This window comes from Helianthus annuus, chromosome 14 (assembly GCF_002127325.2).
Source record: "Helianthus annuus cultivar XRQ/B chromosome 14, HanXRQr2.0-SUNRISE, whole genome shotgun sequence".
Taxonomy (NCBI): Eukaryota; Viridiplantae; Streptophyta; class Magnoliopsida; order Asterales; family Asteraceae; genus Helianthus; species Helianthus annuus.
Window position 1 is genome coordinate 15,642,130 of NC_035446.2, and position 72,089 is coordinate 15,714,218.

General features: G+C 39.0%; 2 protein-coding genes across 3 annotated transcripts; both read left to right on the forward strand.

Annotated features, from left to right (window-relative positions):
* Positions 1-25,083: 25,083 nt before the first annotated feature.
* On the forward strand, positions 25,084-26,530 carry LOC110906464. Its single transcript, XM_022151594.1, has 2 exons — positions 25,084-25,276; positions 25,359-26,530. Exons 1-2 carry the CDS (start codon positions 25,084-25,086, stop codon positions 26,528-26,530), a joined length of 1,365 nt encoding a protein of 454 aa, XP_022007286.1.
* Positions 26,531-48,579: 22,049 nt separating this feature from the next.
* On the forward strand, positions 48,580-51,215 carry LOC110905297 (2-oxoglutarate and iron-dependent oxygenase domain-containing protein ICU11-like). 2 transcript variants are annotated; one of them, XR_002573012.2, is made up of 4 exons: positions 48,580-48,671; positions 48,742-48,836; positions 50,031-50,181; positions 50,654-51,215. XR_002573012.2 is itself a non-coding variant. In XM_022151138.2 (4 exons), exons 2-4 carry the CDS (start codon positions 48,804-48,806, stop codon positions 50,748-50,750), a joined length of 270 nt encoding a protein of 89 aa, XP_022006830.1. In that variant the 5' UTR covers positions 48,580-48,671; positions 48,742-48,803; the 3' UTR covers positions 50,751-51,215. The 2 variants fall into 2 exon arrangements, 1 of the variants encoding a protein (XP_022006830.1); XM_022151138.2 differs by having other exon boundaries at positions 50,665-51,215.
* Positions 51,216-72,089: the final 20,874 nt, after the last annotated feature.

Sequence of the window (72,089 nt, forward strand, 5' to 3'; positions counted from 1 at the left end):
TCAAACTTGTATGTATATTCATACTTTAATTTACCAAATCATCAATTGTGTACAAGTTAAGAATCACAAGACTATTTAACACCCCGAACTGTATCCAAAACAACTTACCGATTTCATTGCGGTCGTCATCATAGTTGGTCATCTTTTTCAGTCAATTGACGCCACCGGGACGCCGCCACCGTCTCTGACTCCGGCTCCTTCGACACCACCGTCAACATCAGGATTACATCACCATAACTCATCTACAGTGACTAGATTAACAAATTTTTAGACGGAAGATCATAAGATAATCAAACATACCGACGCTTATCGGAGCTCTGTCGGAGCTCCCCTGTCGACACCGTAACGCTCCGACGCCACCTGCTGTGGTGGTTCTCCATACCGTCCCCATCTGGAACTCGTTGTGCGGGCTGGAAAACATCTCCGGTCGTCAGATATGGAGAGAGTACAGGAAGGGTGCGTGTATGGTGGTGCAAGAGGGGAAGAGGGTTTCAGGGGTGTGCGGGTGAGACGACGAACGAGGGGTGAAAAGATTTGGGATTGCTTGTCGAGTAGATAAGGGCGCAGGAATCACACCCGCTCGCTGGAAATCTGGACGGGAAGGAGGATGGGGAAAGTTGTGTGCGTTTGCGTTTTGTGTGTGGGTGGGTGAGTTTGGACTTCTTTTTTCTTTTTTTTTAATCGAAAGTTAGTGTTTAGCATAACTTATATAGGTTAGGGTTTAGGGGATGTAGATGAGTTGGGTTGAGCTCGGCCCATGTATATGAATCCGTTAGATGTCGTGGCTTGTTTAATGCGAACTTGCCCAATTATATTAGGGAATAATTATAACAGTATAAACAGATATACATATATATGTGTGTGTATTAAATTAAGTACGTGTAGTCCGAGTTATCAGTTAAAGTTAAACGGTGTGTTCATCTCGTCACGGTTCACTATTTAATAATAATAATAATAAATACAAAATTACTAAAATACGCTTCTCTCGACAATGAGAGTACGGGTTGTCACATTCTCCCCATGTTACAGGAATTTGGTCCTCAAAATTTAAACTAAGCCATACAATACGCTATAACCATAGATCTGTTAATGACGTTATTATTATACTTTAATACACATAGTTTCACAAAGGTTCACAAAACGAATCATGTAAAACGCATAGCACATAAAGTCATGTATCACATAAAGTCACGTAATTCGCATAACATGAAAATTCACATAGTTTATTCTTATTTCACATGGGAAGTGCCGCATTATCCCCAAATTCGATGAAATTTCATCCCGATATTTAGCGCGTAGCCACTGACGAGCAAGTATGTTTAAACGTTTTCGCGGGGTGTCACATCATCTCCCCGTTGGTTGGAATTTCGTCCCGAAATTCTATTGTAGCCTCAGTGCTGGAAGTTTTGTTAAACAACTGGGGATACCTGCTCATCATCTGGTCTTTCTGTTCCCAGGTAAACTCTGGGCCACGACGCGAGTTCCAACGAACTCGGATTGTTGGTATCTCGCTACGTTTGAGGGTTTTGATTTCATAATCCATGATCTCAGCCGGTTCCTTGACGAAGCGTAGTTGATTACCGATTGTGGGTTCCTCAAAAGGACGATGAGTGTTTTCATCTGACAGACACTTCTTGAGAGTCGACATGTGAAAAACGTTGTGAACTCCATTGAGTTCTTCGGGTTGATTCATCTGCCAAATCTCTTCGTGGTTTCGAAAGGTTTAACATATCGTGCGTTAAGTTTGCCTCGTTTACCAAAATGAACTACACCTTTCCAAGGTGAGCCTTTAAATAGCACTCGATCCCCCAACCTGGAACTCAAGTGGTTTCCTGCGCTTCTCAGCGTAGCTTTTCTGACGGTCACGAGCTGCCACCGTTCGTTGTCGTATCAGAGCAATCTTCTCTGTTGTCTACGACGAGTTCTGGGCCACTGATTTTGGGTTTCTGCCCAACAAAGAGGTGATCGGCAATTCCGTCCGTACATTGCCTCGAACGGAGCAGCCTGGATGCTGGTATGATAACTGCTGTTATACGAAAATTGCACTAAAGGTAGATGCCGCTCTTCAACTGAGCTACCATCATGTTCAACTGAGCTACCGTCATGTTCAGAACTGTCATCATTTCCCGAGGATTCACCATTGCTGGCATCTTTGACAATTTTGGCATAAAACGCCGTTTTTGTCTGACCATTGTAGTTTGGATCAAGAAATGATGGTACTCCAGTAGACCGATAGCTTTGCTCTGAGGCAACTGGTATTGGTTCACCATACATATTTCTTTCCATTTTTGGTTTGTGAATTTGGTTAGTAACCAATGCCCACTGATTTGCCGTAATAGAACACGATTGTGCTGATGAAGTAGGCGTGGGAGTCTAAGCCCATGAAGGAGATAAACCCTTGCTCGTATACTTGCTCCCTATATTTGAATCTGGAATCCAACGACCATACATATCTGCTGCCATTTTCGGTTTACTTTGATGAGAAGGATCATTTGAAGATTGAGATCCTAAAAGTGCTTGACCCCAAAGGTGTGTACTCATGATGAACTGAAAAACAACAACTTAACAACCACTTTGAACAAAATGATATTCACGAAAGATGATAGCCAACTAATAATATGCCACGAAAAATGATTGGCCCACTAGAGTTACCAGGCCCAAATCAAATAACAGGCCCACAAATAGCTTCCAAGTAACATACCCACCAAGAATGATATACTCAATTTTATGAGCCCACTGTATTTCGTAGGTTACTTATTCGTAAGCCCACTAATGACACAAGCCCACAAAATATGTGTGACCAGACTAAGTATTTTGAGAAGGTAAAATGCTTGTGTTTTGAGAAAAAGGCCCAGACGAAAAACTAGGAGCCCAATAAGTCTCAAAGTTTAGTTTTTCGTTGACTTTAAGTCACAAACAGAAAAGGATATTTTCAAAAGAAATCAAATCTTATCCTGACAGTAGGTAAGTCACACCTTACTCTAGTAGGTAAGTCACACCTTACTCTTGTCACACTGTGTTTACCAACCCATCATGGTGCTTTGTGTCAACTTTTTCAAAGTAATATATTTTAATTACTAACAAAAATTCATCCATACCCACAAAGCAAATATAACTCAAAAACCTGGAAATTTATGAAGAAAATTATGAACACTTGAAGAACACCAAGAACTCCGATGAAATACATGATGATTCCGGCCAACGGAAAAAATTCCGAACAATGATTTTGCACTAAAGTTCAAAGAAAAACCTTTTCTTAACATGTAAAAACAAAAACTAACAAGGTTTTTGTGAGAACTAACAGCAAATCACCAAGATTTTTGAAGTTATAAATTGATTTTTCCCAGAAAGTATGACTTTCAAACACAAGAAAAACACTCGGTTTTAACAAGGAAGAGAGCCAAGGCTCTGATACCACTTGTAGGTCCACTAGCGGAGGATCTAGTCGCCTAATCCTTGTATACGAACAAACCCGGTTGTGCAGAATCCAACCGGGAAAGCAAACCGATATTAAGATAGACACGAGACACAGAGATTCAATGTTTAACACACACACTTGTATATATGAGTAGAGTTCAGGTTACAAGATTACACCATATAAGATTCACACACACTAAACTCTCTCTCACTGTTCTCGGTTATCTTGTGCTTTCTATTCTATGTCTCTTGTCTGTCTTCAGTGCTGCTTATATAGAGGAACAGGACGACGAAATAGGATGCAGTCGACGAAACATCTCGACAAAACCTCATGGCCGATGAAAGATATTGGGGAGCCGACGAAAGATCATGTATGGCGAAAGACAAGCAGGTCTTTCGTCATAAGCATGCAGATAACATGTCTTTCGTCAACAGCAGGTAACTTGGAGGTTTTTCATCAATCATGCAGGTGTTTCGTCGACAGCAGGTCTTTCTTAACAGTTACAAACACATCAGCAAGAAGACAGAGACAGATCTGCAACATGCAGATTTGTAACATTTACAACATGATTCAAAGCTCGACCGAGGATATCGGGCTGTGATCTTCATTCCGTAACACGGACGAACTGAGACGAGTCGCATCCACAAAGTGTATCAACAATATAGTTTTACGTGTGTGTGCTATTTATATGTTACATGTGCATGTTTATTTATGTTTATGTTTGTGGTGATTAATCGAAACACAATCGCAATTCTATCGCAATGCAGTCAAATCGTAAACGCTAATTGCAAGTTATTCATGATAATTTTATGTTAGATATAGCGGGTATCGATTAAATTATTTGTAGCTATTGTTTAATACTATCACATCGCATACTCGCTTAAACGCATCGCAAAACCCCAACACGCGGAACGAAATGCCGAAACTCAACTCGTCGGACCACCACAGTCGATGGCCATTCGATCGAAGTGCCATCCGATCGCTGGCCTATCCGACACTTGTGCACTTTCCATGTTTGGCAACCTATAAATACCCCCTGTCACATCATTTGTGATGTGACAGCTCCCTCATTCGACCAGCAGCGTTCCAGACCACATTTCTCTCGATTTCTCGCGATTCTTGTAAGTTTTCAACCTAGACCTAGTACTTCTATGATCTACACACACTTCTTCATCTTTATCACCTTTGAATCTTAACTTTTAACCATGAAATCAGCGGATTTGAGGTGTTCTAGGGTGATGTCATCATGGAGTTCTTATGAACTTCAAGTTTTGGCCTCATTCCACCAAGAACAACTCATATCTGAAGGATTTCCACATGATTAAACAATGATTTCGCATAGATCTAGACATTTTCAAAGCTAAAAGGATTGAAAGATAGTTTTCCAACTTTCTTTCAACTCTTTTACACTCAATACCGATAGAATCGGAGCTCGTTCTGGTCTTCTACTATTTTCTTAGGGAAGTATCAGTCTGAGATCTAGTTTCTATCAAAGAGGCAACCGATTTCGGGTTAGACATGAACAACCGTCTCGAACTAGTCAACTGGTCGGATTAGGGTGATTCCTGTTCGATCGGACGACTTGGGACTTGACGAGGTTCCGTTGTTTAGTACGTTATCACATGATCTCGATCAGACTGCAAAACTTTCAAAATAATCAAGTTCAAGACGATCAGGTTCGTTGGGACGGATTGTCGTCTGATCGGATAACCATCCAATCGAACTGCAATCCGATCGGATTGCACTTGCGGTTCCACACTTAAAACAAATTCAAATTAAAAAACAAATTGAATGTCGAACGGATTGCCGTCCGATCGGATTGCCATCCGATCGAACGACTATCTGAATAGCAGACATTTGGAACTTCGACACTTAATCCCTTTGCCATCCGATCGAACGACTATCTGATTGCCATCCGATCGGATTACCATCCGACACCTGATTACTTTGCACCGTTTATCGTGCCGTTCTTCGCTTATGCTATCGTTAACTGTTCAGGCTAATCTCTCAGCACTCCCTTCAATCCAAGAGAGTGTTTACTTGTTAAGCACGATCTGTGAGTATACTCGATCCCCTTTTGCTTTACACACTTTTGGGTGTTACATATGTTACTTATTCAAATCACATCGAACACACAACGCAAACAATATTTATACACCAATCGTTATTGCATGTTACGTGTTATTCGACGAATGCTTGTATGTTTTGTTAACACAACGATTGTTGCCTGACACCTAAGCAACGATAGTACTATAGTTTGGACTCAGCACTTGTCTTGGACAGGGGTTGTTAAGTGTAGGTCCGTTTTTGCGGATCGCCGGACAACTACGAGATCTTGTTTTGAATACCGTAACCACTGCGGAATCCACGTTACGATACAAACCAAGCGAGAGATAAACACAACACAAAGATTCAATTTTTAACACTCAAATGTATTAATACGTACGACGGTTACAAAGCAATGTTTACAAGATCTCCTTATAAACTCTCAGTGTGTGTTTTACAGTGTATTCTCTCTCACTGTGTTCTCTAACCTTATCTGTTTGTCAGGCTACCTTTTATAACCAACCTTACCCACAAGTTCCACGAACCTTACATTTGGGCCACGAACCTTCTAGCGAACATTCAAATATGATGAACTATCAATCTTCATCGCCTATAGGTCTTCATTGGGAAGTCTTCGTCGACATCATCAAGTGGACAAACAATGAAGGTTCGTCATACAATCTTTGTCCAATGCATGATGGTTCGTCAATAGAGTCTTTGTTGAGTGAAGACTTCGTCCAAAGTCGTCTTCGTCAACTTTAATCTTTGTCATGTTGAGACTTCATCACAAGAAGTCATTGTTGTAGAATGTCTTCGTCACATGTAATCCATAAGATTCTTCGTCAACCTTGTAAAGCTAGTTCTTCATCAATTTAATTATGTTTCTTGAGCCAACAATTAATTCATTTAAACATGACTTCACGTGGTAATTCATAGTTGCATGGAATGATTAATTAGACATGACATCATCATGGTGATGTCATGGTGATGTGTCGACAGGAAATGGTCCGCGGCTCTCCGTGCTTCGCGTGTCGAACTCTGGGGCGCACGATGGAGGAATGTCGCCACGTCGGACTTGAGCCGAATCTAACCGAGTCGAACCCAACCGAGTCGCGTCCACATAAAGTGTACCAAAAAACTCCCCCTTGGACGCCACTCGTGATGGTTCGTTCTTCACATTTGTCGGATCTTTAAAACTCTTCGTGTGTCACACGTGTGTCACAATCAGGGAGTATATCAACAAATTCCACCTTGAATGATGCTCGTGAAAATTTTGATCTTCAATACTTTTGGTGTTGATGAGTGATCAGCTGCGACTCGATCACCTTGATCTTCTGATTGCATCAATGTCGTGTCTTCACCTTACGGCTTTCATCCGACACGTTCTCTTCACTTTTAGATACTTTGAATGCCACCTCTGCACATACAACAGAGCTAAACACGTAATAAGAACAACCGTTAAGTATAATCATTCGTTGAAAGTTTTCAAACGAAAACCTCACTAAGAATTGACTTTTAACAATATAAGCACACGACTCACATGAGACCACCTCTCAATCAAACAACCAACCGAAAACAGTTTGAAAGCTTAGAAAATATTCAGTTTTAATCCGTTAACTTTCAAAATCTGTCAACTTCGACCGTTTATGAAGATGCAATTGTTTTCCGGCTTACGACCAGGATTATATGGTAGGATAGACTCGAGTTCCAACATCGGTCAATCAAAAATAAACTAGAAGCAAAATCTTTTTGGCTTTTATGAAGTTTATATTAAAATACACCTAAAATATTTTTGGATTTTTTTTATTCTTCAAGTGTAAAGACAAAAAGCGATAAATAAATATATACAGCGATGCAGAAACGAAGAAATGTAAATAAATATTTACAAACAATCTTTTTGTGAGTTTCGAGGGTAAGAGAATCATATAAGTGTATGGTCACGCCAAAACTCTCTTGTCGTTCATTTTGTTAATAATTAGATAAACATCCTATATCGATTATCGGTATTGTTATCCACATAAGCTCAACTTATCAGATGTAATCATGGCGAGGGGATACATTAAGGTATGATTTATACTTACCGACCGGTGTTCATCCACACACGACACATTCCCGTATCAAGGTATGTCCGAGAGTTCATTTTACCGGTGAGTATACCATTTATCATCTGTTTGACCGTATAAAAAGATGTGAGAAACTCACTTATGTGATTGAAAACAAGCCCTATGTGATAGAATCACTTATTGATGAGGTACTTGATTTTCAGATGCATGTGGGCACAGGAGCAAGTCCGTGAACAGGTCAGTACTAATGTACAACAAAGAGACGAACTTGACTCCCCCAAAGAATCTGTGATATATTATCATTTATTTTGTTTGGACATGTGATTGTTCATCACTTATTGAGGTCGTATGCAATATGTACACGTATGTATGGTATCATGGAAGATCTAGACTTCGTCTCCGTTAATTTCTCAGTAAAAGAAACACCCATGAAACGCAGATGATAAACAGCATAAAGACCACATATCTCAGAAACTCGGCAATCTCTCAAACGAAATTTCGGTACTAAGACCATATGCCAATGTGTGGTTCCCACCTGGTCTTTAGTCGATTTAAGTTTATATCACCCTGCACACCTTAAAATGATTGTGAGCCTACCGATACATCTTATATAGAGCTGCTTATCATTTTTCATTTTAGGTTCAAAGAGGATTCGACAGACCACTGATGTACTATCATTTTCTCTTTTTCTCGCAAAGAAACTCATTTTTGTTTTCTATTGTTTTTGTCCTTTTTGGCATTTTGCATCGTTTTTGAATTTTTCGGATTTCGATTTACTCCCCCTAAAATTCAAAAAGTAAATTTAAACTTTGAAAGACATCTTTTTGGATTTTCTATAGAAAAATATTCACAAAAACGATTTCCCGATGTTGGTTAACTCATGTTTTACCTCAATGCCGTTTACCAAAATTAAGTTAATCAGAAATGATTTATCAAATTTTTGAAAAATGAGTTGGCACTTTGGTCATCGGTGTGGACCATGACAACATTGACGATTTTCATAGTGAAACAATCACGTGTGAGGTGATATTCGAGTTCAACGTGTCAGGTCAAAGAGTGCTGTACGAGAGGATAATAATTCATAAAGCAGCTTAAATATAGACAAGTATAGGAGATATTAGAAATTCAAAACCATATCCTGGATATCCACCAGGTGTGGATTTCAAGGTCAATTTTGTAGCTACTTCAATTAATCAAGAAATCTCTTCACAGCAACAAGATCAGAAACCTCCAGGTCTGGTCTGGCTGGTCTTCCACATTTGCACCAACGAAGGTCTTTGTCTTTCTCTTTGAGAATTAGTGTGCGGTTGTTCAATCCACACCAAGGCATCCGCACACCCAGTTGGTTTGTTCAACAAACACATTTTCTTAAATCACACCGCGAAGAATTTTTTTTTTTAAATGTACACTGCACGTTCATCTAGTAGACTTTAAACTTCACACGTGCTGCAGGTGCATACAATTTACTTGAATCTATCCCGGGGACCCGATTAAAGTCTTTAACAATCAAACTTTGGTATGATTTTCATTTTGTCGAAGTTTTCAGTCTCTTTCATCAAACATTTTTGTCTTCTTTTCTGTTTCTTCTCCCCATCAAAGGCAATAACTCCTAGATGTAATAATGTTTCGGAGCCTTATGACACCGATCTTGTGCATGGACTCCCCTGTATCAACAATCCTAAGACTATCAATAGTTCCTCCTGGAACATCCTACACACTCACTCAGAGATTAGTTGGAGAGGGGGACCAAGCCTTCATTGACTTGGGTCGTCCATGTTCATCAACGAAAGTTATCTCAACTTCGCGATGATTTGGAATAAATTGAGCTCTCCCTGAAACAGTTACCGATTTTGGTTTCTAAATCTGTTTTTTTTTTCATGCTTAACATCCGATTTAACAGATTTTGTTTGAAAAACCTCTAGTTTTAAAACCTTTGCAACTTATTTTCTTTGTTTCTTTTTCTGTTTCACTTCTCATTGTTTAACAAGACGAGGGTCTTGTTTTGGTGAAACAAATCTTTTATGGTAACGGTTACCACGTGGGGCATCAACTTTTGCCTTTCCTTTGGTGAGATATGGACAGTTCTTGACAATGTGTCCATACTCACAGCATTCAAAGCATGATCTCCACTCAACAAACCTCGGAGTATCATAACTGTAAGAGCTTGATGATGAACTTCGTGATCTTGAGGTACTTGGTCCTACATCACAACCGTTTGTGTGCTGTGTGTAATTGTTTTGACTGTTTCTTTTCAAAATCTTACTTTGTTTAACAAAATCCATGTTGGATTTGTTTTCGAAAGTTTCAATTTTATCAGTACCTCAGGATTTCGTGAAGTTTACCGCCTAAATCTTCTTCTTGTTTTGGCTTTGTTTGCCTTTTCCCTTTTCTTGTTTAGCGTGATTTTGCTTTCGTTGATTGTTTTGTGTTTGTAATTTTTGATTTCCATATTTCTTTCTAACTTCGGAATAGGAGAACACTGAGTTATTACAACTCTTGGGCTCGACTTTCCCAAAAACTTACTAGTAGAATCCTCGAAAACATTATCAATCAAGGATTGATTGACATTTTTGATTGGGAAATCCTTGTCTGAACATATATTTTATCAAAACGTGTAAAGCAAGATTACGCTTTCACAACTCGTAGATGAAAATTCAACAGATTTGAATGTAGCAGTCACAAACGGTTTTGTGGAAGGATCACAAAGAATGTGATTTTCGAGAGGTATATTCTCCTCTTTTGTAACCGTCTCTGACTGCTTAGTTTTGTCCTCATCCGACTCATCATCCAAACTATCACAATCCTCAACATTTGGAGGACTTTGTTCTGGAACAACAGATGACTTTTCTGAACTTTCAGATGAGCCCTTCGAGGAACTGTCAGATTTGAACCCTATTCCAGCTGTAAACTCCTCATAATTAAGAGGTACAGTTGGTTCAAACCGAGGCATTTCCTCATGATCGGGCATCTTGGTATGATTGTGTCTCAACGGTGGCGGACACGAATTATAACCAACGCTTTTCACATTCCCTTTTAGTTGTTGAACTTCAATGATGTGATCAAGCACATATCGGGAGTTAGAATAACTATCCAATTTGAGCTTGACCGCTTCATACTCACAGTTAGCCATTGCTAGCTCCTTCTTTGTTTCCTCAATAATATTAATGTAGTTATTAATACCAATTTGTTTGCCAAGAACAGTTTTAGACACTTCGGAAACACTTTTCTTTAAGGTTTCAATGATTGATTTGAAATCCTTTTCATTGCGAGCCAAGGCCATGTTTGCCTCCTTACATTTTGACAGTTCAATAACTAAACTTTGATTGTGACTATGAATCGTTTCAGATTCATGTTTTAATTTAGCACATTCATGTTTCATATCAGCACAATCACTACATATGCTAGGAGTTTCAGATTTTACCTGACTTGTAGAAGCTGCGACACTATCCGTAGTGTCATTCTGGCAAGAGAAAGATCCATCTTCGGATAAGAACTTCTCCGAGTCACTCGATGAAGCAGCAGCTTTCTTGATCAAGTCAGATTTTTGACATTTCATCTCCTTGGCACCATTCGACAAACTGTAATCACTCACACTTGAGCCATCTTCATTAGTACTCCACTATATCCTGAACTATCATCATTTACTGAAGATTCACCATCATTGGCATTCTTGACAATTTAAGCATAAAACACAGTTCCTCCTTGACCTCCACTTCCACATTGTACTGACCAATCACACCCTTCATCAGTTTGATTTGAGTTGGACGTGGATGTACTTGTTTGATTTCTGAAAGGATTTTGGTTGCCTTTTTGAGGTTGGGCTTGAGTTTTAGGTAACCAAGCAGTAGGGATCAAATTGGGGTTGAGGAGTAGCAACTTGAGGTTGAGGTAACCAAACACTTGGGTCAAATTTGGGTTGAGGTGCAGCAGCTTGAGATGCAGCAGCTTGTGGTAGACCGAAATAGGTACTTGGATCTAATCGCGGGGGGGGGGGGGGGGGGGGGGTTGATGAGTAGCAACTTGAGGTTGAGGTAACCAAGCACTTGGGTCGAATTTGGGTTGAGGTGCAGCAGCTTGTGGTAGACCGAAATAGGTACTTGGATCTAATCGGGGTTGAGGAGTAGCAACTTGAAGTCGAGGTAAACAAGCACTTGGGTCGAATTTGGGTTGAGGTGCAGTAGCTAGAGATGCAGCAGCTTTGGTAGACCGAAATAGGTACTTGGATCTAATCGGGGTTGAGGAGTAGCATCCTGTGGTTTAGGAAACCATGCACTTGGATCGAATTTAGGCTTTAGCGTAGCAACTTGTGTTGGAAAAAGATAGGGTTTGTATTGGATACTGGAAACATCTTTGCAAACTGTTACGTATGTTTTTGAAAGCTTCTGTTTAAATGTGACGAGTATGGGCGACGAAGAATTTTGTGACGAAACTTGATTCTTCGTTGACAAAAAGGACCAATTGTTAAGATATATTCCAAAAAGAATCTAATCTTTGACACAAGTTGGCAAGTTGGCAGACAAGATATTTTTCAAAAAAAAAAAATTTGTCTAACACAAGTTTCTAAAGTCACAATTTTCAAACACACAATCTTTTTTTGAACCTTATAGTCAACAAGTCATCATTTGTATGTCAAATAATTCAAACAACACACTGTCACTGTTCAACAACTACCATTATCATCTTGTACACAAAAGTCAAACAAATATATTATACTCAACAACACAATATTTAAATTCACATATAGATCAAACTCAAACAATATTTAATAACAGTTTGAAGACCACTTTGAATATATAAAGAACACTAAGAACTTTCTGATGAACACAATGAGTTTTCTGGCACCGAAAAAAATTTCGAACACAAATTTTTTACGTCGAAACTCACAATAACTTGTACCTATGATAATCTCCAACCCTTTTAAACATGTTTTAAGCAAAACAATGCCAAATAACATCAGATTTTCCAGCTTCAAAACAAGAATTTCCTGAAAAACAACTGGGTTTTAAAGTTTTTATACAAAAACACACTCAAAAACCACTCGAAAATGACACTGGTAACTCGGTTTTCAACAAGAAATGGAGCCTTACGCTCTAACACCAATTGTAGGTCCATTTTTGCGGATCTCTGGACAACTACCAGATCTTGTTTTGAATACCGTAACGAGAGCGGAATCCACGTTACGATACAAACCGAGCCAAAGATAAACACAACACAAAGATTCAACGTTTAACACTCAAATGTATTAATACGTACGACGGTTACAAAGCAATGTTTACAAGATCTCCTTATAAACTCTAAGTGTGTGTGTGTTTTACAGTGTATTCTCTCTCACTGTGTTCTCTAACCTTATCTGTTTGTCAGGCTACCTTTTATAACCAACCTTATCCACAAGTCCGACAAACCTTACATTTGGGCCACGAACCTTCTAGCGAACATTCAAATATGATGAACTATCAATCTTCGTCGCCTATAGGTCTTCATTGGAAAGTCTTTGTCAACTTCATCAAGTGGACAAACAATGAAGGTTCGTCATACAATCTTCGTCCAATGCATGATGGTTCGTCAATAGAGTCTTTGTTGAGTGAAGACTTCGTCCAAAGTAGTCTTCATCAACTTTAATCTTCGTCATGTTGAGACTTCATCACAAGAAGTCTTTGTTGCAGAAAGTCATCGTCACATGCAATCCATAAGATTCTTGGTCAACCTTGTAAAACTGGTTCTACATCAATTGAATAATGTTTCTTTAGCCAACAATTAATTCATTTAAAGATAACTTCACGTGGTAATTCATAGTTGCATGGAATGATTAAATACACATGACATCATCATGGTGATGTCATGGTGATGTGTCAACGGGAAATGGTTCGCGGCTCTCCGTGCTTCGCGTGTCGACCTCCGGGGCGCACGACGGAGGAATGTCGCGACGTCGGACTTGAGCCGAACCTAACCAACTCGAATCGAACCGAGTCGCGTCCACATAAAGTGTACCAACATTAAGGGCTTTACTTCATGTGTCCCAGTGGGGATATGTGTTGCGCATTCTACAACTCGCAGTCGCATCTGTGCATATTTCTCTATTGATAACCTACTAGTCTTCACTTTGTTACATGCTGGTTATGCGTAAACGATTTTCAAACTCTATTATATTATTTAAACTTGTATGCTCACCTTTACACTATGTGTATTGACCTTTATTTTAACGTATGTGACAGGTGCTTAGGATGCTTGCTTGCTATTTGATGGAATCGTGTTAGGAAGGAGTCTAGAAATAAACAAAAACAATTTATTTATTTTGAATCTGAGTTGTCGGAACATGTTATTTGTCTTTGAGATATCTATGTCTGTAATAATTAGTTTACTTGATGGGTTATGGTATGGGACATAATATTAACTATCCGGTAATTCAGTTGTTATGGATTTCTCCCGGACAATCTGTTTCGCTCAGTGCTGCGCCCCGAAGTTTCCGTCATCGGTCGGGGTGTGACAGTGAAGACAAAAGACAGGAAATGAATTCCGTTGGTATAAGTTCGGTGGTCTAAACCAATGTGATAAAAAAAACGTACCAGTTAATTTTGCTTTCTAAATTGTGTAAACTTGTAATTTAGAAAGATGTACTTATGTAATGGTGCAAACAAAAGTGATAAAAAATAATGGGTAAATTACTCTTTGGGTCTTTATATTTGCATTGGATTGCAATGGATATTCTTTAACTTCAATAATCACACCTGCAATCCTTTATTTAAAAAATACATTACACCATAGGTCCTTTAGAACTAACCCAGTTTATTTTAAACGTTAAGCTTGGTTATGTGCACAACATGTGAGGGCATTAAAGTCTTTTTACACTGTCTTCTTCCCCATTATTAACACACACTCGCCACATTCAAATACTCATTATCTTCTTCTTCATTATCAAAACTCAAAAGCCCTATGGTGATTCTTACAAACTTTGATCGAATCATGTTCAATTCGATGGATCTAGGGTTTAGGGTTACTTAGAGATGTGTGATTGTGCAGGCTGGATCTAGTGGTGGTAGGCTCGAATTGGTGGTTGCTGGATATGGTGGTGGCGGCGGGATTTAGCGGCGGTGGAGGTTGTTGGGAGGGTTGGGGATAGCTGAGAGAAAGAGAGATGGGTTTTGCTGTGTGTGTATATATATATATATATATATTGTTAATTTATAAACATATAAGTAAAATTACACAGCTACCCTCTTATGCAAGTCAATGACTAAACTTATCTGAAAATTTTAACCGGGTGAGTGCTAAAGGACCTAGGGTGTAACACGTCGCTTTTTATAACTTCCTTTAATTAGAAGCTGGCCTCGTATTTCTATCTTTGGATAAAAACATACTTGTTTTAAATACCAACTATCATAAATACCAGAGTGTATACGTTTGACATATGCAAGTACTTAGTTATACAATTTCAATACTCAATCCATACTTCTATACTAGTTTAACCCTTAAATGTATTATAATTACACATACTCGTGATTCTCATGAAAACTAATTTATCTAACAATCAAACTATGGTAAATATGAGTTTTATACACTTTAAACATACAAATACTTGATTTTATGTTTACAAGACTTAAACTATACTTTTACCTATATTTAATACTTAATTATATGTTCTTAATACAAATCATACCCTAACATACCTTAAAATATCAAATAAACAAACCATAGGGACCTTTATTGTCAAAAATGAAAGTTGACAGGGAGAACCCCGGCCGCAAGTCGCGGCAATGGCCCAACACCCGTCCGCGACGCGCCTGCTGACTCAATCCGCATACAGCTTTGATCAGCGTGATTTCTCACATCTAGCTCCCACCAAATTGCCTTAAACACCCTACTAACCCACTTTAAAGCCTAACCCTAACCTCCACACTAGAAATACAAGTCTTCCACACTACCTTAACACTTTTACATTCCCTCAAATCACTCTCAAATCCTCTCAATTCATCCAAACTTTCAAACACATCACAAACATATATATTACCTTCATGCAAAATGTACCTCCAAATCTATAAAAAAAGCAAAAGGTTCCAAACGTGGCTATGCAATCTTTACACGTTATCACTCTTAAAGATATGTGATCATAAATTATATCTTCAAATTAAGACATTATATTTTTTTGTACACATTTCTATAACAAATTAAATTGTTAAAATGTACACGTTTGTTGTCATATTTTTGCAATAACATCATTGATTATATTATCACAATGTCAAAGCACATCATGAACTTATTACTCTCCTATTAAAATGTACCACAAAATCTATGAAGAATTTAAGAAATTGCTTGTGCACTTCTAAATTTCATGGTTGTGACAACAGTAAAGTACCTCAGTTTCCATCTAGCACGTGTTATATTACTACTCAACAAGGTACATATTTCTATGTGAGTTGGAAAAAAGCATGTGTGGAAGAAGCAGTTGTCACAACAATGTGCTCCCTTATATACGTGGATGTGTGTTTTAGTGAAGTTGTTTAAAAGTGACATAGAGGTAGATGACTATGTGATATGAAAAATGAGAATAGGTTTAATGGATATACTTAATTACTACTCAAACCCTTTAAAAACTTCATGTGTACAATAAGTGATGCTCATTTTTCATAAGGAACTTCAAATGAAGTGTTATTAGTTTCTTTTTAAGAACATATTGATTTTACACATGCATTTCTTTCGAAACGTATAACACATCATGATTGTATTTCCTTCTTGTAAATATGAATCCCGTTATCTAAACAAAAGTGAAAGCGCCAAACTTGGCTTTGTAATCTTTATCCGTTGTCACTCTAAAGACGAGACGAGATCTAAAATGAAATCTTAAAATCTATGAAGAATCTAAATAATTGCTAGAATGTTTTCAAAATTATTAAAGATATGTGATCATATATCATATCTTCAAATTAGGACATTTTATTTTTATTACACATTTTTATATAAATTAAGATCAATTTTTTTTTTTTTTTGTAAGGGAAAGCATTTGTTAAACACGATTAAGCGTTGTCATATTTTTGAAAGAACATCTAAGATTAGATTAATGCCATGTTAAAGCACACATGAGCATATTACTCGCCTATTAAAATGTACTAAAAAATCTTAATTATATGGAAATGCTTCAAACTTGGTTATGCAAGCCCCTAACCCTTCTCCCTAAGATGAAAGCAAGAATCTTGAGTATCTTAAAGTTGAATTCTTAAGATTTATGAAGCATCCGAGAATTCACACGTATTTGTTATAATAGTTGCTAGAATAAAGTCTCACTAACTCTACTTAGCCCACATGCCCAACGAATCACATATTTCAATGTGATTTTGAAGCACATGCATCATCGTGTGATGAGAGTGGCTATCCCATGTTGGATAATCTTGACGGCTTTGGTTCGGTTCATGGATACGGGTCTGAAACGGGTAGGGGTTAGTGTATTTAGTCACATGTTTTATGTGTTTAATTAATGGTAAAGTAGTGGGCTAGGTCATGGCTTAAGTTTTATGGATTAATGAAATAGTTGGTTGGTATGTTCGTTTATTTACGTACCATGAGTATGTATTTATATGTGATGTTTAGCAATTAATGAAATTGCGTTTTAAGCAGTAAAACGAATCTTCTTTGGTGAGTTTTTCTTGTGTGTGATTGAAGCTTGAAACCCAACAATTGATTTGAGAGCTATAGGCTCGTATCATGGGATTCGTGAAGTTGAGAAACGTGAGCAGGTTTGGGAGTCGACTTTCGGAGAAGAGGGAGCGGTCCATTAGACCGTGGGGCTGAGAAGTAGAGAATAGTGGTGTTAGTAACCAAGAAGGTTAAGTTCATGAGTGGTTGTAGAAGTTCAAAGAAAAGAAGAAGGAGCGGGTTCTGACTGAGCCATAGTACAGGTTCTGAGTGAACCGAACACGGTTCCGAGTGTGCCGGGAAGATAAAACAAAGAAGAAGATCTGTTTGTTCAAGATTGTTCTATGTGAACGAAGAAGTACCGAGATGTGTGATCGGAGAGGAGACGAAATCTACACAAGAAAAGGGTTCTGGGTGAACCGGGAAGAGTGGTGATCTGTGTGATTTGAAAGAGTTTTATCAGAGTGGTGAAAAGGTCCCCTGAGAGCCACAAAAAGAATCTGCGTGTTTCGTTGAAGAACGATTTTGTGTGATTTGGTTAAGAAGAGGAAACCAATGAAAAAAGGTGTTCTACATGAACGTGAATGTGTTATGTGTGAACAAAAAGTGGAAACGAATCTCTGTGATTCTTTGATGTCGATATAGATTGTCATGCAATATTTTTGAAAAGGCATGGAGGTGAAGAAGTTGTGGTTACCATTGTTGGCGGAAGCCATTATCATCATTTTCATGTTGGGATTCAAGAGGATATGCAGCGGAATTAAGAGGACTGTTTTGATTGGTATTCATGATGGAACAAGAACAAAATATGCAGAAATAGTGAAATGAACGAATGGAGGGAAACAATGGAAGAAAGATGGACAATTCGAATAGAATATTCAGAATGTCTTGGTACCCGATCTTGATGCCGGTCATTACATATTTATACCTGAGATTTGGCGGTTGTTTTGTGGCGGGAATAACTGCCATAGGCAGTTTGAATATCCCACCCGCTTATCTCATCATTCATAAGCTATAATACCTATCGGACATATAAGTTTGCATAATAAATACTAACATAATTAAGTTTACATATCTAACACAACCCCCTAAACTTGATTATGCTTAGACGCATGCATCAGGACACTCCGGTTAGTTTCATCCACGGCTTTCCTTGCTTGCTTGAAATCAAATCTAGGGTGTTTCTTCTCCATCTTCATTGCACCTTCCCAGTCATTTCCTGCAAATAAGGCATAGTGTTGAATGGCTTCTTCGTCTTGAACGTCTCCGTCACTCTTCCTCCTTTCATGGTAGACTTCTGACGGACCGGCTTTTGTTCAACCACCTCTTTATCAATCACCCTTCCTTGCACCGTCTTGAACTTGTGATAGTAAACTAGAACATCGAGATACATCGCATATATAATCCTCATGAATTCACCATGGTGATATTCATAGCCCATATCCTTCGCAACAACAGCCCATAGATTGTTATCAGACACATTCCTATAGCCTCCGTCACATTTAACCACCATGTATAAACCGAGCAAGTCCACTTTCCTGTTATGAGACGTGTATGGTGGAATGGGTCGTGTAGTAATTCCCAGTTTGACATTGATGAACCATGTGAACATTTCTTTGAATTTTTTCTCCAATTCATGTTTATACTTAAACACAAATTCTCCATCCTCCATCATTTCCAGCAGTGACTTGCAGTCAGAAAAATCATGGAATTCCATAGCATGAATAATCATTTGACTCCAATCGGGTTCTTGTGTGGATAAATTCAGATCTTAAAGTAAGAATTAAGATAATTCTCCTTGTGTTCATCATTCACTGCACTTAAATCGATCACCCTTTGTTTCACTTTCAAACCAATTTCTTCCTCTTTGGTTAAACCATTTAAATTATTCACCAAATTAGTGATCGGTGTAGAAAACATTGGGTATATCTTGCATGTATCGCCGGATTTTTTAACCGTATAACCTTGTAGTTTTAACTGATCAAGGCTTAATACATTTCGATCTAATTCCGGTGCATAAAACACACTTTGCATACGTAACATTGCATTACCGGATCTGATTTCCACAGCCCCGATTCCCCGAATAAACAGAAAGTTATTCTCCCCAGATTTCGTTTCCACCCAACCAAATGTTTGATTCGTTTAAACACATTTAGATTACCGGGAAAGTGATGATTAAACATTGAACTAACATTCCATATATCACCCCACTGAGCACCTTCCGTTCGGGTAATGATCATCTCTTGACGGTTGACGACTTCATCTTCATGTCTCTGAATTCCAGTGTTGATCACTTGTTTGTTTAATTGAGTGGCTTCGTCATGTTCCTTCGCTTTGCACGAGTAAATCTGATGGCCGGGTTGATGACAGTAATAACACAGCCTTACACAAGGGAATTTCTTCTCTTTTTCGTCGTTGCCGTGGGATGAATTTCTGCCGTCTTTGAAACCTTGGCTTTGATGCCACTATGTTGGCAGAAGCCGTTATCATCATCTTCATGTTGGGATTCAAGAGCGTTTGCAGCGGAATTAAGAGGACTGTTTTGATTGGAATTCATGATGGAACAAGAACAAAATATGCAGAAACAGTGAAATGAATGAATTGAGGGAAAAAATGGAAGAAAGATGGACAATTCGAACAGAATATTCAGAATGTCTTGGTACCGGATCTTGATGCCGGTCATTACATATTTATACCTGAGATTTGGCGGTTATTGTGTGGCGGGAATAACTGCCATAGGAAGTTTGAATATCCCACCCGCTTATCTCATCGTTCATAAGTTATAATACATATCAGACTGATGTAGTGCGCAGTACGATAATGAAGATCGAACACGTTGATTCTAAGAATACCCGTGTAGTTCTTCCCCAACCCCCAAATTGCAACCCAAAGGCCATGGAATCTGAAGTGAAAATTCAGTTTTCTTAAAATTCAAGTCTGATTGTTTCAATTACTAAAGGGACAGATAAATAAGAACAGAAATTCGAAATGGGCCTAAAAAAGATAACGGGCCAAACAAACGGCCTAACACAAAATGCCCAAAATAGTCCAAAAAACATAAAAATGCAAATAACTAATAGAAATAAGCATTTTTTTGGCGCGGACGATGACCCAAACCGCCATAGCATTTGCAGCAAGATGGAGCTCGTTCTTACGTTCGTTTCGCCTGGTCGCACGCCCAAAACGGATCCCCGTAGCCCAAGTTAGAGCCATTTTAGTGAAGCCCCCTTTGCTACACGATCCTGGGCCTCCAAATACAAGATGGCCCGCTCTTCCACACTTGGGCCCGCATCACGGACATATAAGTTTGCATAATAAATACTAACATAATTAAGTTTACATATCTAACAACCATCAGATTAGGAAAAAGAGACAAGCGAATGTCGGTTTTCTTTGTTTGGAATAATATTATGAACTACATTTTAATATTGAAAATGGTGGTTTCATAATTGTTGGATAAGTATTGAGTTATAGTTCAATTTCAAATCTGAATTTTGAAGTCACCATTCAAGTCACAAAGGAAAATATGGGCCGTAAAAAAATGGAAGCAAGTAGCAAGCACCTCTAGTTATAGTCAAGAAAAACAGAGCGTTGTGAGGTGATCGGAACCGGCTTACCGGTGGGATTCAAGAGTTGAACGAGATGTTGTTTAGGTGTGGAATTGGTAACAAACCGTACTGAGTGAAGGATGTGTAGGGCTACCAAAATGGGTGAGTAAAAAAAAACAGCGAAGATGAAGTTAGCAAGTGATTGAGCAAGAATCAATAGTAAAAATAGAGTCGGATCTGTGTGAACCGATCAAGCAAGAGAGCTATAAACCTGTGTGTTTCAGTTAAGGAGAAGAAGCCAACGTCAAGATTATGGGGGTAAATGTAGGATAATCTTGACGGGTTCGGTTCGGGTCATGGATACGGGTCTGAAACAGGTCATGGCTTAAGTATTGTTGATTGAATCAGGTAGTTGGTTGGTATTATTCTTTATTTACGTAGCATGAGTATGTATTTATGTGGGTTTTAAGCAGTAAAACAAATATCCTATGATGAGCTTTTCTTGCATGTGATTGAAGCTTGAAACCCAAAATCCCACCCACCCATGTAATTCGTATATGTACGTGGATGAATGCTTCAAACCTTATTCCCTGAAATGTGACATAGAGATACACGACAATGTATTGTGAAAACTAATGTAAATATGTGTTGTTTGAAGTATATCATAAGCAGATATGCACAACTACATAATTTTTTAGTCTTAGCAAACATACTAAATAAAAGGGCCAGAAGCGTAATTAATAGATAAATAGTGTAAAAATGAGGGGTTAAAATGGAAAATCTCACATGAATGCACCATTATAAATAATCAAGGCTCTCACTATCTGCACATCATGGCAGGCTATCTGCACACTTAGGGTTTGCATACGCTGCGTATTGACCAATACGCAGCGTATAGGGTTAGCTCATTACGCTGCGTAGAGGCCAATACGCAGCGTATGTAAGGGGTAGGTACACGACCAGACAGTCAAACCTAGTACCATGTCAAATCAGTCTGACATAGGGTGCGTATTGATCAATACGCAGCGTATAGAGGTAACCCTATACGCTGCGTAGTGGTCAATACGCAACGTATGTCAGACTGATTTGACACCGATACGATATGGTCCAGGCACGTGAATAAAGTAATACGGAGAGTAGAAAGCAATACGCTGCCTATTGAAGTGTCACATGAAAGTCTATTTATCCATTCATTCATATATGTTCACAATTCGAATTCAATCTCCTCTGCTTTCTTTTTCATCTTCTTCTTCGGTAAACAATTTACACACTAAACCAAAATTATTTGTTCAGTTTTTTTGTTCAATCTTGTTAAAATGTCATCATTTTGGAACGATAATTATTTCGATAATCGCTATTCTAACGACACATGGGGAGCAAATGCTACCAATGACGAGGAGGAGGTTGTGTCTGGAGTCCCTGTTGATCAAAAAACACAGTTGCTAGACTTGAACAAGACTCCCACTCCACCTGTTGATGAACCAAATTACCTGGCGCATCAAGTGTATCCAGATTACGGATACGGGTATGAATCTTCGTACGTGCAACAAAGTGGATACGGTGCTGAGAATGCACTTGTTGATGAGCCATATTACCCGACGCAGCAATTTTATCCGGGTTACGGGGTATACGGGGATGAAGGTGGATACGGAAGTTACAGTGGATACGGTGGTGAAGGTGGATACGGGGGTGAAGGTGGTTACAGTGGATACGGGGGTGAAGGTGGATACAGTGGATACGACAGATATGGGGGTGAAGGTGGTTACAGTGGATACGGGGGTGAAGGTGGATACAGTGGATACGATAGATCTAGGGGTGATAGTGGATACGGTGGATACGGAGGCTACGGTGGATACGAAGAACATGGTGGATATGGTTATGAGCCCCGTAACACATCACTTTATGAACCATCTACCCCGGGCAATCCGTTTCAAATAAATGAGGTATCACATTAAAATTATTATTATTATTATTATTGTTAAAAACTTTATATTTATTATTATTATTATTGTTATTATTGTTAAAATACTATAATTATAATTATAATTGTTATTATTGTTATTATTATTATTATTATTGTTATTATTATTATTATTAATATTATTATTATTATTATTGTTAAAAATATTATAATTATAATTATTATTATTGTTAAAAACTATATTTCAATTTAATTATTTAACTTGAATATCACTGATTTAAAATAATTATTATGGCCTTGGAATCATTTTAAATAAATAAAATGAATTAAAGTGGTTAAAATAACAATAAATAAGTTTATCTAAATAATTTAATATAATAAAAATTCATATTCTAACACATCTAAACTGGTAGCCCAGTTGGTTTGTGCGTTGTTTTGTTTGCGGGAAGGCGCGGGTTCGAGTCCCGTCCTTGTCCGGTTCGTTTAAGGTAACCCTTTTTTTTTCTGAATTTAATTAATAATTATATTAATCCTAACTAGTGTATATAAGGAATTAAGTTTCATATTCTAACAGCTACTCGTAGGAGGATAAACTGGTTAAGGCGTTGCGGTTCTAAACCAGAGGTCACGAGTTTGATCCTTACAAGGGCCGGTTCTTTAAAGAAGACCCCCTTTTTACCGATTTTTATATATTTACACTTTGGTCCCTGAAGTTTCAAATTTTACAAAAATAGTCCCTGAAGTTTCAAAAATTGTCACAAATGGTCCCTGAAGTTTTTAAAATTGACACAAATGGTCCCTGAAGTTTTGAAAATTGATACAAATGGTCCATGTACTGTTCAGTTAAGTATGCTAACTGAGTTAGTGTTTAAAGAAGAAATCTTTATATGAAAGTTAACCTGGTTAAACCATTCAGTTAAAATAGTTTCAATAATGACCATATTAGTCCCTGAAGTATGAGTTTCAATTATATATTGTAATAATAATAATTATTATTATTATTATTATTATTATTATTATTATTATTATTATTATTATTATTATTATTATTATTATTATTAACGTAACTTTTTTAGCGTTTCATGTCTCTAACTGATTTGAAGAATTGGGTAAAAGAAACAGGAAAGGAGTATGGTTACGTAATTATTACCCGCCGATCAAAAAATATTGGCGGTACTACTGGGATGGTATGGCTTGTGTGCGACCGTAGTGGTGAGCACCGTAGTAAAGCAACAGTTAGGAAAGCTGGTAGCAAAAAAATCGGTTGCCCATTTTCATTACTCGCCATCCGGGACGTGACGAATGACACGTGGGAGTTAAAAGTGGACAACGCGAACCATAACCACCAACCTACGACGAGTCTGTTGGGCCACGCTTTTGTGCGAAGATTTACTGAAGCCGAATACAAGCTAGTGGAGCAGCTAACTGCTCAAAACATGGAGCCACGTATCATATTTCAAACCCTAAGAAAGAAGTTCCCTGACAGCCTGCATGTTCAGAAAGAAGTGCAAAATGCGGTACAAAAAATTAGAGCGACACTAATGGACGGAAAGACTCCTATGCAGGCACTGGAAAGCCTGCTGCATGACCACCGATTCATTTACGACACTCGACAGGAACCCAAAATAGATGTCGTAACAAAAATTTTCTTTGTTCATCCTTATTCAATCACTATGTGGCGTGCATTCCTGCACGTGATGTTTATCGACGCGACCTACAAAACAAACCTCTACAACATGCCATTTGTCCAGGTTGTGGGTGTGACGTCGACTGGGAAGTCTTTTTGTATCGGACATGTCGTTATTTGTAAAGAACGAAGGGGTAACTACGTGTGGGTGCTTGAGCGGATCAAGTCAATCTTGCATGAATGTATGATGCCGCGTGTGATAGTCACGGATAGGGAGCTTGCCCTAATAAACGCTTGTTCTAAAGTATTCCCAAATGCAACCAGGCTTCTATGCCAGTTTCACATCGAACAAAATATAGTTAGACAGTGCAAGAAAGGGTTCGATAAAGAAGATTGGGGGAAATTTATGACGTACTAGCGGAGAGTGTGCGAATCTACTTCAGAGCCCATGTACAAGTACAACTTGGAGAAAATGTATAACCGACTCGTGGTTGCCAACCGAGAAATTAAGTGTTCCTTCAACAAACGACTCACCCAACCTATTATATTTTACACACGCTTTTACATTTCATTATTTTATTTTTGCAGGTGTCTATGATTACGTCTACGAAAACTGGCTCAAAGACTATAAAGAAATGTTCGTTTATGCGTGGACCGATAAGTGTCGCAACTTTGGTCAGCGCACCACCAACAGAGTTGAGAGCCAGCACGCAAATTTAAAAAGATACATTACGCGCGGGAGTTCATTAGTGCGAATAGCAAGATGCGTCATTGATATAGTTGAAACATAGTACGATGAAATACAAAAAAAATTCACGGATAGCCTCGAAAAAACGATGAACCACCACAGACACCCGTTGTTGGACAACCTACGTGGAAAGGTTTCCCATGAAGCACTTGATTTGCTGGAAAAAGAGCTAATGAAGAAGCTGGAGGTGTTGCGGAAACTTAACGCATCATGTGGTTGCCATATGTGGCTTAGCTGTGGATTGCCGTGTGCTTGTAGGCTGGAAAACTACAAACGTACAGGTAAAAAATATTAAAACCACAAACCTTTTGTTATTTTGTACGATTTAGCTGTTTCTCACACCGTATTAACTTAACTGTGCAGGGCGTATGATACAACTCGACAACATAGATGTATTCTGGCGTAAGCTTGACTTGCTCCCGTGTAAACTGGTAGACGAGGAAGTCGATATTGTAGCAGAGCTCAATAATGTGCGGCAACATTTAGATGCGCAGTCCCCCGTTCAGCAAAAGAGTATGCTTTCAAAGATAAAACCGGTCTTCACCCCGAAATCGTCAACCAAGAAACCACCGATCGTCCAACAAAATACTCGCGGTCGGCCTACATCAAAGAAAGTACAAGAAAGGCTAGATGAAGATGCGAGGTTAGACGAAGCTGCGAGATACAGCTCCTATGGCGAGGACAGCAACGTATATACCGCTTCCCCCAAACATAGGTACGATTTACCCCGACATAGCTCATACGTACCGTCAGAGGGCTCTCGTGGAACTGGTTCGGTTGTGAAGTCTGAAAAACCTAAAATGCAACCAAACAGTTCAACGAGTTCTAAAAAGAAGGAGACGCGGGATGATCAGGGTTTTCCATTAATGAAGGGGGACGAGCACTTGTTAAGCATTAAGAGGTTTAAGAATCAAATTCCATCAGAGTTTCACTCTTACATATCGCGTATACAAGATGTGACCCAAGACGGTCATTATGGGTACAGGTCTGTAGCTGTCGGTTTAGGTTTTATGGAACACGCATGGCCCCGTATTCGAAGTGATTTACTACTGGAGATTGACCATAACAAGCAGCGTTGGAAGCATGTATTTGAAACATATAACAAAGGAGACTTTAAACGAATACGTAACAACATCGAATGGAATTCAGTGAAAGGGTGCGATCAAAGTCACTGGATGGAAATGCCCCACTTAGGGCTTCTCATAGCGCAAAGGTATAATATTGTCCTCCACGTGCTAAGCATCGAATGGAGCTCTACCATCTTCCCATTAACGGATGCTCCACTAGATCCACGACCTCAAGCGATAACGCTCGTACATGTTGACGGGGGACACTTCATACATGCTAAGTTAGAAGGAGACTACCCCATGCCTTTAGTGACCCCGTTGTGGTCGACACATCTATCAATAGCTGCGAAACGGTGGGAAGAAATGTATAGACCGCGGTTACAGCACTACTACGAGTTAATCAATCCTAAATCAGACTCAGACAAAGACAAAGACAAAGAACCGAGTTTAAATGTTATTGAAAATTAAGCGGAAACTTGTATTTTTGTAAATTGTAGAAATTTTTTAATTTATAAAGTTTGTATCATTTTTTATTTTTATAATTCATATTTTTTGTATTATTTTTAGCTTTTTTAAATTATATTTGTATTATTTATCAAGTAATATTGTTTTCTATAAATTTAAACAAAGGAAAACACAAAAAAAAATGTAGCTTTATATACGCTGCGTAGGGATCCCGACGCAGCGTATGAGATTAAAATGACAAAACAGCCCCTTTTTTTGGCTACGTATTGCCACAAAACAAGGGCAAAATGGTAAAATAGTTACACTACCAGGCAGCGTATTGATCCATACGTAGTGTATGTAAAAGTCGGACAGTTTCCCCCCAAATCAAATTTTCAAAACCTATATATGTTAAATTACCATTTTACCCTTGTGTTTGGGGCAATACGAGGCTGATTATAAGGGTAAAAAGGTCATCTACCACCTTTATATACGCTGCTTATGGATCACTACGTAGCGTATAACAATAATAATAATAATAAAAATAACAATAATAACAATAATAATAACAACAACAATAATAATAATAATAATAATAATAATAATAATAAAAATAACAACAATAATAACAACAACAATAATAATAATAATAATAATAATAATAATAATAACAATAATAATAATAATAATAATAACAATAATAATAACTATAATAATAATAATAATAATAATAATAATAATAATAATAATAATAATAATAATAATACGCATCGTAGAGAACCATACGCAGCTTATATCAGGTTTGTAAATGACCTTTTTACCCTAAAAATCAGCTCCATATTGCTCCAAACACAAGGGTAAAATGGTAAAATTATTATTTTTATACGCTTCGTAGGGTTCTCTACGCTGCGTAGAGGTTCTGATTTAAATCAGAGAAACCCCTACGCAGCTCTGTTCTTCCCCAAATCTCAAAAACACACACACAAGAGAGCATACGAAGGCGACTGGCAAAATCGACGGTATACGACACGACACGAATTCGAAGTATAAAACAGGTATTTACTCAACCTATTTAAGTAATTTTGATTTTTTTTATTTTATCCGTAAATTAGATGTTTTTTAGGTAAATTAGGGTTTGGTTAGTGATTGAACTTTCGTAAATTTGGGTTTGGTTAAGCATTGATTAGTGTAATGTGTAATGCTATTTGAAACCTGTATAATGTGTAATGCAGTTTGATTCCTGTGTAATGTGTAATGCTATTTGTGTCAACTGTAATGGTTCCATGATTATATTAGACTACATATTAGAATTACTGAAGGTCCCAACAGAAAATAGTGATTTGATAGTAGCAATGGCCGTGCAATGGTCATTGCAGTTGACAGAATCATGGTTTTAAAAAATGTCCGAGGTGTACGCCTCGAGGCGGTTCGGTACAAAAACGTTCCTGAGGTGGCGCCTCACCTGTTCTAATTAAACGTACGCCTCAGTGTGGTGAGGCGTCCGTTTCGTTCCGTTCTGTTCCATTTTATCTGAGGCGGCGCCTCACCTATTCTAATTAAACGTACGCCTCAGTTTTAATCTTTATTGCTGAATCGTTACTTTGTTTAATAATTTATTGCTACTTTTTATCATTATGATGATTAGTGATTAGCGATAATTTATTGCTAATTAGTGAATATTGGTGATAATTAGTGAATATTAGCGATAATTAGTGAATATTGGTGATGTTTTAGACTAGTTGTGTCTTTTGTGATATGTTTAAATTGTTGAATCCGATGTTTAGTATTTTTTATAATATATATATATATTTATTTATTAATACCGCCTTGAACTTACGCCTCGTTCCGCCTTGAGGCAAACGCCTCGTGAGGCGGAGGGAAAACGCCTCGAAGAGCGTTTCCGTTCTTTTAGGACAGGACCATTTAATGCATATGATGTGTAACAGATCCAAGTTTTTTTAAACAGAAAACTGTTTAATGCATATGATTCTTGTGTAAACTAACCTTGAAGGCTTCATAAGCTACACGTTTAATGCACCACAATGGTTCTGTCAACTGCAATGGTCAAAGACTTTAACGGTTTTTTGTTAAAGTGATTTGATATAATGTGTAACAGATCGAAGTTTTTTTAAACAGAAAATTGTTTTTTTAAACAGAATTTTTTTAAACAGAATTTTTTTAAACAGATTTATTTTTTAAATAGATTTTTTTTAATTATTTAGTCGAAGTCTTCCCGTAAGACGCGTAGGTCCCTAACGAGCGTCGAAACTAAGATTTCACAGCCGTTTGCGGCCGCATTTGCAGCCGTGGGCCGCATTTGCAGCCGTAGCATTTGCAGCCGTTTTACGGCTGCAAATGCGGCCGCAAACGGCTGTGAAATCTTAGTTTCGACGCTCGTTTGGGACCTACGCGCCTTACGGGAAGACTTCGACTAAATAATTAAAAAAATTCTGTTTAAAAAAATTTTGTTTAAAAAAACAGTTTTCTGTTTAAAAAAACATGGATCTGTTACACATTATATCAAATCACTTTAACAAAAAACAGAATTTTAAACAGAATTTTTTAAACAAAATTTTATCTAATAAATTTTTTGCTGTTTCAGGACGAGAAAGATGGATGATGAAATGGAAATAGAAGACATTAATCCGGAGTAGCCGCAATCGCAGAAGCAGAAGTGTCCACCGGCGGATCCTCTCCTGAATCATCCGTATTTGGAGTTTCCTCCGGATTCTCACGCTGCTCTCCGTTGCGAAAAACTTCGGAAGATGCACGTCGGTGCCTATTTTGCGATTTCTTGGAAAACCCTCCGGGAGCTCGCGGCTGAAGATTGGGCGCGGGAGTTTGGTCCCCGTGATTCACCGTGGGATCGATTGTTTGTGCTAGCGTTTACACCCAGCTACAGGGAGATACTGATCGAGTTTCTGTCGTCGTTCGAGTTTCATCCTCGACGGCCAAATCAGGTTGTGAACCCTGCGCAGCCCCCTCCCCCGCCCGAGGTTTCTTTTCGCATGGCTGGCGAGGCGCGTACTATGTCACTTGCAGACTTTGCGGTGCATAGCGGATTGTATACAGAGGCTGAGATCGCTACGGATCTATATACGAAGGTACGTTTAACACAAATTTTTTATTGATATTATTATTATTATTTTAATATATAAAATTTAAGATTTAATATTAATTTAACGTTTAATAAAACCGATCATCCGTAACTTTTAAAGAATAATAATTTACATCGAGAATGTTTAATAAACATTGGTGTAAACAGGGGTTGGTAATAGTTGATAAACCCACGCTTTTAGGGTTTTGGGCTCTGATCGCGGACATCGGTTAGTGGGACCACCAACAATCCAAGGGGAGGGTTATGACGATTAAGGATCCGCTCTTCTGGTACGTTAGTTATTATTACTTTAATAATAGTTATTATTATTTAAATAGAAAATATATTTTTTTAACCTAAATTGTTTTTTTTTCTAAACAGAAAACTGTTTTTTTAAATAGAATATTTTTTTGAACAAATTTTTTTTTGACGATCTTAGTTTTGACGCTCGTAACGCGCGTACGGTCCTAACGAGCCTCGAAACTAAGTTCGGCGTTAATTTTTTTTTAGTATTTAGTCGAAGTCGAACCGTAAGGCGCGTAGGTCCCTAACGAGCGTCGAAACTAAGTTCGTCGTTAAAATATATATATTTTTTTAGTATTTTGTCGAAGTCGAACCGTAAGGCGCGTAGGTCCCTAACGAGCGTCAAAACTAAGTTCGTCGTTAAAAAATATATATTTTTTTTATTATTTAGTCGAAGTCGAACCGTAAGGCGCGTAGGTCCCTAACGTGCGTCGATCTTAGTTTCGACGCTCGTTAGGGACCTACGCGCCTTACGGTTCGACTTCGACTAAATAATAAAAAAAATTATATATTTTAACGACGAACTTAGTTTCGACGCTCGTTAGGCCCGTACGCGCCTTACGGACGTCGTCGACTAAATAATATTTTCTTTATTATTTAGTCTACGTCGTCCGTAAGGCACGTACGGGCCTAACGAGCGTCGAAACTAAGTTCGTCGTTAAAATATATATTTTTTTATTATTTAGTCGAAGTCGAACCGTAAGGCGTGTAGGTCTCTAACGAGCGTCGAAACTAAGTTCGTCGTTTTATATTTTAACGACGAACTTAGTTTCGACGTCCGTTAGGCCCGTACACGCCTTACGGACGACGTAGACTAAATAAGAAAATAAATATAATTTAACGACCATCTTAGTTTTGATGCTCCTAAGGCGTGTACGGGCCTAACGAGCGTCGAAACTAAGTTCGTCGTTAAAATATATATATTTTTTATTATTTAGTCGAAGTCGAACCGTACGGCGCGTAGGTCCCTAACGAGCGTCGAAACTAAGTTCGTCGTCTGACTTTCGACGCTCGTTAGGGACCTACGCGCCTTACGGTTGGACTTCGACTAAATAATAAAAAAATATAATTTAACCACGATCTTAGTTTTGATTCTCGTAAGGCGCGTACGGGCCTAACGAGCGTCGGAACTAAGTTCGTCGTTAAATTTTTTTTTATTATTTAGTTGAAGTCGAACCGTAAGGTGCGTAGGTCCCTAACGAGCGTCGACAGAAAACTGTTTTTTTTAATAGAAAATATTTTTTTTTAAACTTAAATTGTTTTTTTTAACAGAAAACTGCTTTTTTAAACAAAATTTTTTTTAACAGAATTTTTTTAAACAGATTTACTTTTTTAAACAGAATTTTTTTTAATTATTTAGTCGAAGTCGAACCGTCAGGCGCGTAGGTCCCTAACGAGCGTCCAAACTAAGATCGTTGTTAAAATATAAAACTTCGATCTTAGTTTCTTAGTTTCGACGCTCGTTAGAGACCTACGTGCCTTACGGTTCGACTTCGACTAAATAATAAAAATATATATATATTTTAACGACGAACTTAGTTTCGACGCTCGTTAGGCGCGTACGCGCCTTACGGACGACGTCGACTAATATTATTTAGTCGAAATTCTTAGTTCAACGCGGTGGCTTCGGAGGAATTTAATGACTTTATTGAAGATATTAGAGTTTGCGAGTATGCTCTACGTGGTCGTAAGTTTACGTAAGTTTACATTCTGTGCTGGGAACAAATTAAGTCGCATTGACAGCATTTTTGTTTCTTCTAATTTTTTTAATGAGTGGCCCAACGCGGAGTACTGGGCGCTTCCTCGGGAGTACTCGGACCATTGTCCGTTAATCCTTAAGGTGGTGTCTAGAAATTTTGGAGCGAAACCATTCCGCTTTTTCAATTCATGATTATGTCGGGAAGGTATCGAGGAGGTGGTCACTGGGGCGTTGTCTTTAGAAGGCGAGTTGGGTGGTAAGCCGGATGAACAGTTTATGAACAAACTCAAAAGAGTCAAATGTGGTATTAAAAATTGGCTCAAGGTTGTTAAGTTTAAAGAAAGGGAGGAGGAAGATTGCTTGAAAAAAGAGGTGTTCGATTTACAAGAGGTTTTGGATACTCGTGATCTTTCAGAAGAAGAGACCTGGATATTTGAAGAAGGCTCGAAGAGATTACGAAGTATTGAATTTTTTCGAAACCAAGATTTGAAACAAAAATCCCGGGTTAAGTGGGTGAAGGAAGGAGATGCAAACACGGTTTTTTTCCATGGATCGATAAATAATCGGAAGGCGTCCAATGCTATTCCTGGTCTTATAATACATGGGACTTGGGAAACTAGGCCGACTATGATCAAGAGGGAAGTTCTTCATTTCTTTGGTAATAAGTTCGTGGAAGACTTGGTGGTGCGGCCCAAGTTGGAGTGTTATGGGTTAAAGTGCTTGAATTCTATAGAAGCGAACAATTTGGTGGTGCCCTTCACGGATGAGGAAATCAAAGACGCGGTGTTCTCGTGTGGGAGTGATAAAGCTCCCGGGGGGTTTCAATTTCCGGTTTGTTAAAAAATTCTGGTCATTGTTTGCGCATGATTTTAATGCTATTTTTCAGGATTTTTACAATACCGGCCGGATTAGTCGTGGGGTTGGTTGGTCTTTTATTACGTTGATCCCTAAAGTTGGTGACCCGGTGACATTAGGAGAGTATCGGCCCATTAATTTAATTGGGATAGTTAGTAAAACTATTTCCAAAGTTCTTGGAAATAGATTAAAGATAGTCATGGGCTCTCTGATCAACGAAACTCAATCGGCGTTTATTGAAGGAAGGTATATTCTTGACGGGCCTTTAATTGTGAGTGAGACTTTGGCTTGGGTGAAACAAAGCGGCAAACGGGTTTTCTTGTTTAAAATTGATTTTGAAAAAGCCCACGACACTGTGAATTGGGGCTTCTTGTTGATGGCTATGCGGCAAATGGGGTTTCCCGAGGTTTGGGTTTTGTGGATCCAAGGTGTGTTAAATTCAGCTAGGTCGTCTATCCTAGTCAATGGGTCTCCCACATTTGAGTTTTCTTGTGGTAAAGGTATGAGACAAGGCGATCCTATATCTCCTTTCTTATTTATTATAGTTATGGTAGCTTTGTCGGGGCTCGTTAAGAAGGCGTTTGACAATGGGTTGTTTAAAGGGTTTGACCTTCCTAATAACGGACCATGTTTATCCCATTTGTTATTTGCTGATGACGCTATGATTATGGGAGAGTGGTCGGACTCAAATTTTAAGGTTCTTAGAAGAATTTTGCGAATTTTTTACTTGTGTTCGGGCTTAAAAATAAATATCAACAAGTCGACTCTTTATGGTGTGGGTAAGAATGTAGAAGAGGTTAGAGAGAAGGCCGAAGAGTTGGGTTGTTGTTCGGGTATCGTGCCGTTCAAGTACCTTGGGATTCAAGTTGGTGCTAACATGAGTAGGGTTAATAGCTGGAACCCGGTTGTGGAAGTTTTCAAGAAGAGACTATCGAGATGGAAAGCTAAGGTTCTCTCCATAGGAGGAAGGGTTGTTCTTATAAAATCCGTTTTGGAGAGCCTTCCGTGTTATTATTTCTCTTTATTTAAAGCTCCGGTTGGGGTAATTAACAAACTGAAAGCGTTGATTAGAAAATTTTTATGGGGAGGTAACTCGGAAGTTAATAAAGTTCATTGGGTAGGGTGGGAGGTGGTTATTCGATCTAAGAAAAATGGTGGCCTTGGGTTGTCTAGTTTGGACGTTAGTAATAATGCGTTATTACTCAAATGGGTTTGGAGATATAGAAAGGAGGTGGATGCTATGTGAGGAAGGTTATAGACTCCACTCATGGGTCTTGTAGGATTTGGCAATCGGTTCCGTGTAAGGCTAATGTGAGGGGTGTATGGGGCAAGATTTTTACTAGTGGGTCTCGGCTATTGATTAACGGTTCATCTTTTAATTCCTTAATCCAAGGGAAGGTGGGTAATGGGTTGCTCATTAAGTTTCGGATACATCCCTGGATAAGCAACACTCCTTTAAAGAATATGTTTCCGGATATTTTTCGGCTCGAAAAGAATAAATGGTGTTTGATCGCAGACAGAATCGGGCAGAATAGTGTTATGTCCTGGGATTGGAAGTCATATTTGAGCACTGTGCAGGAGTCGGACCAGCTTATTAGTTGTCATCGGATGGTGTCGGGGACTGTTCTTAACGAGTATGAGGATTCGTGGGCGTGGAATAATAATCAGCTGAAGAATCTTTCGGTTTAGGATATTAAAGGATGGGTCCGAAGTGGCACGTCACAGGAGCTGGTCAGCACATTCCGTTGGTGTAGATGGTTGTCGGCCAAGTGTAATATATTCATGTGGAGAGCTTGTTTAGATCGGATTCCTACGAAGGTGGCGTTGAGATGAAGAAATATTGTTACAGGAGATAGCCTTTGTGTTTTTTGTGATAACGCTGAAGAAACGATCGATTCTCCTTTAAAGAATATGTTTCCGGAATGCAGGTTCGTTCAAGGAGTTTGGAGTGGGATTGCGCGCCGATTTTCCTGTTTTCTACCCAAGACGTGCAGGCTTTGGTTGATCATGTAGGCTGCCAGAGCAGAAAGAAGGAGGTGATTTTGGGCATTTTGGTCATAACATGTTGGCGTATTTGGAAGGCGAGAAATGAGAAGGCTTTCAAGATGACAAATGTGAAGATTGCAAATCGTTGAGTTGTTTTCTGTGGTATTCTAGTAGGGGCAATGATAGTGTGGACTGGGCGGGTTGGCATTCTTTTAGTTTTGATGTAATGTAATTCCGTTGTACTGTGGATATCTCCGCCTTGGAGATAGTCTGTTATGTTTGGTTCTGAATGAAAGTGGCCCTTCAAAAAAAAAGTTAATTTTTTAATCATAATTATTAGCTAGTCTTGACTTGATTGACTTTGTTAGTTAGCTACTAGCTAGTTAGTTTGTTAGATTATGTATCTCTTTGTAATCACTCCTTTTGTAATTAATCAAATCATATTGAACGTTTACTCTCTCTCTACTTTCTCTCTCTAAACACACTACTGATTTTTATAATTTTTTTTTGCTTCAATTTCAACAGCAACGGCAGGGGCTTGATTTATAGGAGTTTTAGTTTGTGTTTGGTAACTATAAATAGATGGATAAATCAGATCAATAGGACACGACACGAACACTCACTACTCTCTCACACTTTTCTCTCTCGCAACTTTCACTTTCACAACAGACATTGTAACACTTAGCAATCTGATCAATATCTTGCACTGTATCCTGACGTTTAAAGCAATAAGAACAAAGCAACTGCGATTGTCAGCTCCCGAGTTTTTGTGATGGTGATCTAGATTGATCAAGGGCTTTCCTCGTACATCTCGTGTCAACCTTCACATTTTTGCTCATTGTTTGATGGTAGATACAGCTCGATATCCTGAGGCGTATCCGGAAAACTGTTTTTGCAAACAACTTATTTAGCATATTTCCAACACACTTCTTAGCACACTACCTCACTTAACTAATTTGATCACTTAATTGCTTCGGTAATTTTTGACCAAAACAATTGTTATCGGTCACATTCCTGTACCCTCCGTCACATTTAACCACCATGTATAAACCGAGCAAGTCCACTAACTTGTTATCATACGTGTATAGTGGAATGGGTGGTGTAGAAATTCCCAGTTTGACATTGATGAACCATGTTAACATTTCTTCGAATTTTTTCTACAATTCATGCTTATACTTAAACACAAATTCTTCATCCTCCATCATTTCCGGCAGTGACTTGCAGTCGGAAAGATCATGGAATTCCATAGCATGAATAATCATTTGACTCCAATCAGGTTCTTGTGTGGATATATTCATATCTTAAAGTAAGAATTAAGATAATTCTCCTTGTGTTCATCATTCATTGCACTTAAATCGATCACCCTTTGTTTCTCTTTCAAACCAATTTCTTCCTCTTTGGTTAAACCATTTAAATTATTCACCGAAATAGTGATCGGTGCAGAAAACATTGGGTATATCTTCCATGTATGACCGGATTTTTTAACCGTATAACCTTGTTGTGTTAACTGAGCAAGGCTTAATACATTTCAATATAATTCCGGTGCATAAAACACACTTTGTATACCTAACATTTCATTACCAGATCTGATTTCCATAGCCCCGATTCCCCGAATAAACAGAAAGTTATTCTCCCCTGATTTCGTTTCCACCCCAACCAAATGTTTGATTCGTTTAAGCACATCTAGATTACCGGCAACGTGATGATTAAACATTGAACTCACATACCAGATATCACCCCACTGACCACCTTCTGTTCCGGTAACGATCATCTCTTGACGGTTGACGACTTCATCTTCATGTCTTTGAATTCCAGTGTTGATCGCTTGTTTGATTAATTGAGTGGCTTTGTCATGTTCCTTCGCTTTGCACGAGTAAATCTAATGGCCGGGTTGATGACTAGAATAACACAGCCTTACACGAAGGAATTTCTTCTCTTTTTCGTGTTTTTCATCAAGACAATGTTGGCATGGCATCGTCGTCGCCGTGTGTTAGTGCACTTGTGTCTGTACTTTGTCTGTATTCTGTATGATATAAGACGATGTTCTTTGTTAGTCTTGTAAGTTTGACCAAGTCAACCATCCTCCTGGTTTGACTTGGCCAAACAGTTAGAACCTGATTGTAACATGTCTGTGTCGAAGGATGACTCATCGAAGGATAGTTTAGATCCTTCGATGAGCTCGAAAGATAAACCTTCGATGGATGATGATGGACCTCGATAGATCATCCTTCGAGGTATATGTAGATCCTTCGACAGGTTTAAGATCGATAGATGATCCTTCGATCAGTCTACCTGATCCTTCGGACAAACGATCTGTGTTGGGTATATATACCCATGTAATGTGTTCACTTCATAAGGTAGACACTTGAGAACACAGAGACACTTCTGTGAGAACACACACACACTTAGAGAGTTTGCAAAACAGATTTGTAGACATTGAGCTTGTAACCGAACCTTTCATACGTATTAATACAAGTTGTGTTAATCGGTGAAGATTGTGTGTTGTGTTTGTGCTTGTTTCATCTCGGTTTGCACTCTAGCTTGGATTCCGCACTTGCTAGTGTGTTAGCCATAACAAGGATAAGGTTTAACCTCATCCTCCGAGGGACCTACAAGTGGTATCAGAGCCGTGGCTCTTTTCCTTGTTAAAAACCGAGTTTATACAAGACTTTGGAGTGTTTGGACACCCGTTTTTAGTGTTTTTCAACGTGTTCTAAACTTACTGGGTGTGTTAAAGGACGGGTTGGGTAACTTAAAACTTGTTTTTAAGGATTTTGGTAATTTTCGGCCAAAATTCCGGCTTACTCCGGTGACCGGTTTCTGGATAAGGACCTTCCATTTTAAGTATATTTTATTAGTCAAATCTGGTTTGGTGAAAAGGTATGGCCTGAACATACCTTTCTACCAAAAGATTTCTACCAACCCATCACCTTTTCACCAACCGGTCACCTTTTTGTCAACCGTGTCAGTAAAGATTGAAGGATATCCTTCGAAGTCGAAAGATCATCTTTCGATCAAAGGAAGTTTCGATAGATAATCATCCTTCGAACATCCTTCGAAGTCTGAGACTTATCCTCGATCCAGGGAATCTTTTTGAAGGATATATATTCGAAAGATAAGGATCTTTCAATTGTGAATCTTTCGAAATCATTGTTCGAAATTCAACAGTGATCTTTCGAACACTGTTGATCCTTCGAACAAGTATTGATCCTTCGATCTTAGTATGTTTAGGTTTAACAAGTTTGTGTTTTTCAGGTCTTTCGATCAGGGATCCTTCGGCTGGTTGTTATCTTTCGAGATATTGATATAGAATTCATTTTTCTTATCAAACATGAACCCAAGTTGGTGGGGAACTCCGGCTCCAGATAGTGGAAAATATACAAGTACAGGTTCAACTCCCTCATGGTGGGGTACACCGGCTCCGGATAGTGGAAAATACACAAATACAAGTCTATCTCCCTCATGGGCCGAATCTCCGGTGTCGACATCTTCGCAAGCAAATGCCATATCGACAGGTCAATGGGCATTAGTGTCAAATCAAACTCCGAGCATTCAAAGTATTTTATTGAGCGAAAGCGAAACCAGAAGTTTGAATCGACCTCCAAAGTTGATGCACTTAAACGAGTATCCGGGCTGGGTTGATAGATTTCGTACATACGTACTTGGTCAAAATACCGAACTGTGGATACGTTTCACTACAGATTTCGATCAAGCTATAGAGGTTGCTGCTTCAGATACTGCTACGTTTGCCGATCTTCCTGAAGATCAAAAGAAAACGTATGATCTGGAAAAGAAAGCATACGCCATTCTCACTCAGGCGTTAAGCAAAGATATCTATCACCAGTTTGTCAGTTTCAAGAAAACGAAGAAGTTGTGGGACGGATTGAAAACCAGAGGAGTAGGGAATGAAGCAACAAGTCAATTGCGTCATGATCTTCTCAAGAAAGAATTTGACGGTTTCACGTGCATGGATAAGGTGTCTTTGGGAGATATGACAAGCCGGTTTTATCACTTGCTTACAGAGCTGAACAATTTTGGAGTAGCGACAACTACAGCAGAGGTGGTGAAGAAGTTTGTTGATGCACTGCCTCCACAATGGAATAGTTTCTTGGAAATCTTGTAGTATAACGGAGTTTTGAGAACTACAAACATCAACGACTTCGTGCAGCTTTTAGAAAACAAGGATCAGGAGGAAACCTTAAAGGCAAAAAGAGTTCCAGTGCCACAAAATCCAGAAATGTATTATGGAACTTCCAGTTCTTTGTCTGCAAGAACCGGTCCACATGCTCCACTTCAAACGGCGTTTGTCACAAGCACAGATATGTATGGCAATCCAGTACAAGTTCCTGTTAAGCCAGCCCCCACCACAGACATGTATGGAAATCCAATACAACCACCTCCTCATCCTCCTGCTCAACAACAAGCGTGTTATGGAGGGACATCGTCTGCTGGTCAGCAATCAAAACCAAATACAGTACAGCTCGACACTTCAAGCTTCTCTAAGGTCAGTGTAGAAGTAGCAAGGGAACACATGGAGCTGCTTAACACTTTAGTGAGCGCGTACTGTGGGTTTGTGGAAGGTCAGATTGGCAACATTAATCTGACACAAGAAGACTATCGGCAGATTGACAAGGAAGAGATGGACTTGATGGATATCAAGTGGGCCTTTGCTAGTGCTGTAAGAAGGGCAAAGGATTTCATGGAAAGTACTGGCAGAACCAGCTTGGAAAGCAAGAAAGACACCAAGTATGGGTTCGATAAACAGGCAGTAAAGTGCTTCAATTGTGGTGAACGGGGTCACTTTAAAAGGGAATGTACAAAGCCAGCACAGCATGGGAACCAGAATCCCTTCAGAAACCAAGGCAACCAGCAGAACCAGAACAGGAACAATGAGCGTACATTAATACCTGTCAACAACCAGAGCCAAGCTGGAACATCAAATGCCAACCGGGCACTTGTGGTTCAAGTGGATGAAGGTTGTGACTGGTCAATCCAGTTGAGTGGTGATGCTCCAGATGGAACAGCATGTTTTGCTGAAGTGGTTAAGGATTTAGTTCACACCAGTGGTGGAGAATCTTCCATCAGTGGTGGTGAATCTTCTGAGGATGAAGACTCTTCGGGATATAGCAGGAGTTCAGATGAAGAATCCTCAAGTTCAGGCGATGATCATGTGGGTGAGACATCAAATGCGTCAGTCGATGCAGATATTGATGAGCTTTTGGAGGAAGCTGCAGCAGGAACTCAAAGAAGATCTATCCTGGTGGATCAAGCTGCTTATTCTTCGTCTTCTCTCCATTCAGCCTTTATGGCTAATGTCGACAGTTCATCAAGTCAGGTATGTGTCGATGAACCCACTGCTATTAATTGTGATAATTGTGATAGTTTACATGTTAAATGTACTGATTTAGAGGCAAACATGTCTGAGTTGCAAGGCAAACATGATGCTTTACAAGCTAGTTTGTTTGACTTGCAAGACAAACATGTTTCTTTGAATGCCAAGTGGTGTGAATTGCAAAACAAACACGAGGCTTTGCAAGAGAAGTATGATGTGACATTCATCCACAATCAAAAATTGACCGTGGATCTTTCAAAATGCACTGAAGCCAATATGTTTTATAAAACCATGAAAAGGAGTTTAAATCGGTAATTGAAAAGTTAAAGAAAGATAAAACCGAGCTAACTAAAATGGTTTCCAGAAAACAAACTGACATTAATTTGTATATATCTCGCCTTGAGATTATGCAAAAAGAGATGGCTTGTGTGAAAACCGAAAGTGAGGCGATCCAACTTAAGCTAGACAGTTATTTGAGCTCTAGCTATGTGTTGGATCACATCATTGACGTTCAGAAAGAGAAACGGGATGTCACATGCATAGGTTACAAAAAATGTCCACCACCAGTGAGACACAATTATGATGCAATGCCTGACGAGGAGGATAGAATGTTCTTTGAACCATCTGTTCCTCTAGATGTTAAAGAATTTGCAACAGGACTTGGATACAAGAAAGAAGTATCATCAGATTCAGATGTGTTAGCAGATACATGTGTGTCTTCTGCTGAACTGAATCAGGATCCTCCAGTTATTATTGAGGATGCTGATTCTTCTGATGATGAATCCGATGATACTGTACCAGCAAAGTCTGATGCGGAAATCAAAGAAGAGGACATACCTCTTGAGAATCATATTCTATGTGATCCTCCTGCAAAACCCGCTAAGACTGTTGCAATCGAGTCCTCGTCTGCAAAAGAGTCGGAGAGTGTGAACTTGCTGTACACTCTTGTTGGTGATGATAAAATCTACTCTGACAAAGATTTTCCTATTAAGAATGTTAATCAATCTTTAATAAGTAAAGTCTTTGAAAATTCGACAAGTAAGTTTTTAGGAAAGACTGGACCACGTGTTACAGTTACACAGTGTCCTCCTATTCCAAAGGCCGAAATTCGAAAACAATATGGCAATAAGAAACTACCAACAGTGCAAAAACAGCAAAATCACACCAAGCCAAAAGGAAAATCACCGACTCAAGCACAAAAGAAGCCGAATCAAAAGAAGAACAAAAAGGTAAATTTTGTGAAATCGACGGGAACGGACAAAATCGAAACGTTTGAAAACAAATCTAACTTAGATTTTGTTAAGAAAGCAACTGTACAGAAAAGAAATGAACCAAGTAGTTCAAAACCTAGTACCTCGGGATCACAAAGTTCATCATCATCGGCAAGACAATTACATGATACTTCGGGGTTTGTTGAACGAAGATCATGTTTTGAGTGTGGAACAATTGGACATATAATTCGAAATTGTCCATATCTTCATAAACAAAAAGGAAAAGTTGATGTTCCCCGTGACCAAACTGACCGCAGACAAACTGTTTCTGTAAAACAAGATCCCCGCCTTATAAAAGAAAGGGAAAAGAAACAAAAACGCCAACAGGTCAAGAAAATTGAAAAGGCGATTAAAACCGATATGGTTAACAAAACATCTGTTTCTATCAAACCAGACAATTCAAAAACTTCTGACAACCATGAAGTTAAAATTTTAAAGAATGACACTGGTAAAACAAAACAGACCTGGAAACCAAAAACGGTTACTGAATCAGGGGGACCATCACAATTTACCAATCATCAAAGACAAGAAGTTATTGTTATTGATGAAAATGGAAGACCCAAGACCACAATGGCTTGGGTCCCCATCTCCAACTAATCAATTAAGTTCATGTGCTGGGTGTTCCAGGAGGAACTATCAGTAGTCATTGGATTGTTGATAGTGGGGCATCCAGGCACATGACAGGCGACATGAAGCTTCTCTACGACGTCAAATCTATTAGAGGAGGTTATGTTGCATTTGCTGGAGATAAGGGTGGTTATATTACGGGTGAAGGAATGATATTCAACGGGATTGTCAGCTTTGACAAGATCAACTTTGTGCAACAACTTGATCACAATCTTCTTAGTGTTTCTCAAATTTGTGACAAGCAATTCTCAGTACACTTTGATGCTAATGGATGTTATGTGCTGAAACCCGGCTTCAAAATTCCAAAAGAATGGATTCTCTTGTCAGCTCCAAGGATAAATGATTTGTACGTCCTTGATATGAGCCAAGCTATTACTACGTCTGCACAAGCAACTTGTTTCATTTCCAAAGCCACAGAAAAAGACTCTATCTCTTGGCACAGACGTATGGGTCACATTCACTTACGCAAAATGAATCATTTGGTTTCAAATGAATTGGTGAATGGTGTTCCTCTTAAAAACTTCCATCTTCAAGACGTCTGTGTTTCGTGCCAGAAAGGAAAACAAACGAAGAAACGACATCCTTCTAAGAAGATCAACACGGTGGCAGTTCCTCTTGAACGTTTGCACATGGATTTGTTCGGTCCTGTCAAGCACAAGAGTATTCGGAATGATCAATACTGTCTCGTGATTACTGATGACTATTCAAGATTTTCTTGGGTGGCGTTCATGGCACACAAGAGTGAAACCTTTGGTATTATCAAAAACTTGATCATTCAGATTGAGAATTTGTATAAGTTGAAGGTTAGGCGGATACGTAGCGACAATAGTACTGAATTTAAAAATCATGCCATGGCGGAGTTTTGCACTTCAAAGGGTATTCTTCATGAGTTTAGTGCAGCTTATACTCCTCAACAGAATGGCGTCGCTGAACGTAAGAACCGCACATTGATCGAGACTGCTAGGACAATGTTGGTAGAGTCGCAGTTGCCCATTCCATTCTGGACTGAAGCTGTGGCCTCTGCATGTTACACATTGAACCGAGTCCTTACAGTTAAAAGGCACAATAAGACCTGCTTTGAGCTTCTTCAAAAACGGAAACCAGATTTGTCTTATCTTGAACCGTTTGGAGCTCCATGTACAATCATCGATCCAAATGGAAAGTTTGGGGCAAAAGCAATAGACGGATACTTTCTTGGGTATGCCACCCCTAACTTACGAGTCTGGAATCTAGAGACAAAAAGGGTCGAGGAATGGTCTGAGGTCAGAGTACAAAGGCACACTTTGCCAATCAAATGTCCTGGTCAGCCTTGGATGTTTGAGTACGATGACTTTTTCAATTCGATCAATGTTGAAGCCGTTGAAGAAAGTGCTGCGGCAAGGATGTTTTTCGAGAGTGACAATGCAACAGTTTCACCGGTGGTTCGTCCAGTTCTTGTCAATCAAGAACCATCTTCGGTGAACAATAATACCCTCGACAATGAGGATTTTCATGATGCAACCGAATTGAACGAATCTTCAGAGGATGATGAATTTCTAGATGCAGATCAAGAAGCTCCAACAACAGCAGTTCATGGTACTTCAGAGGGTACTCCTCCAGTGGATGCCCCTAGAACAGCTGAAGCTACTGCATCATCCTCTTCGTCAATTCCGGGCATTGATTTAGTTGTTGATCTCAATCTCAACAACCTGGGTATAAATATTCCAGCTCCAGATAATCCAGAAACAAGGATTCATAATACCCATCCTCAACAAAACATCATCGGAAATGTGCAAAGTGGCATTCAAACAAGAAACATGTTGCGAAACAACAACAATGCAGGCCTGTATGCAGCTATTCGAGAATCCGGGCAACAAAACGATTGGTCTTTCGCGTGTTACGTTTCACAGGAAGAGCATAGAACTTGGAAAGAAGCCATGAAAGATAACTCTTGGGTTGAAGCAATGCACGAAGAACTGCAACAATTCCAGAAGCTTGGTGTCTGGAAACTCGTAGAGAAACCTGCTGGTTACAAGAAGATTGGTACCCGTTGGGTTTTCAAATGCAAAAAGGATGACCGCGGAGTTGTTATCCGGAACAAAGCACGTTTAGTCGTTCAAGTTTTTCGTCAGATAGAAGGAATCGACTACAACGAAGTCTATGCACCTGTTGCACGTCTGGAAGCAATTCAGATCTTTCTGGCTTATGCCTCATTCAAAGGATTCAAGGTTTACCAGATGGACGTCAAAAGTGCATTCTTACATGGTGTGGTTGAAGAAGAGGTGTACGTCGAACAGCCTCCAGGTTTTGAAGATCCTATCCATCCCGATCGGGTTTGGTTGCTCAACAAAGCTCTCTATGGTCTACATCAAGCACCACGAGCTTGGTATGCAACCTTATCTAACTATCTGCTGGAGAACGGTTTTCGAAGAGGTCTTATTGACTGTACTCTTTTCATCAAAGAACAAGATGGAGATCTTCTTCTGGTACAGGTATACGTTGATGATATTATTTTTGGTTCTACTAATGATGTCTTGTGTAGGAATTTCGAGCGCATTATGCAGGATAAATTCGAGATGAGTGCTATGGGGGAAATGACTTTCTTTTTGGGCCTACAAGTGCAACAAACTGAGTCTGGGATATTCATCCATCAGACTAAATATGTTGGTGACATCTTGAGCCGGTTCCAGATGTCTGATGCAACGCCCATTGGTACCCCATTGCCACAAAATCACGGAATTACTCCAGATTTGAAGGGTGAAGCTGTTAGCCCCTCATATTACCGCGCAATGATCGGATCTCTTATGTACCTCACAGCATCAAGGCCAGACATAATGTACCCAACGTGCCTGCTTGCCAGATATCAAGTCAACCCGAAGGCCTCACATCTTGCAGCTGTAAAAAGGATTTTTCGTTATTTGAAGGGTTGCCGTGACACCGGTCTATGGTACCCTAGGGATAATAACTTTAACTTGATCGCATTCAGTGATTCTGATTTTGGCGGATGCAAAATCGACGGCAAATCCACAACGGCTGGATGTCAGTTTTTAGGAAATCGCCTAGTCACATGGCAGTGTAAGAAGCAGACATGCGTCGCTACATCAACATGCGAAGCTGAATACATTGCTGCCTCAAGTTGTTGCTCCCAAGTTCTTTGGATCCAACAACAATTACGCGACTACGGTTTTGAATTCCTAACTACTCCTATTTACGTTGATAATTCTGCTGCATTACAGATCACTAGAAATCCTGTGCAGCACTCAAAGACCAAACACATCGAAATCAAATATCACTTCATACGTGATTGCTTTGAGAAAAGGCTAATCGATGTTGTTAAGGTCCACACCGATGACCAACGTGCCGACCTTTTTACCAAAGCATTTGACAAATCAAGATTTGACTTCTTATTATTGGTAAACGGCATTAAGGTCAAGCAAGAGTAAACCAACATCGGAAAATCATTTTTGTAAATATCTTTGTGTCTTTTAAATTTGTCTTAGTTTATTGATTTTAGGGGGAGTAAATCCAAAAATCTGAAAATCCAAAAACATCGAAAAATTTCAAAAAAAAAAAAAAACAATAGAAAAACAAAAATGAGTTTCCTGGCGAGCAAAAGAGAAAATGATAGTACATCAGTGGTCAATCCAAACCTCTTTAACCTTAAATGAAAAACGATAAGCAGCTCTATATAAGATGTGTCGGTAGGCTCACAATCATTTTAAAGTGTGCAGGGTGATATAAATCTTAAATCGACTGAAGACCAGGTGGGAACCATTCATTGGCATATGGTCTTAGTACCGAAATTTCGTTTCATAGATTGCGGAGGTTCTGAGATATTCGGTCTTTATGCTGCTTATCATCTGGGTATCATGGTTGTATCTTTTACCGAAAAATAACGGGGACGCAAGTCTAGATCTTCCATGATACCATACATACGTGTACATATTGCATACGACCCCAATAAGTGATAAACAATCACATGTCCAAACAAATAAGTGATAATATATCACATTTATCCGGGAGTCAAGTTCGTCTCTCTGCTGTACGGAAGTACTGACCTGTTCACGGACTTGCTCCTGTGCCCTCATGCATATGAAAATCAAGTTCCTCATAAATAAGTGATTCTATCACATAGGGCTTGTTTTCAAATCAAAATAAGTGAGAATCTCACATCATATACGGTCAAACAGATGATAATCGGTATACTCACCGGTAAGATGAACCCTCGTGCATACCTTGATACGGGAATGTGTCGTGATGTGGATGAACACCGGTCGGTAAGTATAAATCATACCTTAACGTATCCCCTCGCCATGATTACATCTGATAAGTTGAGCTTATGTGGACAACAATACCAATAATTGTTATAGGATGCTTGTCTTAATGTTAACTAATTGAACAACAAGAGCGTTTTGGGATGATCGTACACTGATATGATTCTCTTACCCTCGAAACTCGCAAAAAGAATGTCTGTATATATTTATTTACTGTTTTCAGTCTTTACATTTCGAAATATTAAAAGTACCAAAAAGAGTTTAGGTATGTTTTAATATAAACTTTCTAAAAGCCAAAAAGATTTTATTTCTACTTTATTTTCGATTGTACGATGTTGGATCTCGAGTCTTCGTTACCTGAAACCTGAACGAAAACCAAATTGACTAAATCTTCATAAACGGTCGAAATTTGCAAGTTTTTGAAAGTTAAATCTAAAACTGGCAAATTTATTAAACTTTCAAACTGTCGGACGGTGTTTGATTGTGACATGGTCATTCGTGTGTCATTTGTTTATACTAACTATTTTCCAAGCAGTTGTTCTCATTACGCGTTTAGATTTCTTGCATGTGCAGATTCTAAAGGCAAGGAGAACATAGTCGACGACAAGCTTCGGAATGAAGACACGACGTGAAGGCACTCAAATGATGAAGATGATCGAGTTGCCGCTGACCATCATCAACACCACAAGGATCTCAAGCATTGAAGATCTGTCAACACACTTCCTACATGATACGGGGGAGCTTATGTTAAGGGGGAGTTTGTCAACACACTTCCTACATGATACGGGTAGTTTGTTGATACACTTTCTACTTTCAAGACGTGAAGACTTTGAAGATCCTCCGACATTGAAGACTTGAAAGGGCGTCAAAGACTTGAAGACACAAAGATCGAGACAAAGCTACAGCCAAGGGGAGTTTGTTAGTGCACTTGTGTCTGTACTTTGTCTGTATTCTGTATGATATAAGACGATGTTCTTTGTTAGTCTTGTAAGTTTGACCAAGTCAACCATCCTCCTGGTTTGACTTGGCCAAACAGTTAGAACCTGATTGTAACATGTCTGTGTCGAAGGATGACTCATCGAAGGATAGTTTAGATCCTTCGATGAGCTCGAAAGATAAACCTTCGATGGATGATGATGGACCTCGATAGATCATCCTTCGAGGTATATGTAGATCCTTCGATAGGTTTAAGATCGATAGATGATCCTTCGATCAGTCTACCTGACCCTTCGGACAAACGATCTGTGTTGGGTATATATACCCGTGTAATGTGTTCACTTCATAAGGTAGACACTTGAGAACACAGAGACACTTCTGTGAGAACACACACACACTTAGAGAGTTTGCAAAGCAGATTTGTAGACATTGAGCTTGTAACCGAACCTTTCATACGTATTAATACAAGTGGTGTTAATCGGTGAAGATTGTGTGTTGTGTTTGTGCTTGTTTCATCTCGGTTTGCACTCTAGCTTGGATTCCGCACTTGCTAGTGTGTTAGCCATAACAAGGATAAGGTTTAACCTCATCCTCCGAGGGACCTACACCGTGGGATGAATTTCTGCCTTCTTTGAAACCTTGGCTCTGATACCACTATGTTGGCGGAAGCCGTTATCATCATCTTCATGTTGGGATTCAAGAGGGTTTGCAGCGGAATTAAGAGGACTGTTTTGATTGGTATTCATGATGGAACAAGAACAAAATATGCAGAAATAGTGAAATGAATGAATTGAGGGAAACAATGGAAGAAAGATGGACAATTCGAACAGAATATTCAGAATGTCTTGGTACCGGATCTTGATGCCGGTCATTACATATTTATACCTGAGATTTGGCGGTTATTTTGTGGCGGGAATAACTGCCATAGGCAGTTTGAATATCCCAACCGCTTATCTCATCGTTCATAAGTTATAATACATATCGGACATATAAGTTTGCATAATAAATACTAACATAATTAAGTTTACATGTCTAACAACCATCAGATTAAGGAAAAAGAGACAAGCGAAAGTCGGATTTCTTTGTTTGGAATAATATTATGAACTACATTTTAATATTGAAATTGGTGGTTTCATAATTGTTCGGTGGATACGTATTGAGTTATAGTTCAATTTCAAATCTGAATTTTGAAGTCACCATTCAAGTCACAAAGGAAAATAAGGGCCGAAAAATGGAAGCAAGTAGCAAGCACCTCTAGTTGTAGTCAAGAAAAACAGAGCGTTGTGAGGTGATTCGGAACCGGCTTACCGGTGGGATTCAAGAGTTGAGCGAGATGTTGTTTAGGTGTGGAACTGGTAACAAATATCCTATGGTGAGTTTTTTTTGCATGTGATTGAAGCTTGAAACCCAACATCTCACCCACGCATGTAATTCGTATATGTACGTGGATGAATGCTTCAAACCTTATTCGATCAAATGTGACATAGAGATACACGACAATGTAATGTGAAAAGTAATGTAAAAATGTGTTGTTTGAAGTATATCATAAGCACATATGCACAACTACATAATTTTTTAGTCTTAGCAAACATACTAAATAAAAGGGCCAGAAGGGTAATTAATAGATAATTAGTGTAAAAATGAGGGGTTAAAATGGAAATCTCACATGAACGCACCATTATAAATAATCAAACCCTGATTCTCTATTTTATTCAGCGCCGCTTCTGTTGGTAAACCCTAGTTCACCGCATCTAGGGCGCCGCATCTTCTGCCTCCAGTTGACGAAAGTATTGTACGGATTCAATGGTTAGTTGTCTTCAGTTCTTGGTTTATATTGTTTTGTGCTGTTAATTATACTGACTGATTCCTGATGCAGGGAACTGAAGAATGCTGGTTAAATCTTGATAGCATGGTGATTGTTCATAGGAATCTATCACCATGCGGAAGATGAAATCTGCGAAAGTGATGCAGGTAACTAACCTAAAAAATGACATTTATGATTAACCTTATTTAAATATCTACAGATGTTTTTTGTATTGGAATCCTTTGTTGAAGTAAGAAATATTACGATGAGCTTTTATACTTTCTCATGAATATAATCAATATTTATTTATAGAACTTCTAAGAATGATAATTGAAACAAGCCGGTAATATCTGAATATACTTTTGGTCGCATTTCAAAACCATTCCATCAAATAATGGGTCCGTTTTCACTTAAGCTTTTATTGATTATGTATCTTTAAAAGGTTTTTGATGTTAACTATATTGATTGTAGAGCTAAAACTTATTTCCAATCCATTTATAGATATAATGGGTTAAATATACAAACTCTATAATTGACGTTAATTTCTATAAAAGAAAAATGTTAGAAAATGAGTGAAAGTTTTACTTTTAAAGTTTTACTGAATCTGTATGCAAATAATGGTACTTTTCTATGTGTTATATAATTGATTATTTTGGGTTTTGTTCTTCTTGATGAGAGCTTCGTAACATGCTAAAATGTGTCTACAACGGAGCTTCTTAATTTCCGTTGAAGACACTGCTTTGAATATGTTTACATTTATGTAGTGTTCAATTTATATATTTAGTCCTTCGTACGACGTTGTACCATATTTTATCATAAGAATAAAGGGAGTACCTTTATTATTATTATTATTATTATTATTATTATTATTATTATTATTATTATTATTATTATTATTATTATTATTATTAATATTATTATTGAAAAACACTCATTTTCCATACAGAAATTCCATCGCCTGTGCCCAGTATCCATGTACTGGTATACAACATTAGAAGGCGAAAAAATTAAATGCAACGGTTGTGGACCACAAGATGCAATATTGGTATGCATAACTATATGTTAGCCAATTATACAATCAAGTGTTGCAAAACTATGTAATATGTGCTTAAATTCTTGAATTACTGAAATTGATTAGATTCTGGAATGTTAAAATGCATCTAGATTGATAATCAATCATCTTCTAATTTTGCAGTAAACATGACTTCTGATTGATCAGTTTCAATCTGGCCTTTTAATGGTAAATTAATAACAGTTGTCAAGTTAGTTGTGAGTTTAGAGTCAACAAATGTGCTTTAATGTTAAATTGTGATCAGGAAGTTTTGATTATATGTTTTTTTAATAAAACTGCGATTGCTTAGGTGAAACATTTTCATGCGTGGGCCCACAACACGGACTCTAGCATCTTGCGCCCGAATACAGGGAATGGATACGGTGTTTCTCTTGATGACATTGGCATGAAAGCCACACTTGATAAGCTGATGGAAGATTACATAAGCCTTATTTCAAGAGGTAATTTTTATTATAAAAAGTTACCTGAGGTTTGGCTACTTTTGCGACTTTCGTCCATAGGTTTGTTTTTCTGCATCTAGATCCAAAAGGTTTGACCTCTTGCCTTTTTCATCCAAGCAGTTAACTTCATCCATTTTTAACGTTAAGTCAGGGGTATTTTGGTCTTTCTAGACATTTTTTTTGTGATGATTAAAGGGTTTGGGTGGGGAGAAAGTCAATAGAGGTGGATCTTTATTTCTTATATTGTTTTTTATCATAATAAAAAATGTCTAAAAAGATAGAAATGCCCCTTATTTAATGGAGAAAAAGGATAGAGTTAACGAGTTGGATGAAGATGGCAAGATTTCAACCTTTTGAATATAGATGCGGAAAAACAAGGAAGTTGCAAAAGTGGCCATACCTCAAGGACAAATTGGACATTTTACTCAAAAACTTATACAGCCACATGTTTTCTTACACCGTATTTGTGTAGTTTAATTTCAGATACCGAGTTCTCAAGAAACCCCGCAAGAGTCTACCCGCACACCCACCCCTCTTGCTGCTGTTCAACAAACACTGGTGGCAACTAATCTAGTGACTGATGAACCTCGATCAACCCCTCCACCACTGTCTCTTGAACCCAGTGGAAGTAAGTCCTCTACTAAAGCTCGAGCTCAAGTTCAAGCTCGTAACGATATGCCTGGCACTGGAACCAGTAGGAAGAATAAGCTAGACCGTTATGCACCCAGAATGACAGTTGAAGAATTTGATAGCATCTTTAAGCGGTGTTCTTTCAATTCTTTAAAATACTAGCACCTACTATACATAAACTGAAGCATAGATGATTTTATTTATGCGTAACAAACAAATTCGTTCCTGCCGTGATTCTTTGACTGTGTGAATGAGATGGTTACTCCATTGTTTGAGAAATCATTGACTGCTACAGATACCGGGACGAGTGGGCGCCTTGTGCTGCCAAAAAACTGTGCTGAGGTTAGCATCAGTGGCTTGTTGACGTGGTTTCTGGAATCCCAAGGATGAAACTACGGGTGGTTGTGGACCGAACAATGCGGTTTGTTGACGTGGTTTTTGGACTCCCAAGGTGAGAAGCTATATGGGAATGGATTAAAACTTTCTGAACCTTGTGATGATTGATTATGATTTGAAGATTAGTTTTAATGACAATTTAGATAGTTGGTTGTGATGATTGATTAAGATTTTACGTTTTCCAGAAGTATACAACATTTTATAATTTTACGTGTATCTTGTAATTGATTCCTATAATAGATGTAACATTTAAATACTTATTCAAGGGTTTAACATTTGCTTCGGCTTTTGAATAGTTGTAATTATTTTACAAGTAATGATGAAGAAAGAAGTTTAGAGTGAAAATATATTCTCTTACATATATACTAAGAACAATTTGATAAACATGTTGGTGAGCCTTGGCATAACCAGCTCAAACTCGACTAGAACTCCTAACCAAATTGAATTTTTTACTAAGGCCTTGACTTGGTATGGAGTTGACTAAGAACAGCTCGACTCGAATTCTAAGGGATTGACTTGGTATAGAGTTGATTTTTAAAGTTCATAATTTTGATTCTTGAAAAAAATAGGCCCACTTTACTTTTTTAAGATTGTAGATTAATTGATGGTGTTAATACCAAAATAAAAAAAACCTTCAAATAATTAAGTGGAGGGCTAAATGCTCCCCTTCTTTATACTTTTCGTTCCTCCTTTCTAAAAATATCAGTTTAAAACTTGTCAAATCATGGCCATTGATTTACATCATAATCTTAATCAAATCATGGCCATTGATTTACACTTGTGTATTGATAAGCAAAGTCAAAGGAAGAAAAGATTGCTAATTGTGATATGTCACTCCTTGCTTAACTACCGATTTGACTTCATTGACTTGTAATCGAATCTTTTATCTTTATCGCTTTAGTTGTATTATGTGGAGTATCTATTAATTATCAAGGTTTAACCGATGTTTATCGCATGTTTTATCGCTTTATCGCTTATCGCAATCGCATTCGCAACTCGAATTATGCGTTCCGGATATTTGTAGGTCCACTAGCGGAGGATCTAGTCGCCTAATCCTTGTATACGAACAAACCCGGTTGTGCAGAATCCAACCGAGAAAGCAAACCGAGATTAAGATAGACACGAGACACAGAGATTCAATGTTTAACACACACACTTGTATATATGAGTAGAGTTCAGGTTACAAGATTACACCGTATAAGATTCACACACACTAAACTCTCTCTCACTGTTCTCAATTATCTTTTGCTTTCTGTTCTATGTCTCTTGTCTGTCTTCAGTGCTGCTTATATAGAGGAGCAGGACGACGAAACAGGATGCAATCGACGAAACATCTCGAGTTTAGTTTACAAATCTGTTTTTGTTTTTCATTTTTAACATCTGATTTAACAGACTGCGTTTGGACAACCTCTGGTTTTAAAGCCTTTTCAACTTCTTTTCTTTGTTGCTTTTTCTGTTTCTTTTCTCGTTGTTTAACAAGACGAGGGTCCTGTCTTGGTGAAACAGATCTTATATGGTAACTGTTGCCATGGGGGGCATCAACTTTTGCCTTTCCCTTGGTGAGATATAGACAATTTCTGACAATGTGCCCGTACTCACCGCATTCAAAACAAAACATGATCTCCGCTCAACAAACCTCGTAGTGTCATAATTGTAAAAGCTTGATGATGAACTTCGTGATCATGAGGTACTTGGTCCTACATCACAACAGTTTGTGTGTTGTGTGTAGTTGTTTTGACTGTTTCTTTTTAAAATTTTCTTTTGCATAACAAAATCTGTGTTTGATTTGTTTTCAAAAGATTCAATCTTATCCGTCCCTCGGGATTTCACGAAGTTCACCTTCTAAACCTTCTTCTTGTTTTGGCTTTGTTTGCCTTTTCCCTTTCCTTGGTGAACGTGACTTTGCTTTCGTTGATTGTTTTGTGGTTGCAATTTTTGATTCCCATATTTCTTTCTAACTTCAGATTTTGGGATAGGAGCACACTGAGTTACTACAACTCCTGGGCTCGACTTTCCCAAAAACTTACTAGTAGAATCTTCAAAACCTTTATCAATCAAGGATTGATTCACATTCTTGATTGGGAAATCCTTGTCTGAATATATCTTATCAGATCCAATCAACGTGTAAAGCAAATTCTTGCTTTCACAATCTTGTGTAGACGTGGACTCAAATAGAATAGTCTTAGCAGGTTTTGCGGGAGGATCACATAAAATATGATTCTCAAGAGGTATGTCCTCTTCTTTGATCACCGCATCAGACTGTGCTAAGTCAGTATCATCGGAATCATCATCTGAAGAATCAACATCCTCAACAATGACCCGAGGATCCTGATTTTGTTCAGCAGTTCATACATCTATATCTGCTGCTGACACATCCGAATCTGATGAAACTTCTGTTTTGTTTCCAAGTCCGGTTGCAAATTCTTCAACGTCTAAAGGAACAGATTACTCAAAATAAGTCCTATTCTCCTCATCAGGCATCACATCATAATTGTGTCTAACAGGTGGTGGACATTTTTTATATCCAATGCACGTGGCATCCTTTTTCTCTTTCCGAACATCGATGATGTGATCCAGCACATAACTAGAGTTTAAATAACTATTTAGCTTTAGCTGGATCGCCTCACTTTCACACTTTATACAGGCTAACTCTTTTTGCATGACCTCGAGACGATTGATATAACAGTTTATGTCAGTTTGTTTTCTTGAAACCATTTTTATTAGCTCAGTTTTAGCTTTTCTTAAATTTTCAATCACTGTTTTAAACTCCTTTTCATGGTTTTCATAAAACATTTTAGCCTCTTTGGATTTCGAAAGATCCACTGTCAACTTTTGATTATGGATATATGTCACGTCATACTTGCTTTGCAAATCATCATATTTGCTTTGCAAGTCCGACAATTTATCACCTAAACTAACACATCTATCACACCTATCCGAAGTTGGTTCATTGACACATACCTGACTGGATTCACTCTCAGATATTAACTCATTTGCCTCAGAATCAACAACCTCCCTTGTTCATTCATATTCTGATCCATCCTCGCTTGAACTTGAACTTTTACCATCTTGAACTGAGCTACCGTCATGTTCAGAACTGTCATCATTTCCCAAGGATTCACCATTGCTGGCATCTTTGCCAATTTTGGCATAAAAACGCCGTTTTTGTCTGACCATTGTAGTTTGGATCAAGAAATGATGGTACTACAGTAGACCGATAGCTTTGCTCTAAGGCAACTGGTATTGGTTCACCATACATATTTCTTTCCATTTTTGGTTTGTGAATTTGGTTAGTAACCAATGCCCATTGATTTGCCGTAATAGAACACGATTGCGCTGATGAAGTAGGCGTGGGAGTCTGAGCCCATGAAGGAGATAAACCCTTGCTCGTATACTTGCTCTCTGTATTTGAATCTGGAATCCAACGACCATACATATCTGCTGCCATTTTCGGTTTACTTTGATGAGAAGGATCATTTGAAGATTGAGATCCTAAAAGTGCTTGACCCCAAAGGTGTGTACTCATGATGAACTGAAAAACAACAACTTAACAACCACTTTGAACCAACTGATATTCATGAAAGATGATAGCCAACTATTAATATGCCACGAAAAATGAATGGCCCACTAGAGTTACCAGGCCCAAATCAAATAACAGGCCCACGAATAGCTTCCAAGTAACATACCCACGAAGAATGATATACTCAATTTTATGAGCCCACTGTATTTCGTAGGTTACTTATTCGTAAGCCCACTAATGACACAAGCCCACAAAATATGTGTGACTAGACTAAGTATTTTGAGAATGTAAAATGCTTGTGTTTTGAGAAAAAGGCCCAGACGAAAAACTAGGAGCCCAATAAGTCTCAAAGTTTAGTTTTTCGTTGACTTTAAATCACAAACAGAAAAGGATATTTTCAAAAGAAATCAAATCTTATCCTGACAGTAGGTAAGTCACACCTTACTCTTGTCACACTGTGTTTACCAACCCATCATGGTGCTTTGTGTCAACTTTTTCAAAGTAATATATTTTAATTACTAACAAAAATTCATCCATACCCACAAAGCAAATATAACTCAAAAACCTGGAAATTTATGAAGAAACTTATGAACACTTGAAGAACACCAAGAACTCCGTTGAAATACATGATGATTCCGGCCAACGGAAAAATTTCCGAACAATGATTTTGCACTAAAATTCAAAGAAAAACCTTTTCTTAACATGTAAAAACAAAAACTAACAAGGTTTTTGTGAGAACTAACAGCAAATCACCAAGATTTTCGAAGTTATAAATGGATTTTTCCCAGAAAGTATGACCTTCAAACACAAGAAAAACACTCGGTTTTAACAAGGAAGAGAGCCAAGGCTCTGATACCACTTGTAGGTCCACTAGCGGAGGATCTAGTCGCCTAATCCTTGTATACGAATAAACCCGGTTGTGCGGAATCCAACGGGGAAAGCAAACCGATATTAAGATAGACACGAGACACAGAGATTCAATGTTTAACACACACACTTGTATATATGAGTAGAGTTCAGGTTACAAGATTACACCATATAAGATTAACACACACTAAACTCTCTCTCACTGTTCTCGGTTATCTTGTGCTTTCTGTTCTATGTCTCTTGTCTGTCTTCAGTTCTGCTTATATAGAGGAACAGGATGACGAAACAGGATGCAGTCCACGAAACATCTCGACAAAACCTCATGGCCGATGAAAGATATTGGGGAGCCGACGAAAGATCATGTATGACGAAAGATAAGCAGGTCTTTCGTCGTAAGCATGCAGATAACATGTCTTTCGTCAACAGCAGGTAACTTGGAGGTTTTTCATCAATCATGCAGGTGTTTCGTCGACAGCAGGTCTTTCTTAACAGATACAAACACAGCAGCAAGCAGACAGATCTGCAACATGCAGATTTGTAACATTTACAACATGATTCAAAGCTCGACGGAGGATACCGGGCTGTGATCTTCATTCCGTAACACGGACGAACTGAGACGAGCCGCATCCACAAAGTGTATCAACAATATTGTTTTACGCGTGTGTGCTATTTAAATGTTACATGTGCATGTTTATTTATGTTTATGTTTGTGGTGATTAATCGAAACAAAATCGTAATTCTATCGCAACGCAGTCAAATCGTAAACGCTAAATGGAAGTTATTCATGATGATTTTATGTTACATATAGCGGGTATCGATTAAATTATTTGTATCTATTGTTTAATACTATCACATCACATACTTTCTTAAACACATCGCAAAACACAACATGCGGAACGAAACGCCAAAACTCAACTCGTCGGACCACCACGGTCGAATGGCCAATCAGATGGCCATTCGATCGAAGTGCCATCCGATCATTGGCCTATCCGACACTTGTGCACTTTCCCTGTTTGGCAACCTATAAGTACCCCCCCTGTCACATCATTTGTGATGTGACAGCTCCCTCATTCGACCAGCAGCGTTCCAGACCACATTTCTCTCGATTTCTCGCGATTCTTGTAAGTTTTCAAACTAGACCTTGTACTTCTATGATCTACACGCACTTCTTCATCTTTTTCACCTTTAAATCTTAACTTTTAACCATGAAATCAACGGATTTGAGGTGTTCTAGGGTGATGTCATCATGGAGTTCTTATGAACTTCAAGTTTTGGCCTCATTCCACCAAGAACAACTCATATCTGAAGGATTTCCACATGATTAAACAACGATTTCGCATAGATCTAAACATTTTCAAAGCTAAAAGGATTGAAAGATACTTTTCCAACTTTCTTTCAACTCTTTTACACTCAATACCGATAGAATCGGAGCTCGTTCAAGTCTTCTACTATTTTCTTAGGGAAGTATCAGTCTGAGATCTAGTTTCTATCAAAGAGGCAACCGATTTCGGGTTAAACATGAACAACCGTCTCGAACTAGTCAACTGGTCGGATTAGGGTGATTCCTGTTCGATCGGACGACTAGGGACTTGACGAGGTTCCGTTGTTTAGTTCGTTATCACATCATTTCGATCAGACTACAAAACTTTCAAAATAATCAAGTTCAAGACAATCAGGTTCGTTGGGATGGAATGTCGTCCGATCGAACTGCAATCCGATCGGATTGCACTTGAGGTTCCATACTTAAAACAATTTCAAATTTCAAACAGACTGAATGTCGAACGGATTGCCGTCCGATCGGATTGCCATCCGATCGAACGACTATCTGAATAGCAGACATTTGGAACTTCGACACTTAATCATTTTCTTAGTTTTCAAAGAACATCAGTTTCTAATGGATTGCCATCCGATCGGATTGCTATCCGATCGACTGACAATCCTGCTGTGAACTTGTTCTCACTAAGTGACCTTCCAATCGGATCGCTATCCGATCGAACGACCGTTCGACCGACGACCTGAAAGGTAGAGATACTTCTCTGTTTTCAAAATGTTACAACGAAAACTTCAAAGCCAACATGCACAAACACATCCTTACCAAACGAATGTCAATCCGATTGAATGGCCATCCGGGCGGATGACCATCCGAATGGATTGACATCTGATCGAGTGATCATCCGATCGGATTGCCATTCGATCGGATTACCATCTGACACCCGATTACTTTGCACTGTTTATCATGCCGTTCTTCGCTTATGCTATCGTTCACTTTTCAGGCTAATCTCTCAACACTCCCTTCAATCCAAGAGAGCGTTTACTTGTTAAGCACGATCTGTGAGTATACTCGATCCCTTTTTGCTTTACGCACTTTTGGGTGTTACATACGTTACTTATTCAAATCACATCGAACACACAATGCAAACACTATTTATACGCTGACCGTTATTGCATGTTATGTATTATTCGACGAATGCTTGTATGTTATGTTAACACATCGATTGTCGCCTGACACCTAAGCAACGATAGTACTATAGTTTGGACTCAGCACCTGTCTTGGACAGGGGTTGTTAAGTGTAGGTCCGTTTTTGCGAATCGCCGGACAACTACGAGATCTTGTTTCGAATACCGTAACGACTGCGGAATCCACGTTACGATACAAACCGAGCGAGAGATAAACACAACGCAAAGATTCAACGTTTAACACTCAAATGTGTTAATACGTACGATGGTTACAAAGCAATGTTTACAAGATCTCCTTATAAACTCTCAGTGTGTGTGTGTGTTTTACAGTGTATTCTCTCTCACTGTGTTCTCTAACCTTATCTGTTTGTCAGGCTACCTTTTATAACCAACCTTATCCACAAGTCCGACGAACCTTACATTTAGGCCACGAACCTTCTAGCAAACATTCAAATATGATGAACTATCTATCTTCATCGCCTATAGGTCTTCATTGGAAAGTCTTCGTCGACATCATCAAGTGGACAAACAATGAAGGTTCGTCATACAATCTTCTTCTAATGCATGATGGTTCATCAATAGAGTCTTTGTTGAGTGAAGACTCCGCCCAAAGTAGTCTTTGTCAACTTTAATCTTCGTCATGTTGAGACTTCATCACAAGAAGTCTTTGTTGTAGAAAGTCTTCGTCACATGCAATCCATAAGATTCTTCGTCAACCTTGTAAAGCTAGTTCTTCATCAATTGAATAATGTTTCTTCAGCCAACAATTAATTCATTAAAACATGACTTCACGTGGTAATTCATAGTTGCATGGAATGATTAATTAGACATGACACGTGTGTCACAATCAGGGAGTATATCAACAAATTCCACCTTGAATGATGCTCGTGAAACTTTTGATCTTCAATACTTTTGGTGTTGATGAGTGATCAGCTGCAACTCGATCACCTTGATCTTCTGATTGCATCAATGTCGTGTCTTCGCTTTACGGCTTTCATCTGACACGTTCTCTTCACTTTTAGATACTTTGAATGCCACCTCTGCACATACAACAGAGCTAAACACGTAATGAGAATAGCCGTTAAGTATAATCATTCTTTGAAAGTTTTCAAACGAAAACCTCACTAAGGATTGACTTTTAACAATATAAGCACACGACTCACATGAGACCACCTCTCAATCAAACAACCAACCGAAAACAGTTTGAAAGCTTAGAAAATGTTCAGTTTTAATCCGTTAACTTTCAAAATCTGTCAACTTCGACCGTTTATGAAGATGCAATTGTTTTCCGGCTTACGACCAGGATTATATGGTAGGATAGACTCGAGTTCCAACATCGGACAATCAAAAATAAACTAGAAGCAAAATCTTTTTTGCTTTTTTGAAGTTTATATTAAAATACACCTAAAATATTTTTGAATTTTTTTTATTCTTCAAATGTAAAGACGGAAAGCGATAAATAAATATATAGAGCGATGCAGAAACCAAGAAATGTAAATAAATATTTACAAACAATCTTTTTGCGAGTTTCGAGGCTAAGAGAATCATATCAGTGTATGGTTACGCCAAAACACTCTTGTTGTTCATTTTGTTAATAATTAGATAAACATCCTATATCGATTGTCAGTATTGTTATCCACATAAGCTCAACTTATCAGATGTAATCATGGCGAGGGGATACATTAAGGTATGATTTATACTTACCGACCGGTGTTCTTCCACACACGACACATTCCCGTATCAAGGTATGCCCGAGAGTTCATCTTACCGGTGACTATACCATTTATCATCTGTTTGACCGTATAAAAAGATGTGAGAAACTCACTTATGTGATTGAAAACAAGCCCTATGTGATAGAATCACTTATTGATGGGGAACTTGATTTTCAGATGCATGTTGGCACAGGAGCAAGTCCGTGAACAGGTCAGTACTAATGTACAACAAAGAGACGAACTTGACTCCCCCAAAGAATCTGTGATATATTATCACTTATTTTGTTTGGACATGTGATTGTTGATCACTTATTGAGGTCGTTTGCAATATGTACACGTATGTATGGTATCATGGAAGATCTAGACTTCGTCTCCGTTAATTTCTCGGTAAAAGAAACAACTATGATACCCAGATGATAAACAACATAAAGACCACATATCTCAGAAACTCTGCAATCTCTCAAACGAAATTTCGGTACTAAGACCATATGCCAATGTGTGGTTCCCACCTGGTCTTTAGTCGATTTAAGTTTTTATCACCCTGCACACCTAAAAATGATTGTGAGTCTACCGATACATCTTATATAGAGCTGCTTATCGTTTTTTCATTATAGGTTCAAAGAGGTTTCGACAGACCACTGTGTTGGGTATATATACCCATGTAATGTGTTCACTTCATAAGGTAGACACTTGAGAACACAGAGACACTTCTGTGAGAACACACACACACTTAGAGAGTTTGCAAAACAGATTTGTAGACATTGAGCTTGTAACCGAACCTTTCATACGTATTAATACAAGTTGTGTTAATCGGTGAAGATTGTGTGTTGTGTTTGTGCTTGTTTCATCTCGGTTTGCACTCTAGCTTGGATTCCGCACTTGCTAGTGTGTTAGCCATAACAAGGATAAGGTTTAACCTCATCCTCCGAGGGACCTACAAGTGGTATCAGAGCCGTGGCTCTTTTCCTTGTTAAAAACCGAGTTTATACAAGACTTTGGAGTGTTTGGACACCCGTTTTTAGTGTTTTTCAACGTGTTCTAAACTTACTGGGTGTGTTAAAGGACGGGTTGGGTAACTTAAAACTTGTTTTTAAGGAGTTTGGTAATTTTCGGCCAAAATTCCGGCTTACTCCGGTGACCGGTTTCTGGATAAGGACCTTCCATTTTAAGTATATTTTATTAGTCAAATCTGGTTTGGTGAAAAGGTATGGCCTGAACATACCTTTCTACCAAAAGATTTCTACCAACCCATCACCTTTTCACCAACCGGTCACCTTTTTGTCAACCGTGTCAGTAAAGATTGAAGGATATCCTTCGAAGTCGAAAGATCATCTTTCGATCAAAGGAAGTTTCGATAGATAATCATCCTTCAAACATCCTTCGAAGTCTGAGACTTATCCTCGATCCAGGGAATCTTTTCGAAGGATATATATTCGAAAGATAAGGATCTTTCAATTGTGAATCTTTCGAAATCATTGTTCGAAATTCAACAGTGATCTTTCGAACACTGTTGATCCTTCGAACAAGTATTGATCCTTCGATCTTAGTATGTTTAGGTTTAACAAGTTTGTGTTTTTCAGGTCTTTCGATCAGGGATCCTTCGGCTGGTTGTTATCTTTCGAGATATTGATATAGAATTCATTTTTCTTATCAAACATGAACCCAAGTTGGTGGGGAACTCCGGCTCCAGATAGTGGAAAATATACAAGTACAGGTTCAACTCCCTCATGGTGGGGTACACCGGCTCCGGATAGTGGAAAATACACAAATACAAGTCTATCTCCCTCATGGGCCGAATCTCCGGTGTCGACATCTTCGCAAGCAAATGCCATATCGACAGGTCAATGGGCATTAGTGTCGAATCAAACTCCGAGCATTCAAAGTATTTTATTGAGCGAAAGCGAAACCGGAAGTTTGAATCGACCTCCAAAGTTGATGCACTTAAACGAGTATCCGGGCTGGGTTGATAGATTTCGTACATACGTACTTGGTCAAAATACCGAACTGTGGATACGTTTCACTACAGATTTCGATCAAGCTATAGAGGTTGCTGCTTCAGATACTGCTACGTTTGCCGATCTTCCTGAAGATCAAAAGAAAACGTATGATCTGGAAAAGAAAGCATACGCCATTCTCACTCAGGCGTTAAGCAAAGATATCTATCACCAGTTTGTCAGTTTCAAGACAACGAAGAAGTTGTGGGACGGATTGAAAACCAGAGGAGTAGGGAATGAAGCAACACGTCAATTGCGTCATGATCTTCTCAAGAAAGAATTTGACGGTTTCACGTGCATGGATAAGGAGTCTTTGGGAGATATGACAAGCCGGTTTTATCACTTGCTTACAGAGCTGAACAATTTTGGAGTAGCGACAACTACAGCAGAGGTGGTGAAGAAGTTTGTTGATGCACTGCCTCCACAATGGAATAGTTTCTTGGAAATCTTGAAGTATAACGGAGTTTTGAGAACTACAAACATCAACGACTTCGTGCAGCTTTTAGAAAACAAGGATCAGGAGGAAACCTTAAAGGCAAAAAGAGTTCCAGTGCCACAAAATCCAGAAATGTATTATGGAACTTCCAGTTCTTTGTCTGCAAGAACCGGTCCACATGCTCCACTTCAAACGGCGTTTGTCACAAGCACAGATATGTATGGCAATCCAGTACAAGTTCCTGTTAAGCTAGCCCCCACCACAGACATGTATGGAAATCCAATACAACCACCTCCTCCTCCTCCTGCTCAACAACAAGCGTGTTATGGAGGGACATCGTCTGCTGGTCAGCAATCAAAACCAAATACAGTACAGCTCGACACTTCAAGCTTCTCTAAGGTCAGTGTAGAAGTAGCAAGGGAACACATGGAGCTGCTTAACACTTTAGTGAGCGCGTACTGTGGGTTTGTGGAAGGTCAGATTGGCAACATTAATCTGACACAAGAAGACTATCGGCAGATTGACAAGGAAGAGATGGACTTGATGGATATCAAGTGGGCCTTTGCTGGTGCTGTAAGAAGGGCAAAGGATTTCATGGAAAGTACTGGCAGAACCAGCTTGGAAAGCAAGAAAGACACCAAGTATGGGTTCGATAAACAGGCAGTAAAGTGCTTCAATTGTGGTGAACGGGGTCACTTTAAAAGGGAATGTACAAAGCCAGCACAGCATGGGAACCAGAATCCCTTCAGAAACCAAGGCAACCAGCAGAACCAGAACAGGAACAATGAGCGTACATTAATACCTGTCAACAACCAGAGCCAAGCTGGAACATCAAATGCCAACCGGGCACTTGTGGTTCAAGTGGATGAAGGTTGTGACTGGTCAATCCAGTTGAGTGGTGATGCTCCAGATGGAACAGCATGTTTTGCTGAAGTGGTTAAGGATTTAGTTCACACCAGTGGTGGAGAATCTTCCATCAGTGGTGGTGAATCTTCTGAGGATGAAGACTCTTCGGGATATAGCAGGAGTTCAGATGAAGAATCCTCAAGTTCAGGCGATGATCATGTGGGTGAGACATCAAATGCGTCAGTCGATGCAGATATTGATGAGCTTTTGGAGGAAGCTGCAGCAGGAACTCAAAGAAGATCTATCCTGGTGGATCAAGCTGCTTATTCTTCGTCTTCTCTCCATTCAGCCTTTATGGCTAATGTCGACAGTTCATCAAGTCAGGTATGTGTCGATGAACCCACTGCTATTAATTGTGATAATTGTGATAGTTTACATGTTAAATGTACTGATTTAGAGGCAAACATGTCTGAGTTGCAAGGCAAACATGATGCTTTACAAGCTAGTTTGTTTGACTTGCAAGACAAACATGTTTCTTTGAATGCCAAGTGGTGTGAATTGCAAAACAAACACGAGGCTTTGCAAGAGAAGTATGATGTGACATTCATCCACAATCAAAAATTGACCGTGGATCTTTCAAAATGCACTGAAGCCAATATGTTTTATAAAACCATGAAAAGGAGTTTAAATCGGTAATTGAAAAGTTAAAGAAAGATAAAACCGAGCTAACTAAAATGGTTTCCAGAAAACAAACTGACATTAATTTGTATATATCTCGCCTTGAGATTATGCAAAAAGAGATGGCTTGTGTGAAAACCGAAAGTGAGGCGATCCAACTTAAGCTAGACAGTTATTTGAGCTCTAGCTATGTGTTGGATCACATCATTGACGTTCAGAAAGAGAAACGGGATGTCACATGCATAGGTTACAAAAAATGTCCACCACCAGTGAGACACAATTATGATGCAATGCCTGACGAGGAGGATAGAATGTTCTTTGAACCATCTGTTCCTCTAGATGTTAAAGAATTTGCAACAGGACTTGGATACAAGAAAGAAGTATCATCAGATTCAGATGTGTTAGCAGATACATGTGTGTCTTCTGCTGAACTGAATCAGGATCCTCCAGTTATTATTGAGGATGCTGATTCTTCTGATGATGAATCCGATGATACTGTACCAGCAAAGTCTGATGCGGAAATCAAAGAAGAGGACATACCTCTTGAGAATCATATTCTATGTGATCCTCCTGCAAAACCCGCTAAGACTGTTGCAATCGAGTCCTCGTCTGCAAAAGAGTCGGAGAGTGTGAACTTGCTGTACACTCTTGTTGGTGATGATAAAATCTACTCTGACAAAGATTTTCCTATTAAGAATGTTAATCAATCTTTAATAAGTAAAGTCTTTGAAAATTCGACAAGTAAGTTTTTAGGAAAGACTGGACCACGTGTTACAGTTACACAGTGTCCTCCTATTCCAAAGGCCGAAATTCGAAAACAATATGGCAATAAGAAACTACCAACAGTGCAAAAACAGCAAAATCACACCAAGCCAAAAGGAAAATCACCGACTCAAGCACAAAAGAAGCCGAATCAAAAGAAGAACAAAAAGGTAAACTTTGTGAAATCGACGGGAACGGACAAAATCGAAACGTTTGAAAACAAATCTAACTTAGATTTTGTTAAGAAAGCAACTGTACAGAAAAGAAATGAACCAAGTAGTTCAAAACCTAGTACCTCGGGATCACAAAGTTCATCATCATCGGCAAGACAATTACATGATACTTCGGGGTTTGTTGAACGAAGATCATGTTTTGAGTGTGGAACAATTGGACATATAATTCGAAATTGTCCATATCTTCATAAACAAAAAGGAAAAGTTGATGTTCCCCGTGACCAAACTGACCGCAGACAAACTGTTTCTGTAAAACAAGATCCCCGCCTTATAAAAGAAAGGGAAAAGAAACAAAAACGCCAACAGGTCAAGAAAATTGAAAAGGCGATTAAAACCGATATGGTTAACAAAACATCTGTTTCTATCAAACCAGACAATTCAAAAACTTCTGACAACCATGAAGTTAAAATTTTAAAGAATGACACTGGTAAAACAAAACAGACCTGGAAACCAAAAACGGTTACTGAATCAGGGGGACCATCACAATTTACCAATCATCAAAGACAAGAAGTTATTGTTATTGATGAAAATGGAAGACCCAAGACCACAATGGCTTGGGTCCCCATCTCCAACTAATCAATTAAGTTCATGTGCTGGGTGTTCCAGGAGGAACTATCAGTAGTCATTGGATTGTTGATAGTGGGGCATCCAGGCACATGACAGGCGACATGAAGCTTCTCTACGACGTCAAATCTATTAGAGGAGGTTATGTTGCATTTGCTGGAGATAAGGGTGGTTATATTACGGGTGAAGGAATGATATTCAACGGGATTGTCAGCTTTGACAAGATCAACTTTGTGCAACAACTTGATCACAATCTTCTTAGTGTTTCTCAAATTTGTGACAAGCAATTCTCAGTACACTTTGATGCTAATGGATGTTATGTGCTGAAACCCGGCTTCAAAATTCCAAAAGAATGGATTCTCTTGTCAGCTCCAAGGATAAATGATTTGTACGTCCTTGATATGAGCCAAGCTATTACTACGTCTGCACAAGCAACTTGTTTCATTTCCAAAGCCACAGAAAAAGACTCTATCTCTTGGCACAGACGTATGGGTCACATTCACTTACGCAAAATGAATCATTTGGTTTCAAATGAATTGGTGAATGGTGTTCCTCTTAAAAACTTCCATCTTCAAGACGTCTGTGTTTCGTGCCAGAAAGGAAAACAAACGAAGAAACGACATCCTTCTAAGAAGATCAACACGGTGGCAGTTCCTCTTGAACGTTTGCACATGGATTTGTTCGGTCCTGTCAAGCACAAGAGTATTCGGAATGATCAATACTGTCTCGTGATTACTGATGACTATTCAAGATTTTCTTGGGTGGCGTTCATGGCACACAAGAGTGAAACCTTTGGTATTATCAAAAACTTGATCATTCAGATTGAGAATTTGTATAAGTTGAAGGTTAGGCGGATACGTAGCGACAATAGTACTGAATTTAAAAATCATGCCATGGCGGAGTTTTGCACTTCAAAGGGTATTCTTCATGAGTTTAGTGCAGCTTATACTCCTCAACAGAATGGCGTCGCTGAACGTAAGAACCGCACATTGATCGAGACTGCTAGGACAATGTTGGTAGAGTCGCAGTTGCCCATTCCATTCTGGACTGAAGCTGTGGCCTCTGCATGTTACACATTGAACCGAGTCCTTACAGTTAAAAGGCACAATAAGACCTGCTTTGAGCTTCTTCAAAAACGGAAACCAGATTTGTCTTATCTTGAACCGTTTGGAGCTCCATGTACAATCATCGATCCAAATGGAAAGTTTGGGGCAAAAGCAATAGACGGATACTTTCTTGGGTATGCCACCCCTAACTTACGAGTCTGGAATCTAGAGACAAAAAGGGTCGAGGAATGGTCTGAGGTCAGAGTACAAAGGCACACTTTGCCAATCAAATGTCCTGGTCAGCCTTGGATGTTTGAGTACGATGACTTTTTCAATTCGATCAATGTTGAAGCCGTTGAAGAAAGTGCTGCGGCAAGGATGTTTTTCGAGAGTGACAATGCAACAGTTTCACCGGTGGTTCGTCCAGTTCTTGTCAATCAAGAACCATCTTCGGTGAACAATAATACCCTCGGCAATGAGGATTTTCATGATGCAACCGAATTGAACGAATCTTCAGAGGATGATGAATTTCTAGATGCAGATCAAGAAGCTCCAACAACAGCAGTTCATGGTACTTCAGAGGGTACTCCTCCAGTGGATGCCCCTAGAACAGCTGAAGCTACTGCATCATCCTCTTCGTCAATTCCGGGCATTGATTTAGTTGTTGATCTCAATCTCAACAACCTGGGTATAAATATTCCAGCTCCAGATAATCCAGAAACAAGGATTCATAATACCCATCCTCAACAAAACATCATCGGAAATGTGCAAAGTGGCATTCAAACAAGAAACATGTTGCGAAACAACAACAATGCAGGCCTGTATGCAGCTATTCGAGAATCCGGGCAACAAAACGATTGGTCTTTCGCGTGTTACGTTTCACAGGAAGAGCATAGAACTTGGAAAGAAGCCATGAAAGATAACTCTTGGGTTGAAGCAATGCAGGAAGAACTGCAACAATTCCAGAAGCTTGGTGTCTGGAAACTCGTAGAGAAACCTGCTGGTTACAAGAAGATTGGTACCCGTTGGGTTTTCAAATGCAAAAAGGATGACCGCGGAGTTGTTATCCGGAACAAAGCACGTTTAGTCGTTCAAGTTTTTCGTCAGATAGAAGGAATCGACTACAACGAAGTCTATGCACCTGTTGCACGTCTGGAAGCAATTCAGATCTTTCTGGCTTATGCCTCATTCAAAGGATTCAAGGTTTACCAGATGGACGTCAAAAGTGCATTCTTACATGGTGTGGTTGAAGAAGAGGTGTACGTCGAACAGCCTCCAGGTTTTGAAGATCCTATCCATCCCGATCGGGTTTGGTTGCTCAACAAAGCTCTCTATGGTCTACATCAAGCACCACGAGCTTGGTATGCAACCTTATCTAACTATCTGCTGGAGAACGGTTTTCGAAGAGGTCTTATTGACTGTACTCTTTTCATCAAAGAACAAGATGGAGATCTTCTTCTGGTACAGGTATACGTTGATGATATTATTTTTGGTTCTACTAATGATGTCTTGTGTAGGAATTTCGAGCGCATTATGCAGGATAAATTCGAGATGAGTGCTATGGGGGAAATGACTTTCTTTTTGGGCCTACAAGTGCAACAAACTGAGTCTGGGATATTCATCCATCAGACTAAATATGTTGGTGACATCTTGAGCCGGTTCCAGATGTCTGATGCAACGCCCATTGGTACCCCATTGCCACAAAATCACGGAATTACTCCAGATTTGAAGGGTGAAGCTGTTAGCCCCTCATATTACCGCGCAATGATCGGATCTCTTATGTACCTCACAGCATCAAGGCCAGACATAATGTACCCAACGTGCCTGCTTGCCAGATATCAAGTCAACCCGAAGGCCTCACATCTTGCAGCTGTAAAAAGGATTTTTCGTTATTTGAAGGGTTGCCGTGACACCGGTCTATGGTACCCTAGGGATAATAACTTTAACTTGATCGCATTCAGTGATTCTGATTTTGGCGGATGCAAAATCGACGGCAAATCCACAACGGCTGGATGTCAGTTTTTAGGAAATCGCCTAGTCACATGGCAGTGTAAGAAGCAGACATGCGTCGCTACATCAACATGCGAAGCTGAATACATTGCTGCCTCAAGTTGTTGCTCCCAAGTTCTTTGGATCCAACAACAATTACGCGACTACGGTTTTGAATTCCTAACTACTCCTATTTACGTTGATAATTCTGCTGCATTACAGATCACTAGAAATCCTGTGCAGCACTCAAAGACCAAACACATCGAAATCAAATATCACTTTGTTGATGCAGATTTTGTGTCCGATGCTTGTCGAATAGATTAGTTTTATTTTATGCTGAATTTGTAATAGTTAGTGAAACGGTCAAGCGAACGTGTATAGACCCGCTCGTTTGAAGTGGTCAAACGAGAGGGTTGTTGGTTTGACTGTGTGTGTGTGTTGCTAGACAAAGTTGCTGTGTTGTCATTGGTGTCGAAGGATAAGGCATCGAAGGATTATGAATATCCTTCGATGAGCTCGAAAGATACCCATCGTAGGATGGACCTCGAAGGATATCGAAGGATATCATTCGAGGTATGTGAGTATCTTTCGAAGACTGTCTGATCGAAGGATGATGTTTCGACCAGTCAGTCTGATCCTTCGACCTGCAGCCTGTGTTTTAGTATAAATACCAACACTTTGTCATTTGCAACATAAGAGTGAGAGCACAAGTGTGTGCTAGAGAGTGTGAGGAGGTCTGGGACCTCACCGGGAGAAATCACCACTTGGTTTCTCCCCGGATGTATACTTCTTTGGTATTAGTTCGGTTGTCATGTAACCGGGCCGACTTGTAATGTTTACTACCGGATTAATACAAAGTTTGTTTGTTATCATCTCTCTTATCTCTTCCATCTATGAACATGAACACGAAAATCACGGGTTGGATCCCGACACACGGACCTTCAATTGGTATCAGAGCCATGGTGCCCGATTTAGTAAAACTAACCGTTTACTAAGTCACATGTGCTCTAGATCTGTGATTTTTGTGGGTTTTTGTTCAAGATGTAAAAAGGTGAAAATGAGAAAAACCCAGATCTGGACCCGGATATCCAGATCTGTGCTAAACCGGGTGTTGGGTTTTATGTTTTTCTCTAAAATACTCAAGTTTCCATCATCAAAAACTGTATACAAAGTGTTTTCGGTCAGATCTGCAGATGAACAGTCCTCCGTGTTCTTGATGTTCTTGACAGCTTCAAATTTCGAAAGATGCTGTTTGTCCTCGAAAGATTGAACAGTTTTTCGAAGGATGAAACAAAATTCAAAATTCAAATTTTCATGCTTCGAAATGTGCGAAAGTTGGTCACCTACCACATCAACTTTTCACCAACCTGTCGTACTTTCTGTCCTTGTGTCAGAACCATCGAAAGATAACTTTCGACCTCGAAAGATCATCCTTCGATCAAGGAGATTCGAAAGATGAACAGGAGTGCTCGAAAGATCATCAGTTCTTCGAAGGATCAAAAAGACTTCGAAGGATCAATTCTGAAGTGTACGAAGGATCAGCCATGTCCAACTTCGAAAGGTGTTCGAAAGATCTGTGACATGTGCTCGAAAGATGCTCGAAAGATATGTGACATGTGCTCGAAAGACTTCGAAAGATCATCTTTCGAAGCTGTCTTGGTGTTTATCTTTCGTTTGATGCAGGTGTTTCGAAGGATCCAGATGTTGTGGAATTTTATGAACTCAGACAGTGTGTTGGGGTTAATCATTTAATTCACTTGGAGTCGGGTCGGGTGTTCGCAAGGATTATTCATACCGGGCTTCAAAGTTTCAACATCAAAATTCGTACGGGATTTGGGAACACGCGGGATGATGCGGCATGATGAAAACAAGAGATGATGAAGACTTGAATGTTGAAAAATTGTGGGGTAGTCACGGTTACCAATGCAATGGCAAAAATGGTAACGTGACTATTATGGGCCAAACACAACAGTTCCGCTTGGTGGAGGGAATTGGTGAATATTTGACGACAGTTTCTTTGAAGTGGAAAGAATCTGTTAAGGTTTAGAGATTTTGCCAAAGAAATGGGGGGATAAAAATTTTTTCATTTGTTGAATTTCTTCGGCAAAATTCTAAACGCAATCTCAGGTGGTAGAGTTTATGATCTTCTGGTGATTCAAACGGTTCAGCGTGGAATGTTTTGCACAGACACTTGAAGATCAAGACTTGATGCAGTTGTTTAAGAATGGAACCTTTATCATATGCCGGTTGGAGTTTTGGAAGATCAGCGGAAGATCGGTCAATTGATCCTTTTGAGGAAATTGCACAACACTCAACACGGATACGCGTACTTTGAGGGGGAAATCTTATACAATGAGCATCAGGATGCTACTTACCTGGATCATCGGTCAAGGGGGAATTTGTCTACACAGAGAAGATGAATACTTGGCTGAAGATTGATTGCAATTGCATTTTCAGCATTCGACAGCAACGGACAAGGGGGAATTTGTTGATGCAGATTTTGTGTCCGATGCTTGTCGAATAGATTAGTTTTATTTTATGCTGAATTTGTAATAGTTAGTGAAACGGTCAAGCGAACGTGTATAGACCCGCTCGTTTGAAGTGGTCAAACGAGAGGGTTGTTGGTTTGACTGTGTGTGTGTGTTGCTAGACAAAGTTGCTGTGTTGTCATTGGTGTCGAAGGATAAGGCATCGAAGGATTATGAATATCCTTCGATGAGCTCGAAAGATACCCATCGTAGGATGGACCTCGAAGGATATCGAAGGATATCATTCGAGGTATGTGAGTATCTTTCGAAGACTGTCTGATCGAAGGATGATGTTTCGACCAGTCAGTCTGATCCTTCGACCTGCAGCCTGTGTTTTAGTATAAATACCAACACTTTGTCATTTGCAACATAAGAGTGAGAGCACAAGTGTGTGCTAGAGAGTGTGAGGAGGTCTGGGACCTCACCGGGAGAAATCACCACTTGGTTTCTCCCCGGATGTATACTTCTTTGGTATTAGTTCGGTTGTCATGTAACCGGGCCGACTTGTAATGTTTACTACCGGATTAATACAAAGTTTGTTTGTTATCATCTCTCTTATCTCTTCCATCTATGAACATGAACACGAAAATCACGGGTTGGATCCCGACACACGGACCTACACACTTCATACGTGATTGCTTTGAGAAAAGGCTAATCGATGTTGTTAAGGTCCACACCGATGACCAACGTGCCGACCTTTTTACCAAAGCATTTGACAAATCAAGATTTGACTTCTTATTATTGGTAAACGGCATAAAGGTCAAGCAAGAGTAAACCAACATCGGAAAATCATTTTTGTAAATATCTTTGTGTCTTTTAAATTTGTCTTAGTTTATTGATTTTAGGGGGAGTAAATCCAAAAATCTGAAAATCCAAAAACATCGAAAAATTTCAAAAAAAAAAAAAAAACAATAGAAAAACAAAAATGAGTTTCCTGGCGAGCAAAAGAGAAAATGGTAGTACATCAGTGGTCAATCCAAACCTCTTTAACCTTAAATGAAAAACGATAAGCAGCTCTATATAAGATGTGTCGGTAGGCTCACAATCATTTTAAAGTGTGCAGGGTGATATAAATCTTAAATCGACTGAAGACCAGGTGGGAACCATTCATTGGCATATGGTCTTAGTACCGAAATTTCGTTTCATAGATTGCGGAGGTTCTGAGATATTCGGTCTTTATGCTGCTTATCATCTGGGTATCATGGTTGTATCTTTTACCGAAAAATAACGGGGACGCAAGTCTAGATCTT

What these genes read in the sequence shown, in the direction of transcription:
- LOC110905297 (XM_022151138.2), top strand. Translation starts at nt 48,804, where the DNA reads ATGCGGAAGATGAAATCTGCGAAAGTGATGCAG. An exon ending in AATCTGCGAAAGTGATGCAG is followed by an intron (nt 48,837 to 50,030) that starts GTAACTAACCTA and finishes GCGATTGCTTAG; the next exon opens with GTGAAACATTTTCATGCGTG. An exon ending in CATAAGCCTTATTTCAAGAG is followed by an intron (nt 50,182 to 50,664) that starts GTAATTTTTATT and finishes GTTTAATTTCAG; the next exon opens with ATACCGAGTTCTCAAGAAAC.
- LOC110906464 (XM_022151594.1), top strand. Translation starts at nt 25,084, where the DNA reads ATGAACCACCACAGACACCCGTTGTTGGACAACCTACGTGGAAAGGTT. An exon ending in GGAAAACTACAAACGTACAG is followed by an intron (nt 25,277 to 25,358) that starts GTAAAAAATATT and finishes TTAACTGTGCAG; the next exon opens with GGCGTATGATACAACTCGAC.